The sequence below is a fragment of the Leptonychotes weddellii genome, chromosome 4 (assembly GCF_054177405.1).
Source record: "Leptonychotes weddellii isolate Sample4059 chromosome 4, ASM5417740v2, whole genome shotgun sequence".
Lineage (NCBI taxonomy): Eukaryota > Metazoa > Chordata > Mammalia > Carnivora > Phocidae > Leptonychotes > Leptonychotes weddellii.
The window spans coordinates 154,889,786-154,961,874 of record NC_138372.1 but is presented as its reverse complement, the minus strand read 5'-3'; the positions used below and the strand labels follow the sequence as shown (position 1 = coordinate 154,961,874).

Below are 72,089 nucleotides of genomic sequence, written 5' to 3'. Positions count from 1 at the left end.
CATCAGATCTTCAGAACTTATTTATTTACTTAGTTGCAAGTTTGTACCCTCAAACATCTCCCCTGTGCCCTTTGAGGAACTCTCATTATGGCTTCCCATAGTGGCTATACATTTTACATTCTCATCAACAGTGTAGAAGGGTTCCCTTTTCTCCACATTCTCACCAATATCTGTTATCACTTGTCTTTTTGATACTAGCCATCCTAATAGATGTGAGGTGATATCTCATTGTTGCTTTGATTTGCATTTCCCTTGTGATGAGTGATATTGGGCCTCTTTTCATATACCTACTGGCCACTTGCATGTCTTCTTTGGAAAAATGTCTATTCAGGTCCTTTCCCTGTTTTTTAATTGCATCATTTGCTTTTTTGCTATTAAGTGGTATGAGTTCTTCATGCATATTTTATATTAACCCCTTATCAGATACATGTTCTGTGAATGTTTTTCCCATTCTGTAGGATGCCTTTTCATTTTATTGATCATTTCTTTTGCTGTACAGAAGCTGTTTATTTTTTTAATTTTTTTTTAAGATTTTATTTATTTATTTGACAGAGAGAAACAGCGAGAGAGGGAACACAAGCAGAGGGAATGGGAGAGGGAGAAGTAGGTTTCCCGTGGAGAGGGGAGCCTGATGCAGGGCTCGATCCCAGGACCCTGGGATCATGACCTGAGCCCAAGGCAGATGCCTAATGACTGAGCCACCCAGGTGCCCCCAAAAGCTGTTTAGATTAATGTGGTCCCAGTGCTTATTTTAGTTTCTGTTGCTTGTGCTTTTGGTGACTTATCTAAAGAAATCTTTGCCCAGACTAATGTCAAGGATCTTATCCCCTGTTTTGTCTAGGAATTTTATGGTTTCAGGTCTACCATTTAAGTCTTTGGACCATTTCAAGTTAATTTTTGTGAATGGTGTAGGATAAGGGTTCGATTTCATTCTTTTGCATGTGGATCTCCAGTTTTCCCAACACTATTTATCAAAGAGACTGTCCTATTCCATTGTGTGTTCTTCACATCCTTGTCAAAAATTGGTTGACTATATATGTGTGAGTTTATGTCTGTGCTCTCGATTTTGTTCATTATCAGTACCAGTACTGATACATGTTATGATGCATAACTGATGAATGTCAATATGATACATAATTGATACACTGTATAATATGGATGAAATTTGAAAATGTTACGCTTGAAAATATTTCATCGCACAATGAAAATATTCATATTACCTTGAAAATATTACTATTTGAAAGGAAACAGCCACAAAAGACCACATATTATATGAATCTGTTTGTTTGAAGTGTCCAGAATGGACAATCTATATATTAAAAAAAGTAAATTAGTGATTGCCTAGGAATGAGGGAATGGAGGATTATGGGGGAGGGAGGATAGATTGCTAACAGGTACAGTGTCTTTTAGAGGTGATGAAAATGTTCTAAATTTAGATTGTGGTGAATGCCACACAACCCTGTGAACATACTAAAAACCAATGAATTCTTTAAAAGAATTATTTTTATAATATGTGGATTATATATCAATAAAGATGTCTTCAAATTTTATTTCATTTTATTTTTAGTAAGCTCTATGCCCAATGTGGGCCTCAAACTCAGGACCCTGAGGTCAAGAGTTGCACGCTCTACCCACTGAGCCAGGTGCCCCCCAGGGTGTTTTAAAACTTTAAATGTAACACATCAAATCATTAGATTCTACTAGATTTTTTTTTTAAGATTTTTTTAATTTATTTGACAGAAAGAGACACAGTGAGAGAAGGAACACAAGCAGAGGGAGTGGGAGAGAGAGAAGCAGGCTTCCCGCCGAGCAGGGAGCCCGATGCAGGGCTCGATCCCAGGACCCTGGGATCATGACCTGAGCCAAAGGCAGACGCTTAACGACAGAGCCACCCAGGCACCCCTCTACTAGATATGTTTTAAAGTGATGCAGCAATATCTTAAATGTCAGTGTTATGACGTGTTAGATGTTACACATTTTGCAGCAAACTTAAGATGAAACTGTTTGGAAATTTAGAAATTTGTCAGTTTAGAAATTTGTGAGTGGGTAGTTTTTCCAAGATGCTTTTGGAAAGTGTGCCAGCAAATTGGGTGAATGCTGCTGGATTAGAAGAAGGAAGTTCAGCTGAACGATTACTGTAATTACTCATGGGAGCAATTACTAGCACTTCCACAGAGGCAAGTGCAGTGGGAGAAGGAAGGCAAATATTTATTCCTTCATCCATAAGCTCTTAAAAGTAAGTCTTCAAGAAAAATGTGTTAAATAAATCTTATAAAGGTCAATTGGGTCTTAGGCAGCTTCAAAGTAAGTATATGACTCATTATCCTACACGAAGTAATTACCACAGGAAAAAAAATCTTTCATGTTCACAGCAGAAATAAAATATGTAGATTTTCACAAAAATCTCAAACTTTCCCCTTTGTCAATGTATTTGCCCCCTTTGCCTTAAGCAGTCCCTTTGCTGTGTTCCCACCCAAGGTGTAAAGAGGACTGTTTAAAGATGATTGTTTTCTGTCCGGTGGGATATGGATGAGAAAAGAGAGGGAAGTGACTACATCATGGCCCCACCTGGATCATCTCTAGATTGAATGAGTCAGTCCTCAAAGAATGGAGACCCTGTAAGAAGAGGATTTCTTTTGGAAGAGAATGGGAAAGAGCCTTGTTATAAGTGCCACCTCTTCTGTGAATCACGGTAAATGGAAGGCATTCCTGACTGCCTGGTGCCTACCTCTCTTAACTGGGAGTCAGTGAGAAAGCTATGTTCTTGAAGGGCCTTTGTTAAGGAAGAAAATTATCACAGGGAACAGGGGTGTGACCATTGCTTGCTGGCTTTCTTTCTTTTTTAAGATTTTTTTTTCAAGATTATATTTCTTTATTTGACAGAGAGAGAGAGAGAGAATGAGTTGGGAGAGGGGCAAAGGGAGAGGGAGAAGCAGACTCTCTACTGGGCAGGGAGCCCACCGTTGGGCTCCATCCCAGGACCCCAAGATCATGACCTGAGCTGAAGGCAGATGCCTAACCAACTGAGCCCCCCAGGCCCCCCAACCATTGCTTTCTTAATGTGCCAGTAGGTTTGGCAAATCTATCCTTGAAGTGCTAATATACTGTCTGTTTGCTCATCAGGTGGTCATGGATAGTTTGGGACTTCTCATGGAAGATTTAGCAGTTATTCCAGTTGCTATTTTAGGCAAAATGTACGGTAAACAGTGGGAAGAACTCCTGTCCCATACTCCTAATCACTTGCTATAGGTTTCCAAAATCCCATCACTGGAGAGCCATCCCTTTGTGTCAAAGAACAAGGCAGCACTTCTCCAAGCTTCAACTTTAAGAAGCCCCTGGGAGCTAGTAACTCATTAAGCACCCCATCATCATGAACACTTCCTGATGCTAATCAACTGACCATCAAGCCTAAAGTTCAATCCTGGGCCTTGCCTACAAAGAGTTTACAGTGTAATTGCATGGAGGAAAAGGCGCAGAAAAGGCACTATGATCATATAAATTCCCTTATAAGAGAATCAAATACAAGGGGCAAACCATGAAAGCTACATGACTACTGGGAGGCAAGCTTTATCAATTCTTCCCTCTCTCATGAATTATCAGTTATTGCCTCTCTCGGGAAACATGCAAGATTTCTTCCACCTAAACCAAACAATAACCACAACAAAAAATTGTCCTAGGACACTGCAATCTCCTCCAGTACCATTTCCCTGTGACTTCAGGCACTAAATTCCTTGAAAATGTAGCCTTTAATTCCCTTCATTCTTGTTTTCTCTCAAAATCATTCTAGTCGGACCATACAGCCCCCACCATGTCATCAAAATATCCAGGGATTGCCACTGCACTAAATCTCATGCATTTAGCTTATTTGATCTATCAGCTATCTTTGGCTCAGTGATAACTCTCCTCTCCTTGAAATATTTTCTTAATATTCTAATTCTAATATTTTTGCTTTTGTTTTTAATTCAGTGATGATTCTTGGTTTCTTTTTCTTTTTTGACCATCGTTATCTTACAGATCACTAACCATTTAATGCATTAGGCTGAATCCTGTCATTACTTCTGTTCTCTCTGCATTAATTCCTGGAAGGTCTCATCTAGTTTTATGGCTTGAATTGCCATTATTTGCTGACAACTCCCAAATCTATATGTCCAGCTGAAACTTAGTGTGCTCAGGACCAAACACCAGATCTTCTCCCCAAACCTGCCCTGAATTGTCCTTTCAGTTGCTCAGACTAAATACCTGGAAGTCATGCTTGGCTTCTGCTGTGCTCTCAGATCCATTTCCAATTTCCAATGGGTCTGTATATCTTTCAACCTAATCTAATAAATCTACTTATCTATCTTTCAATTTAACCCATAAATCTTTACAACGAGGACCAAGTAAACAAGGTCTATTTCATTAAGCAGATTAAAGTCTGGATATATGGAGAATCAGAAAATGAGATAAGCAATCACATGCAGTGTGTTAAGTTTTATGTCAGGTATATTAGCTGTAGTTAGGTTTGCTTTCCTTGAAGAGAAAAGCAAATAGAGCTTTTTAAAAGATATAAATTTATTTCTCTTTCAAGTAAAATGAATGAATGAATGAATGAATGAATGAATCCTGGTAGGAGAGTAGTCCAGGTCTGATAGAACATATCTCCAAAATTCTCAGGGAACTTACATGGTTTCCAACCTCAGGGACCACTTCTGGTCCCAGATAGCTCTTTGCTACATAGCCAGCGCATCTACATTCTGGGTGTGCTCAAGGAGTGTGAAGGAGTAGGGAGAACTTCTAGCCACATCTGCATCCCTTAAGCAGCTTAGAAGTCCCACACAGTACTTCCACTCACATTGTATTGGCCAGAAATTACATTGTCACATCTATGACATTAGTCACATTGCCACATTTAGCTGCAAAAGGATGATGGGAAGTGGATTATTCTAATATGTATGTTGTTATCCCAAATAACACTGGCGTTCTGTTATTAAGAAGGGGGGACTGGACATTGGTGATAGTCATTCTTTGCCATAAATACAGCATGTTATAGGTGTTCAGATGAAGGGTCAGAAACCCACATTTGGGAGGTCAGAAGTCAGAAGATGCCGAGAGGAAGCGATTTCGGCACCATTCCCAGTTAGTCCTGATTTCGAATTACATCTGCCCATTTCTGTCTTCCCACTAGACTATGAGCCGTGAGAGAGCAGGCACCACTGTGTCCTCTTCTTATTGGTAACCCCCATAGGGGAGCTTTTAACACAGCAGATCCTCAATATATTTTTGGTAAATTAAGATGAAGGTAAGAAAGTTTTTGAAGAGGAAGAGGGTGAGGTGTGTCAGTTTTGCTCGAACTTTCACTATCTTTAATCTTCACACACACACACACAAACACTTCAGGCTTTATATCACAAAGGCAACTTATATAAACAATTCTTTGGAACATTTATACTCTGTAACCCTTAAAAGGTCTTCTTACTTTTTACTCATCTCATTGAGCAGACCTTTTCCCCCTTCCCCTGCTTCCACCCTCACTCCTGCCCTGGAATTCCAAACTTGGCCAAGAGCTTAAAAAGACAGGCCAACTTCAAAATCAGGCCAGATCATAGGCTTTATGTAGGTAAGGAGCAGCGACTCAAGGTTGCGGAGACTATGACTTACCACACTTTCCCAGAACATAGCTCTCGGAATAGGTATGACTATAAAACCAAGATTTGGACACAGATCATTACCGTAACTGATTCCCACATGAATCACATTAGCTATTTCCGGATTTATGGGGTTATCTAACGTTGAACATGACAACTGCTACTTTAAAGAGTCTAAAACCCAAACTAAGACAGATCCCGACTGCCGGGGGAAATTTAAAAGCAGCTGCTAACACATTTTCTCTTACTCCGTCTCATTCGTCTAAACTGGTTTGAGATTACACACAGAAGGAATGCCTCTGTCAGATGACTGCTGATTTACCCAGAAATGAACCTAAACTCTAACAGCTAGTTACCTTCCTGTTTGGTTTCATATTCTGTTGCTAAGAAATGCATGTCTCCATACATGTTAATAATGGCAAAGTGGATGGAAACTTGGCTGCCATGTCTAGACACTGGCTGAGCTGGCTCTGGCTGGAGACCTGATCCAGCTTGAACCTAGATTATTCCTTGACCCTGAATTGCCTCTTCCCACTTTCCAATTCTGAGAAAGCCTGATATAGGCATGCTGCCAGTTGCCTCAACTCCAACATCCGTGCATTATCAGTTGGGTGTGGAGGAGAGAAAGCAGACTGCCCAGCTTCAGATTCTGCCCAGTAGATATGGAGAGTCATGTTGGAATGCGGATTTCCGAGGATCCCTAAGATGTGCTCTTAAGTGCTCTTCAACAGATGAGCTTCTTAGAACTTTTTCTTATCTCTTAGGAAAAAGAGATAATTTTCTCTGTTACGTTTCCGGTTTTCACATGTGATGACTTGTGAAGAAGCTATAAAGCCATGAGGTCCAACTTACTGTTTAGGACAGTAGTACTGTCGAATAGGGCAAATTGATAAGCTCATGAAGTTTGGGAGCATAAAGATAACCAGGAACATTCATTCTGCTCTTGAGCCTGAGAAGCACTTTAAGCACAGAGTCTCAAGGAAGAAAGGAGAAAAACCACCCTTGCAAACAGGAAAATGCTCCTTTATTTAGTTGAGTCTACAGAAATCTCAAAAATCCAGAACACCTGATGGGTTGAAATATTTGGTCCTGCGGACAATGGAATATGGGAAGCAAAGAGTCAAAATATCACAGAGCTGTGGCATACCTTAGATTTCAAATCCAACACTCCTGTGTTCCAGATGGTGAAGCCAAGACCTGGAGAGGCGGAGTCAGTGATTTCAAACCTAGTTCCAGTATAATGACGTGCTCACAAATCTAACACCTATCTTAGCATCTCAGTAAACTTAGTTGTTTATGGCCATCATTAACAGAAATAAGACTGCATGTTAACTAATTTATTTGCTTTTGACTGGAATTACATCAGCTCAGTGTGGTCCACTGGTTTCCCATGCTAAAATGAAATAATAATGTCTAATGAATTCAAGATGGCCTAATGGAAAGAGTATGAGTTTAGTCCTGGCTCTATTAATCTGTCGTGAATTGAAGAAGTTACTTAAACTCTCCAAGCCACAGCTTTTTCATCTATAAAACAGAGATAATTCTCACCTGCAGGGTTAACGAAAAGATTTCAGATAATGTATGGAAAGGATCCAATATGGTGTTTGGCACTGTTTGTGCTCAACAAATAGCAATTATTATTATTGTCGTCATTAAATAATAAGAAGGCAAATTCCCAACTTGAAGATGAGAGGACAGCTCATTGAATCATATCTCTACAAACAGTCAAACGACTCGTTGCCAACTTTTACAGAGAAACTTCTTTTCTGTGTATAAAAACCTTAGCTTTTTCACCTTAGCAATTCATAGTCAAGCCTCCACTTAATCCCCCAACTCCCTGGAGGAGGTGCCCCTCAAACCTTCTTGTCCTAAATTACCCAGTGTTCTTGGATATACTTCCATCCCACATACATTTGTTGTGTTCCGAATATTTCTGCGGTTGCCATGGTTTCTAAATACTCATTTCTAATCTGCAGCAGAATGTTTGAACTGAGAGGTTACCAGTTAAGGTAGGAACAAGGCAGGCAGGGGCTTGTCACACTTTCTAGGTTATTCAATACAACGTGGTCTCAAATTACCAGTCGATCCTTGTATTTTCCTTTTTGATAAAATGTGATCATTATACCTATTTCACAAGTTTAGCGGACGAATTACATGGACAAATGCATGTTAAAACATGTAGCTGGCAATATATCCGGTGTTTATTCTTTATGCCCAGGCTGTCCCATCCTAAAGACGACAATCCTACCATTCTGGTAGGCAAACCTGTCCTTGGCACGCAGACATCTTTTCCTCTTTCTTCTACTCTCCTTTCAAGCAGCTAGTCCTCCCCTTCTTTTGAACCACAGAATCACATGTAATTGTAGCAAAGAATAAGGGGCCTTTTATAACTGGCTTTTATTATTACTGGCTTTTTTGCTCCATCTAAACGAAGCTACCGAAAAGCTTTGAGGAACAAGAAGAGGTCCCAGAGAGCATGGACTGTGTCGCTTAGTCAAGTCTGTAACTCCAGAGCCGAGCCAACAGTCTAGCATTCAGTGGGCACTTCATATGTGTCAGGAGTCGGCATGTGGCTCTAGAATCTGAATTTGCAATCTTAAACTTTTCTTGCTACCCTTGGACTTGAGGCAAGTCACTTAACCTTTGTCCATTCTGTTTCTTCATCTGTAAAGTAGAGATAATAGTAGCACTTTCCTCTGTATTCTGTTGAGGATAAAATGTAAAATGCCTATATTAAGTGGTCAATATATTTTACCGATTTATTGACAGTTGTAATTAAATAACTATTAAAATAGCACAAGGAGACAAGCAATGCACAAGTAATTTGATATCATTTAACCTGTAGATCGAGAGTTAGATGAGCAAGGGCCTTGGGGACCCTTTGACTCTTTTATCAAAGGACACCCCAGCCAAGTGACATTCTTCTTTGTCCCCACAAAGTCTCCCTTGTGCTGCCATGACATTACCTTTGTTCCTGTATTTCATTCTATTTTGAATGCCTCTTCCTTTCCGGCCTTTAGAAATTATACCCTCCTTTCAAGATACAAACTTGCGTGCAGAGACCCGCATGATGTCTTCTTGGATTCCCCCACCAATCGCCTTCCATGTCCCTCTCTCCCATTCCTTCCAAATACAACAGGTCATGGGTCTCCCCATCCTCTGTTACTCCCAGGCAACCCGCCCACACTTCTCTCACAGCATTGCATGGACTTGCCGGATTGGCTTCGATGGCTTATCTCTATTGGAGTATGAACTTCTTGCCAGCAGGGTTGGCTTCATTTTTTATCTCCCAGAGTAAGGAACCTGGCAGACCTCCGTCCCATTTGGTGGGATCACATTGGATTGATTTAGTTGGAACTAACAGCAGTTTGTGAAGTCATTTGCTTCTGCTGCTTCTTATGTTCTTGTGGATGCTTTACTCTAATTACCTCTTACTGGAACTATATTGTCAGTTTAGTTTCTTGAGATGGGAAATTAAAACAACAAACAGGATCCAGTGGGGTGGGGTGGCCTTAAGGGTGATTAGAAAGGATTTGAAAGCAGTACTGTAGAGACATGCAAATCAGTACCAAGAACCCACCCCACTTCATTCTCAGAGTTTTGTAGTTTGTAGCCTTTTCTGTAGGGAGGAATCAGTCTGGTGCATTGAGCACAAGGGTTGGTCTAACAACAAGTGGACTGGAAACATGTGTGAACTCTCTAACTCTTTGGATGACTTTAATTGTGAAAGTGTCTTCTGGGAGAGCCCAGCCTTATCCATAGGTTTGGTTTTGAAAACAAGTGGGAGGACGAGAAAGCCGGATTGTTCACATGTGTTTGAGTTTATGTGAGCTTAAAAGGTATTTTTTTAAAGCATTTTATAAAGGAGATTTTAAGAAGATAATCATTTTTTGTAAAAGAATACTTAAAAAGGAAATGCTTAATGATTAAGAAAAGCTTAGGAAGGGGTGTCTGGCTGGCGCAGTTGGTGGAACGTGCGACTCTTGATCTTGGGGTTATGAGTTCAAGCTCCATGTTGGGTGTAGAGAATACTTTGAAAAATTAAAAAAAAAAGCGGGGGGGGAGCGCCTTGGTGGCTCAGCTGTTGAACGTCTGCCTTCAGCTCAGGTCGTGATCCCAGTGTCCTGGGATCGAGCCTCACATCAGCCTCCCTGCTCAGCAGTGAGTCTGTTTCTCCCTCTCCCTCTCTGCCTGCTTGTGCTCTCTCAAATAAATAAATAAAATCTTAAAAAAAACCCAAAATCTTAAGAAAAAAAAATTAAGGGGCGCCTGGGTGGCTTAGTCGGTTGGGCATCTGCTTTCAGTTCAGGTTGTGATCTTGGGGTCCTGGGATCAAGCCACACATCAGGCTCTCTGCTCAGTGGGGAGTCTGCTTATCCCTCTCCCTTAGTGCTCTCCCTCACTCTCAAGTAAATAAATAAAATCTTTAAAAAAAATTTTAAAAAAAACACCAAAAAAGCTTAGGAAAAAGACTTTCCTATTTCTTTTTTTTTTCTTAAAGATTTTATTTATTTATTTGAGAGAGAGAGAATGAGAGACAGAGAGCATGAGAGGGAGGAGGGTCAGAGGGAGAAGCAGACTCCCTGCCGAGCAGGGACCCCGATGCGGGACTCGATCCCGGGACTCCAGGATCATGACCTGAGCCGAAGGCAGTCGCTTAACCAACTGAGCCACCCAGGCGCCCAAGACTCTCCTATTTCTAAAAAATATCTGTACATTAAAAATATCTCATTGTACACTGGTACCATATTTTTAATTTTTTTTCCTTGAAAAACATTTTGAACCCTTCCTGATTTTTAAACTATCTTTAAAATAAATAAATACCTTTTTTCATCTGTTACAAAGTGGCATTTTAAATTATATAAAAATTCTCGTAAAATATCTTTTACTTTGGGAAAATTATGAGCCATATTTAAATTATGCAAATAATTGTAATGAATTCATCACACCTTGAAGATGCCACAGGTTTTGAAGGCAGGGGACCACATGACTCTGGACCCCTTCCATCACTGTGGGTCCTTGATGCTATAAAGACAAGAAAAGGGTCCTGTTCTTACTCTCACTCTATTTAGAAGAAACCAAGGAAAGTGAAAGAATTAAAACTACCTTCTAACTACTGACAGCCAGGAAACAGGGAGCATTGGAAGCAAATAAAAATCTTTGTTTCAGGGGCACCTGGGTGGCTCAGTCGGTTAAGCGGCTGCCTTCGGCTCAGGTCATGATCCCAGGGTCCTGGGATTGAGCCCCACATCAGGCTTCTTGCTCAGCAGGGAGCCTGCTTCTCCCTCTTCCTCTGCCTGCCTGCCTGCCTACTTGTGATCTCTTGCTCTCTGTCAAATAAATAAATAAAATCTTAAAAAAAATAAAAAATCTTAGTTTCAGAAACTCCAGCTGACCAAAACATTTTATTGATTTTGCTATTTAAAAGGCCAGAGATTCTAGGGATGCCTCGGTGATTCAGTCGGTTAAGCATCTGCCTTCAGCTCAGATCGTGATCCCAGGGTCCTGGGATCAAGTCCTGCATCGGGCTCCTTGCTCAGCGGGGAGCCTGCTTCTCCCTCTGCCTGCCATTCCCCCTCTTGTGCTCTCTGTCTTTGTCTTTCTCTCTCTCTGACAAAATAAGTAAATACAATTTAAAAAATAAAAAATAAATAAAAGGCCAGAGATTCTAATGGCCAAATGGAGTTTACAGTCTTCCACTAATCACATAACTTCCAGTTGGAGCTCAGGTGGCATGACGTTTATCAACAAGGAGAGGACACAGTTTCTTTCTTTGAACGTGCTGTCCTGGATCAGTGACTTAACACGCAGTTGTCTCAGCCTCAGTTGGCTTTCTTCTTTGTTTTCAGAGTAATTCCTGTTTATCCTTCAAGAACCAGCTCAAAAGTTACCTCCTCTCTGTTTTTTCTATTTGCCCCCACACTCCCAACAGTATTAAACACATTATCCTCAAGGATTCTAGTACACTCCAGCATGTATCTTTATTTTTTATAAGACTTTTATTTATTTATTTTTTAGAGAGACAGAGAGTGAGTGGGGAGGGGGGAGCAGAAGGAGAGGGACAAGCAGATTCTGCACTGAGCGTGGAACCTGACATGGGGCTTGATCTCACCACCCTGAGATCATGACCTGAGCCGAAATCAAGAGTCAGACACCCAACAGCCTGAGCCACCCAGGTGCCCCTAGCATGTATCTTTATTATAATACCTAGTATCAGATAACTAAAGGTTAGGAGTACCTGGCTGGCTCAGTCAGTAGAGCATGGAATTCTTGACCTTGGGATCTTGATCAAAGAAAAGGGGAAAATGCTTACTAGAAATTAAAAATAATTAAAGGGATGCCTGGGTGGCTCAGTTGGTTAAGCATCTGCCTTCGGCTCAGGTCAGGATCCCAGGGTCCTGGGATCGAGTCCTGCGTCAGGCTCCCTGCTCAGTGGGAAGCCTGCTTCACCCTCTGCCTGCCATTCCCCCTGCTTGTGCTCTCTCTCTCTGACAAATAAATAAATCATTAAAAATAAATAAATAGAAATAATTAAAGGTTAATGTGTTACTTATTCTGTAAATATGCAATTTGGGGTATGTATGTCTGACTATATTAATACATGTATCGTTATTACATATCTTGTTTGGCATTCACTAAGGATTGCTTCTTGAGGAACCAGAAGGCCAGGTTTTAGGTCTGTCACTAATTATGTGACCCTGGGTATGTTGCTTAATCTCTAGAATTTAGTTTCTTTAGCTACAAAATGCTAATTTGACTATATAACTACAAAGATCCTTTTGGGCTCCCAAATTCTGAGTTTATAACATCATGTAAATTAAAATATGTGGTTTTGTTCTCTCTTCATTTCATTTCATTTCATTTCATTTCATTTCATTTATTTTTAAAGTAAGCTCTAGGCCCAACATGGGGCTTGAACTCATGACCCTGAGATCAAAAGTCAGGTGTTCTACCACCTGAGCCAGCCAGCCACCCCGACTTCCCTTTATTTCAAAAATTAGAAAAGCAGAGCTCAGAGAGCATTAGTGCTATTCACGGTATTTAGGAAATAAAGCTTTGTGTTTCAAAGAACAGGCTCTAGAGATGGAATGCCTGGGTTTGAATATCGCTTCCACTGCTTGGTTGCTCTGTGATTTTAGGCAAGTTGTTTGAACATTCTGTGCTTCTTTTCTTATCTATAAAGTGGGAGATGGCGATGACATCTATAAGATAAAGGTTGATATAAAAATTTGTTAGTTAGCATATCTAAAGTGCTAAGAACAGTGCCTGATTCATCAGAAGTATTAAAGGTCAGTTCCCACCCTTACCCAACATCTCACAACAGTTAACAAAACAGAGGGTCTAGGAACCAAGTCTCCTGGCCACACAAACAGTGCATTTTACACTGTATCACATGCCCTCTAAAAGAGTGCTTTAATTAACTACCAACATACACACACACGGAGACTGAGTTCGCTATGTATTCTGTGTTGTGCTAAGCACTTTACTACCTTTTCTCTTTATTTCTCACAGTGATCCTATAAGGTGAGTGTTTTCAGTCCGCAATACCTTACCTGCAATTCCAAAATGAGAGAAACTCTGAACACCGAAAGTGTTTCATTATTCATTGGATGACTTGACTTGAACTCCTTTAGAGGCAAAAATATGACTTGAGTTGACACAAAGCTATGAATAGGCTTTATTCCATTTAGTGTGAACATGAGTATGATTCACTATATTTAATATTTTTTTTAATGGAGTGCTGTCTCAAATCCCCTGAGAATGTTAACATACATTATTAGGTTGTTAGATAATATATAGTGTTTGCACTGCATTGCCTTTTATTATTCTAAACTTCTTCTTTTTTTAATTTATTTGACAGAGATAGAGAGAGAGAGCACAAGTAGAGGGAGTGGCAGGCAGAGGGAGAGGGAGAAGCAGGTTCCCTGCTTAGCAGGGAGCCCAACACGGGGCTCGATCCCAGGACCCTGGGATCATGACCCAAGCCAAAGGTAGTCTCTTAATGGACTGAGCCCCCCAGGCGTACCCCAAAACTTCTAAATTGTATCTTTTTAGGATGATGGAAATGTTTTATAACTGGATTGTGAGGACAGTTGTACAATTCCATCAATTTCCTTAAAAAATCATTGAATTGGGTATGCCTGGCTGGCTCAGCCAGTGGAGCATGCGACTACTGATCTTGGGGTTTTAAGTTCGAGCACCACATTGGGTGTAGAGATTACTTAAAAATAAAATCTGAAAAAAAAATCATTGCATTGGGCACATAAAACAGACCAATGTATATAATATATAAATCGTATTAATAAAAAAATAAAAATAAAATACTTTAATAAAGCTATGTTTGGAAGGCCATTACAAAAAGAAAAACATGTTTCATTACTAGGAAGTTAATTAAGGAACACCTGTAACAACTGACCATGGTGTTTGGGGTTTTAGACTGAAGCTGGACCTAGCTGATAAAAGTACTTGAGTGCTATTTACACAGGATTTGAATCTGTAGTGATGTGAGTGAGTAGTGTAGCAGTTTTCACAAAAGAGAAGGAAACCACACACACATACACAAAATGAACTAGAGTAGTAAAAATAATTAATGAAAAGTTAATGAAATTGAAGAATAAGTCCAAATACAACCTCTTTTTATAATTTTTCTTGAGTCACCCCATTCCATCAGAATTCATTTTCTCCCTCTGAGCTTCCATAGACTCTATAAGGAAACTTAATAATGCATTCTAGTCATCTGCATTTGTTATACAGAACTGTAAGCCGCTAGACAGAGAGGATAGTTTTATCCATTTTTGTATTACTCATGGTGTATGAAAAATGCTTAACTAGGAGTCTAATGAATATCCAGATTATATTGAACCACCTTCTCAATGAAAGTTTCTACATAAAGGGGCACCTGGGTGGCTCAGGCAGTTAAGTGTCTGCCTTCAGCTCAGGTCATGATCTCGGGGTCCTGGGATCAAACCCCCTGTAGGGGTTCTCTGCTCAGCAGGGAGACTGCTTCTCCCTCTCCCTCTGCCCCTCCCCCTGCTTGTGCTCTCTCTCTCTGTCAAATAAATAAATAAATAATTTTTTTTAAGTTTATACATAAAAACTATGTATTTTACTTCTAAATTCCAAAACACAGCTGATCCCGAGTTTTGATTAAGAGATTATGGGCCATTATCACCACAACAGTTTTACAAAAACAAAAGGTTGGTAATGTCAAGTTCCTTGCTCAAGATGACACAGCTATTAAATGGTGGAGCTGGTATTCCAATCTGTGTCTGGTAAACTTAGAACCCAAACCTTCATCTTCTTCTCTTGAAGAAATTTGTAACTGTGGGTACAAAACTAACAAATAAGTAATCTCTTGATATAAAAAAATAAATCCCCTGTAATATATCAATGTTATAAAAATTTAGAATTTCTAATTTTCTTAATTTTTTTGGTTAGAACAGTAATCAACCTACTTTCTACTCTTCAGAACCTATGGACTCTATCAGAATACTCAAAACTATTGAGTTTTTATTCTTTTCTTTGTCTACTCTCTTCAAACTGTAAGCATTATCTGAGCTAACCTCAACAGCCAGAATTAGATAAGATAGTACAGGGGAAAAAAAAAAAAAAGGAACATTTATCACCAGTTGGGTTTTCCTTTTTATCCAACTCTTTAACAAATTATCTCCCCAAACCCATCTTCTCCTCATACATTTGGGCCCCTTACCATGATGTGAGGCCACAGGATGAACTGTCAGATTTGAAAAGCAATAAATACAGTCCAGTCCAGTTTCCTGGGAAAGATCAAATGTTTTGAGTTTGACTTCCTCTCTATCCCTAAAAAACATTTCAGAAGGAAAAGACTGATGGATTCCTCATTGGTCTTTTTCCTTTGTATGTTTTGTTAGATTTTTTTTTTTTTTTAGCCAAGCTGTGAAAAGTTGTTGTTCATTAATGAAATGCAGAAAGTAGTCAAGGTCCTTTGAAGTTTAAAACAGCATCTGTTCCACTGTCCAAAGAGAGTAGAGAAATTAATATCTCCATCACATGGGTTTCAATGTAATTCAAGTTATTACCACCCAGAAGTTGCAGGTGCAAGGATATAGCCAGCTTTGTTTTATGATACATATTCGTGTGTGTGCGTGCATGCGTACATGCACCCCTGTGCAACATGAGGATCAGATCTCATAAAAGGAATATTTTAAAAGGTAAGTTACAAATACATTCATATTAAGTTAAAATTGCTCTTTGGGTGGATTTTTCTCAGTTACCTGTCAAAGCCATTTACAGTTCAGTCAATAATGATCTAGGTCTTGTAAGAAAAGCAATAAATACAGTGCAGTCCAGTAGGAAGGAAAAATCTAAATTTTGTAGGAAAAATCTAAAATTTTCTAAGGGACAACTTAACTTTTTCAGTCCAGCTAGTTGAAAGGGATACATTTAAAGGTGGGAAATCAAATTTGAGCACATATAAAGAATTCTTATCTCACTTGTCCTTCCCAATCAAGATTTAAAAAGTTAGAGTATTAAAAAATTAATTAAATATTATATTTTAGTTTAACTTTGCATGTAAATGCACTTTGATTTGTCAATCTTTTGATGTATAGTTATGGCATTTTGGAGAAGAGAAGAAGCATAAGTCAACTCATCTATGCCATCTACCTTTTATGAGCCATATCAGTAATTCAACTTCTATAATTTCAGTTTTGGTTTCCATAGGGCGGAGTGAGAACTCTAGAAACACTTAGAACATCATCTCAATGCAGAAACCGTCAATATATTTAATAGTTTCTCATCCATACCTAATTTGATAGCAATTATTTCAAACAACGTTAGTTTTTATAGATCCATTTATTCCCCCCGACACACACAATGTTCTATTAATTTATGTATCATTTATTAAAGTAATCACAATAATAACGGCCAAAAATAGGGTAAGTTTCTACTTCTAAGAAGACAGAGTAGATAAACTTTTCTTTATTTCTCCTATGAAGTACAACTAAAAACCTTGGAAATTATATATAAGATAAACAAAAGAAGACCTTGAAAAGTCTGTTTCTGGAAAACAGAAAGAATATAGACAGAAAAAATAAAAAGAACAGAGCCATAGTAACCTGTGGGACTGTCACAAAAGATCCAATATTTGTGAAGAGGAAGTTTTTATGACAATTATAAAAGGTGGAAGTTAAAGGGACACAAAGGGGAGGTAAGATTTTTACATTTCACTCAAGCGTATAAAATTTCAACACCAGTATTCTGTGATAAATTATATATATATATATATAATGTAGTATCTACAGCAACCATTAAAAAAGTTATATAAAGATATGGACCTGGGTGCCTGGGTGGCTCAGTTGGTTAAGTGTCTGCCTTTGGCTCAGGTCAGGATCCCAGGGTCTTGGGATTGAGTCCCACATGGGCCCCTTGCTCAGCGGGGAGCCTGCTTCTCCCTCTCCCTCTGCTGCTGCTCTGCGTCAAATAAATAAATAAAATATTTAAAAAAAGATATAAACTGAAGGAATTATAAATGAATCAAAATGGAATTTAAAAAAAATGTTTAAGCAATCCATAGGAAGGAAAGGAAAAAAGACAGAAGTGAAAAACAGAGAAGAAAAGAAAATTTCAAATGGTGGACTTTAAGCCCCAACATATCAATAACATTAAATGTAAATGTAAGGTACACCAATTATAAGATACAAATAAGCAGAGTAGGTTAAAAAAAAAACACATGGTGCAAGTATATGCACTCTATAAGAAACTTACTTCCAATATAATGATACAAGTAGGTTAAAAGTAAATGAATGGAAAAAGATAAATCTTATAAACAGTAAAAGAAAGTAGGGGCACCTGGCTGGCTCAGTTGATGGAGCATGCAATTCTGGATCTTGGTGTTGTGTATGAGCCCCGCATTGGGTAGAGATTACTTAAAAATAATCTTAAAAAAAATTGAAAGAAAGCAGAAATAGCTGTATTAATATCAACTAAAGTAGATTTCAAAGCAATAAAAATTACCATGTAGTAAGAGGTATATTATATAATGATAGGATCATAGGGGAAGAGAGGAAAAAATAAAACAAGATGAAATCAGAGGGAGACAAACCATAAGAGACTCTTAAGCATAGGAAACAAACTGAGGGTTGCTGGAGGGGAGAAGGGTGGGGGGATGGGTTAACTGGGTGATGGACATTAAGGAGGGCACATGATGTAATGAGTACTTGGTATTAAATAAGACTGATGAATCACTGACCTCTACCTCTGAAACCAATAATACATTATATGTTAATTGAATTTAAATAAAAATAAATAGATTTTTTAAAAAAGAGGTATATTACATAATGATAAAAAGATCAATCTACAAGAAAAATTAATCCTAAATGTGTTTGCATCAAACAACAAAGCTTCTAAATCTGTGAAGGAAAAAATAATAGAATTGAAAGGAGAAACAGACAAATTCACACAGTTAGAAACTTCCAATATTGCTCTCCCAACAATTGGGAGAACCAGACAGAAAATCAGAAAAACAATACAACTCAACAACACCATCAACCAACACTATTCACACTCCATTCATCAAGAGTGGAATATATTCAAGTGTCCACAAAAAATACTGCTAGATGGATCGTATCATGGGCCATAAAACAAGTTTCAAAACATTTAAAAGAAATGAAATCATACAAAGTGTGTTTTCTGCCACAGTGGAATCAAACTAGAAATTGATAACAGAAAGGAAAGAAAACCACCAAACATGTGGAAACTAAACCACATACTTTTAAATAATCCATGGGTCAAAGAGGAACTTTCAAGGTAAATAAGAAAATATACCGAATGGAATGAAAATAAAAATACAGCACATCAAAGCATGTGGGGAGTAGTTAAAACAGTGTTGAGAGGGAAATTTATAGTTCTACATGCCTGCTTTAGAAAAGAAGAAATATCTAAATAAGTATGAGAGAAATTTTTTAAAAATTCTTACATACTAACTTAGATTCACTTGTATGTTCTTAAAATCCCACATTTATTTTACTACCACTACAGATTTACAAATTTATATGACTAAGAGACAAAAAAGGATATTTTTAATTGCCACAATAAATAAAAAATATAGGAAACAGAAGTACCTACAATTTTACTACTAAATAGAATAAAGTAGCAACTGATATTAAATTGCTATTGTGGCTTTCATTTGGTGTGTATTATCCACCGTTTCCAAATTTCTATTAGTTCTTTCTTTCTTTCTTTCTTTCTTTCTTTCTTTCTTTCTTTCTTTCTTTCCCTCTTTTTAGCTTGGCTTTTTTTGGTGTTGTTGAAAATGTGTCTGTTTTGGGAAAAAAGTGGTAGAGTTTTGTGTGCGTTTGTGTGTGTGTGTGTGTGTGTGTGATAGGCAAAATGGAAATCTGGCTTTTTATCCAAGTAAACTTAATACATTTAGGTCTACTATATTGCTATTATAATTGGACTTCTAAAAATACAGTTGGACTTATTTTTACCTCTGGTATCATATGTTCTATTTACCATACAATTGTATTTGTGAAAATAAACGACCTATTTTTATAACATTGATTTTTTTTAAAAGCTTTTACTAATTCCAGTTGATTTTTTAAAGTAAGCTCTATGTCCAATATGAGGCTTGAACTCATGACTCCACGATCAAGAGCCACAAACTCTACCAACTGAGCCAGCCACGTGCCCCAGAAAAATGACAGTTTATTTTATTTTATTTATTTATTTATTTATTTTTAAAGATTTTATTTATTTATTTGCCAGAGAGAGAGAGGGGGAGAGTACAAGCAGGGGGAGTGGCAGGCAGAGGGAGAAGCAGGCTCCTTGCTAAGCAAGGAGCCGGATGTGGGACTGGATCCCAGGACCCTGAGATCATGACCTGAGCCGAAGGCAGATGCTTAACCATCTGAGCCACCCAGGCGCCCCCCCCTTTTTTAAAGATTTTATTTATTTATTTGCCAGAGAGAGAGGCGGGGAGAGAAAAATGACATTTTAGATCTGTGCACTCTGCATACTTCACAGTGGTGGCTATATATGGAATTAATCTACGATCGGAAGACCTGTATAAATACTGAGGACCTGAACAGTGGAATGGTAGGCGAGTTACAGAGGGGAGATTAGATTTGAGAAGTGTATGAAATTAAAACAACTTGAGTGTTCATTGAAAGAGGCAAGTGGCAGACAAAAAGATGACTTCCTAAGCTCTAGCTGGGAGGACGTACCAGAGGGTATCACTGCACAACATAATAAATCCAGTATAGTTGCCATTCCTCTCCCTAGAGGTCCTATCCCTTGGGAGGGCACCTCCCTGTGGAAGAATTAGACTTTCCACCCGTTTGATGTCAGTTTTGACCATGTGACTTGTTTAGACCAATGAACTATGAGCAGAAGCACTTCTGAGCACAAGCTTCCCGGATTCCAGCCTCCTCTACCACCTTCTCTTTTTCCTTTGAATGTCCCAGGCAGGAGCTGTTCTCTCAGCCTAGACACCAAAATAAAAGCCATGAAGCAGAGCCTCAGTCAATCACACAGATACAGTGAGAAAGAAACCTTTGCTTTCATAAGTCACTGTGATTCGGGGTCATTTTTTGTACTGTAGTATAACTTAGTCTCAGCTGACTGATATATGCAAATAAGTTTCCTTATTATCCTGTAGGATCCCGTTATTTCTATTAGCTGTAGGCATTGACGCCACTTTTCTCCTAGACTCAAGACTTATATGAATGGTATGATATATATTAAGTGAATAAAGCTTTAGAATATTTGAAATCGGGACTGCCTAGTAAATTCTCCCTCTATGGCCAATTTATTTAAAGAATGTGGATACATGTGCGGGTGGGGAGAAAGAATTTATATATATCTGTATGTATTTCTTTGTATGTTTATATTGTTATATAAATTTGTCTTATACATTATATATAATTATATTTATTTCAACTTGATATTATTTTTATAGCAAAAGAAAACATTTTTATGTTAGTCTCTACAAAGAATAGGAGTACTTGTGAAAGAAGAAGCACGATTTACGCCAATTTGTTTAAACAATTATTTTTAAACCACAATCATTTTCCCCTACTGATCCTAATGACACCATTTCCCCCCAAAATAAAAACTCTTAGCCTTTTAGATTAGAGCCCATATTTCAAAATATAAAAGGAGTATTTGGAGAGAGATAAAAGAACATAGAACCTTTGAAGACTGATTTAATCTTACTTGGGTCAGTTATTGTGGGTGTTTGGGATGATTAAAATTTCATCTATCAAAATAAAAATAAGCCAATGACAGTTATTGTTAAAGAATAATATTTTGTAGAAGATAGCACTAGACTCCTTTTCTTCTTAGCTCCTTCCCTCCTTGTATATAAATATGTATACGTTTACGATCTAACACATACCGGGCAGTATGCTAGATAACTAGGGATTAGTCAAAGAATAGGGCAGAATCTGGCCCTGCCTAAAATGAATTAACACGTTTTTACTTAAAAACTATTGCCTACTTAGGCAGCACACATTGCTTCCTCATCGAAACAAGTGACAAGATTTTCAACAAACTTGCAATCTTCACCAAATGAAAAAATGAATCACCCTCAGGTGTCGCTGGTTTGTTAGAGGCCATTGAAGAAACAGAAGGTTGTTCTTCTCCCATTTGTGTTTTCCCACTGGCAAAAGGAGAGACCGCCTGCACGAACAGTGATTCTAAGAAGCCAATACCTGTGGCAGAATTCTTCATTAGGATGTAGTGGTGGAAAGCCATTATTTAGTTAAAAAGCAAAGTGGTGTATTTGAGAAAACACTAGACTGGAGGGAAAGCAAAGTGTGGGGCTCCTTCTGTAAGTCAGGTAACCCTGGGCAAATCGTTTCTTCTATCCAAGTTCTTCATCTGCAAAATAGAGGCAATGAGATCAGCTTTATCTTTTCATAGCTTTGGTAAGAATATCAAATCAACACAGGTAATGGGGGCACCTGGGTGGCTCAGTCAGTTGAGCGTCTGACTCTTGGTTTCAGCTCAGGTCATGATCTCAGGTTTGTGAGATAGAGCCCCCCCTCGGCTCCCCGCTCAGCGAGGAGTCTGCTTCTCTCTCCTTCTGCCCCTCCCCACATTCTCCCCCCCAGCCTATGTGCTCTCTCTCCCTCTCTCTCAAATAAATAAAATAAATCTAAAAAAACCCCCCAAAACTGCAGGTAATGAAGTGTGTCACTGCAAAGGTACCTCAGTCTTTTGATTTTAAGCCTTATTATTTCCTTTTTTCTTTTCTTTCATGGGGTTTTTATTCAGGTAAACAAGTAGCATAAATCCAGATGGGCTCTTCCCAGAACTTCCGATTACAGTACTGCATTAGGTCAGTTATATAAATAGATATTAAGTAATCAATTGCTAATTTACTGATGAATTTATTTGTGTAGCCAACATTTATTTAATATCTATTATTTTTAAGGTTTCACATCGGGCGCTCCAAGAGATACAAAAGTGAATGGCACAATTGCTTTGATAGGATAGAAACTCAGGGCGCCTGGGTGGCTCAGTCATGAAGCGTCTGCCTTCGGCTAAGTTCGTGATCCCAGGGTCCTGGGATCGAGCCCCACATTGGACTCCCTGCTCCGCGGGGAGCCTGCTTCTCCCTCTCCCACTCCCCCTGCTTGTGTTCCCTTTCTCATTGTCTCTCTCTCTGTCAAATAAATAAATAAAATCTTTAAAAAAAAAAAAAAAGGATAGAAACTCAGTTTAAAGAATTTATCCCAAGGGGATAATTGTACATGACTGGAACTGTTTAAAGTGAAGAACATGTCTTACAATATTTTTTTATAATAGATAACAGAGAATAAAATAAACAGTGAAGAAAGAGAGATTGGTTAAATGAATTCTAAAGTAATGCTAGTGTAGAATAATAATCATTTAAAAAGACTATGTAGATCTCTATATCAATAGAAAAAAAGGTACAAAAGATCAATGTTCCTCTTTGTGTAACTTCTATACATCAACCCGTGAGTCTACATGAAAAAATTGGCAACATTTCTGAGTTTTTATTCTCTTTATGCCCTCTATTGTGGTGTGATTCATTTACAACAAATAAGCATACTTTGTACAAAAATAAAAAAAGCTCTTTTCAAAGAACTGAAAGAAAGTGAATGGTACAGGACTAGTCTTCAAGACATCACAACCAAACTAGTTTAAGCACATAACTAGAGACTTAGTAAGGGATAAGTCTGATAGAATAGCGTGGAGTTCCCTAAAGAATATCAAGCCAGGCAGAGACAGAAAAAATATTTTAGGCAGAAAGGACAAATAGAGTATAAGTTACTGAGATGGAAACAGGCTCTACCTTGTTTACCACGAGTACACTGGTGTTAAAGAACAAAAAGTCAAAGAGTAAATTTAAAGATCTAATTGGTTTTACTAAGTGATTCATGAATGGGGCAACATCCCATCTAGCAAGCAGAGGGGGGGTTCTGAGGAGGTGTACAAAATAGGTTTTTATAGGAAAGAGGTTGGGTGAGAAGTTATTAGCAAAAGAAAGTATTGTTCCAGGCAAGGTCACATTCCCTTAGGGAGAAGGGCAGGGGTTCTTATTAGGTGGGTTACCTCATCTTTGGGGGGGGATGGAGAGGCCCCATGTGATAGGTTACCTCATTGGTGTTGATCAGAAAATTCCTGACTGACTCGTCAAGATTTACATTTCTGGGGGAAGTTGAAACTGCATTGAGGTTAGTTAGGTATTAAGCCCAGGTTTGGTGACTTGGCCTAAGTGACACCATTTTGGACCTGTGGTTTTCTTTTTAACTCTATAAATGGAAAAGTGTGCTATCAGGTTGGAAAGTTTAAGGCCAGATCAGACTAAGAATTTGGGCCTTTGCTGAGTTGACAATGAAAAGTGGTGATATTTTAGAAAAACGATATACTCAGATTGCACAGTGGAAAATTTTAGTCTTGTATGGCTGCCCTGGTCTGGCTCCTGGCCATACCACCCTTAGACTCAAGCAGGAAAGGCCTTATTTCTGAGCCTACTTCCAGGGCTAGCAGAAGCTTCTACCCTAGTTTGGAGGGCAGAGGTCCAAAGAATGGTGCAGTGGTGCCTGATGTCCGGAACTGTGGATGCACTTGGATGTGTAAGCTGGTATTCAGTGCATGTGTTCAAGGCCCATCGTCACCAGCTAGACCCCAAGACCTGACATTTACTGCCCACCTGCTTACACTTACTAATGTTTGTCCCACATTTTTCCTTAAGCTCTTCCTGCCAGCTTACCTCTTAACTCAGCCAAATGAAACCCCAAGCCACCCCTCAGGTGATGGTGACTACCCTGACAAGACCTCGAGCCCCACCAGACCCCCCAGACTAGCGCCATGGAGTGACCTCTGGAATGACCCACCGTTACCTTTACTTCATTATAATACTAAAATCTTCACCCAAGGAGGAGCCTCAGCCTCATTTACATAATATACAACGTAAGTGTAGGCACATTTTCTTAAGGTGCATGAGCCCTCTTATGCCGGCCTCTACCTGCTATGGCAGGGCTTCCCTATCTAAATATTCACCGGAACCCTCAAAAAAGGAACCCATTCATCCTCTCTTGGGGAGCCATGGCTTTGGAAACCATTCTGTGATCTCCTTATTTACTGCGAACAAAAGTTTTCTTTGTACAACTCAACCCGGTGCAGTTTTTGACTCACCAAGTAGTGAACTCACGTTGGTTTGGTTACACGTCACATTATAGAATGCAGCCAGGAGTGGGAAAAAAGAAGTCAGTTTGATTTATAAATATTAGGCATTTAGACGTATGGTGTGTAAGCCTTCCTTAGTACCCTTGTGTTGGGTCCTGCAAATGCTAGCGGCAAGACTGTAGAATAGCCCATAGTAGATAATCAATAAACTTTTGGGGAATGAATACTTGGCAACAATGGACACAATAACTCAAACTGAAGAGTGATGACAGAGAGTAGACCAAATTGGCCAGAATTTCCAAGAGAGAAACTCTTCTGCTATACTTCCAACTCAGTATAGTCAAACAGCATAAATTTAGTTATTTAGAAGGCAGCTGGGAAGCCATGTTTGAGTTATTATATTTAGAAATATGTTTTTTAATTTTATTTAGAAATTTAAATTTAATAAAGATGCAAAAAAATAGCAAATGTATCCCTTTTCTTTGCTCTAAAAACAGAAGTGTAAATATTTATCTCAGTTAACCATTTATTTATGGACACTCCTACCAAAGAAACTTGCCAGAAGCCCGGGCATAAAAATCCTTGATTCAGTCAGGCCTGAATCACTGACTCATTGTGTGTGACCCGGGGCAAGAGGTCACCTGACCTCTCAGCACTGCAGAACATTCAGCGGGAAACATAGGTGTAAAGCAAGGGTGTGCTCAAAACCCGATGCTCCATCTAAATTGGCTTCTTTTGGTAAATATATCATGGGAGAAAAAGAACATTCAATTCTTTCAAAGAAGTATTTTAAATTTGGCTTTTAATTCTTAAATGTGGGGCTTCTTATAATGTAGGTGGACTTGGTGAATACTTCCATAGCAAATTCCTTACGAACTGCGTACTTGCTGCTGGTACTCAATTCGTCCCTTAAAAAGATTTTCTTCAGGAATTAAAAACCAAATCTGCAGCTTTTAAATCTTCAAGATTTGACCAGTTTTTAAACGTTTTGAATTCTGAGCAGATCTAGAAATATACAGGACAGGAAGCCTACCAGAACAAGGGAGGCTGGACATCTCCACAGCAATGAAGGAACAAGTTCTTGGCTACTTGTCTTCCAACTTAACATTGTTTTCAATGACACCAATAATATGATTAACACTGCACACTTATCAGAGCTTAAGATGGATAATTTTATTTACTTCCCACATGAACTTCTAAGGTCAAGTTTTACTACTATGCCCGTTTTACATAAGAGAGAAACTGAGGCATAGAGAATTAAGCAGTTTGCCCGAGACTGTATGGTTTTGCCCCAAATGGGTAATGCGAGGTTAGAGTTCTCACTTTCATACTTGCTATTGCCTCAGTGGTGGTAGAAATCACTGGATTCAGATGCAAGCAGACAACATACTGATGATACAAACCTCATCAAAACAAAAATGCTGTCATTAAAAGAAATTCTTTGGAATTCACAATTCAATAGCAGTTGTATTCTGCAAAAGAAGCATTTTTATTTTTATTTTTTAAGATTTTATTTATTTATTTGACAGAGAGAGAGACAGTGAGAGAGGGAACACAAGCAGGGGGAGTGGGAGAGGGAGAAGCAAGCTTCCCGCTGAGCAGGGAGCCCGATGTGGGGCTCGATCCCAGGACCCTGGGATCATGACCTGAGCTGAAGGCAGACGCTTGACTGAACCACCCAGGCGCCACTTTACTCTTGTTATCCAAGGAGAGTTAGGAACAAAAATCGAATCTTAAACAACTATGTGTAAAAAGCCCAGGAAATGATCTCTCCATCTACAAACATCTCTAAAGCAGAAGTTTCCAAGCATCAGACTGCATAAAAATTACCTATGCAATTTTTCAAAATAGGCACGTTCCCAGGACTTGCTGCTATAGATTCGGATGAAGGAGGTCTGGGGTTTGGACACGGAATCTGTATTTTTAAAAGCAGCCAGGTAACTGCCATGGAGGCCACCCTCCATCCACATGTGTAGAGAGTTTTTAAATTTTTTGTCACCTCATTTTTTGTCACCGGGTGCAGACACCCGGCTTTTCAAAACAAACAATAAGGCTACTTCCCAAATTGCTTAATTAGAAGCTTGACAAATTTGGTGCGAACAAACACCAGGTGCTATCTGCAAGAGGTGAGTCAGGACCCAAGTCAAAATGTGTCCTGGTTCTTGGTTTCAGCATAATACATAGATGGAACCATGGCCTACTAAGTTCTCAAAACCACAGAGATCTGGGTTGAACTTCGTAACTTTAAAACACTCGAAAGAAAATGCTGTGGGTGAGAACATTTGCATAATTCAGGAAAAAAATGTAATTCTTTGGAGTAGCAGCTCAGTTGCCAGGTTTATCCCCAAATTATCCTGATACCTACGGTAGGCAGGAAGTGACTAATGCAATGCGTGGAGTCACACCTCTTAATGGTATTTTTAGGCCTGATAGCGGCAGGACCAGCCCTCAGGTGCCATTGGAATGGTAATTCAGCTAATTGGGTCTTGGAGCTAACACCTCTCTTGGATAAAAGTAGGAAGTCTCACTTTACTGAATGGGTTCAGGGGTTTTTTTTCCTCCCAAAGATTTCAGCCACCTGTATTTGAAGGCAGGCTTCTTAACCCACAAAGTTTGCAATCACTTTGAGATGTTGTTGTTTTCTTAAAAATACAAAATCAGGTCTCAATGCCCAAGGAAGCCTAAATGTAATGGATTCTTGAAAAACTTTGTATTTCCAGGTTCATATTCCCTTTGAAGGGCTTTCTCCCAAATGCCTAAGATTCCTTTAATTTGAGATTTCCCCTCCCCCAAATTTATGATTTAAAAAGAAAATTAGTGTGAATCATTAGAGAAAAGAAAAGGTTCATTTAGTTTCCCCCCGCCCCCTTGTCTTCTTTTTCAACCTTGAAGTATATGGTGTGGTTTACAATGAATTAGGAAGATGCAGTCTTTCCAAAGACTGAGTAATACTTCTTTGGAACAAGTGGATTTTCAGTTCCTCCATGAACAGGTTTTGGGGAAAGTAATCTATGAAACTCCTGAACTAGTATGAAAAATTTTGAGCAAGTAATTCACTTTTCTGGGAATAGAATCACTTTTTTTTTCATTACATAAAAAGGATCTCTCCACCTAGAAAACTGTAACAACTAGTAAGAAATAAATTAGTTTGTAATAAATAAGAATAAGAAATAAATTAGTTCCTAGAAATTAAGCATATCCTTTTTAAGATTTTTTTAAAAGGCTGGAAAGCTTGTTAATCTTCTCAGGAATAAGTTGAAATCTCCAAGGCAGATAATTTAAATACTGTGACTACCTACTCTAATTCCACAATTAAGACTATTAGCAACTGTTTGTGGACACCAGACATTATAACCTCTTCTCCTTAGTCATTATGATTAAGACTACTAAAATATCAAAGGACAGTTAGACTACAGGCTTCCCCCTTGAGTAGCACTTTCTGCTTCTATTGATTTGTCATGTAAATTACAAACCCTTGTTGACAGAAATTGTTGGCATTTAAATCAAGGAGGTTAAATAGTTCTGTCCTTTTCTGTAATGAGTCAGAAAAATGCAAGTGATAAACGTGTCCTTTAGGCTGTGTAAAAGAACTTGTCTCCGCTCCAGTCTGAAATACATAGGAGTCTGGATGTAATTTTAAAAATTTAAATAATCCAATAATATGAAAGTAAAGCTCCCCTATATTCAGTGATTTAAGGTAAAGTTCCAAAATATAAAGCTTTTTTTAATTAAAAAAATTACATATAAACATATATTAAGTAAACTCTACACCCAATGTGGGGCTGGAAGTCGCATGCTCTACTGACTGAGCCAGCCAGGCACCCCTCTTTTTTTCTTTTTCTTTTCTTTTTTTTTCAAGATTTTATTTATTTATTTGACAGAGAGAGACACAGCGAGAGAGGGAACGCAAGCAGGGGGAGTGGGAGAGGGAGAAGCAGGCTTCCCGCAGAGCAGGGAGCCCGATGTGGGGCTCGATCCCAGGACTCTGGGATCATGACCTGAGCCGAAGGCAGACGCTTAACGACTGAGCCACTCATGCGCCCCATATTTTAAAGCTAGTTTCCTCACCCGTGGAAAGACATGCTAGAGAGCTGTGAATTGTGCAAGACAGTTGAATCACAGATCTGTACCTCTGAAACAAATAATGCAATATATGTTAAGAAAAAAAGAAGAAGATAGCAGGAGGGGAAGAATGAAGGGGGGGAAATCGGAGGGGGAGAAGAACCATGAGAGATGATGGACTCTGAAAAACAAACTGAGGGTTCTAGAGGGGAGGCGGGTGGGAGGATGGGTTGGCCTGGTGATGGGTATTAAGGGGGGCATGTTCTGCATGGAGCACTGGGTGTTATGCACAAACAATATATCATGGAACACTGCATTAAAAACTAATGATGTAATGTATGGTGATTAACATAACAATAAAAAATTTAAAAAAAATCAAAGAAAATAACCATAAAAGTTCAACCTTAAAAAAAAAGAAGACAATTATAAATAGTGTCTGATGAGAAAGGAATTTTTGTCCCTTTTCTTTCATTTGCATAATCCCTAAAGCAAACCTCTAATAATACTCAGTATCTAATTTGAAATCATCAACAATTGATAATTTACTACTCTGATATGGTGAGATGTTCAAAAACTATAATTATAATAAGAAATAAAGTACCCTCTTCTACCTATATCAATGAATCAATAAGCATTTTGATCTCTTCCAATGTGTTCATTCTAAAACCCTGGGTGTCTGATAGATGCTTCCATATCTCCCCCTATCCACATCTTCAAATTTAGTCATAAAACATAGTTAGCCATGCCCTCTTCAAAATTTGGTCTGAATTAATACTAGAGCCTCGAGTTTAGCCTTGGAATTAACACTAAAAGTAAGAAGTCCAATTTCCATGTGATTACTGGAAACTCCTTCACATCATCCAAACTGGGATCTAGAAAACTAAACTCCAGGTCAATCTCTTTCCATCTTTGCACAACTCAGACTCACAGAGTTCTATATCTTGTAAAGCTGAAAAATGCTGTTTTAATCCCCAGTGGGGTACAGTCTTAGGGTTTAGAGAATGTTACATCTCACACGTACACGGAATAATGAAATATATCAACATTTGGAAAATCTGCGTAACTCAATGAAATGGTATTTTCCAAAGAATCAATTCAGGATATAAATTCATGAGTGGTTTTAAAAGATGCATTTAAAGTGTAAGCTAAACCAACAGATTTTAATGTAACAGAGTACACACAGTTCATTCCTGTTGTTTTCGATACAACATTGCAACTTGCCTTTATAAAATTACTGTGTTGGGGTGTCTGGCAGGCTCAGTCCCTAGAGCATGAGCATGAGCATGCCACTCTCAGAATCATGAGTTTGAGCCCCACGTTGAGGGTAGTGTTTACTTGAAAAATTAAAAAAAATACTGTTTGTCAAGTTTTGACAATCAAAGACTATCTAAAAAGACTACTAAGATACTTCTCCATTTTCCAATTGAAGCCAGATTTTTTTTATATACTTCAGTCAAAACAATTGGATGATAAAGCAAATACGAGAATCCAGCTGTCTTCTATTAAGCCAGCTAATAGAGATTTGCAAAAATGGAAAACAATGTTACATTTCACACAAGTGTTATTAAGTTGACAGGCCATTGTGTTTGTTATTGTTTTAAATGAACTAATAAATATTTTTAAACTTTTCAGTCAGCTTTTATTTCTAATATGGTAAATATTGATGGATATGACCCATATAAACAAAGTTCTATGAAGTCCTCAATAATTTTTAAGTGTATAGAGGCGCGTGACACCAACAAGTTTGAGAACCACTTATATATAGAATTGTGAGGGTACTAAATCCTTTTTCTGGAACCTGCCTCTCAGACATAAGGAGCACTTCTTTTGTGATGCAGGAAGGAGGAGATCAGCAACAATATACTGCTAACTCACATTAACTGAAGTAAAACTCTTACCTCCAAAGTTCTTTGCCACATTGTCTTGTAGAGCTGAAAACGTTGGATAAGGTATGAGTTAACCTGAATCATCCGTCAAAACCTGAAACATCTGTCATCTTCTGATCCAAATGGCTCATGTTTAAAATAGAAGTTAAAATTTAAATTAATTTTCAAATTTTATTCAATTGGTTGGTGTCATAGCTTTTTTGTGAAACTGGATCTCATGTCCCCTAATCTGTTGCTTGTGAATCAGTACTGGATGGCTGGTAGCCCTAATTGAGGCTTGGGACTCAGAAAGGAATTTTGGTTAAATGCGAAGGTTTGGGTATATCCACGGGCACAGAATAATTCAGTCTGAGAGAGTCAGCGAGGGGACAGCAGAAAGCGGAAGTAGGTCAAATAAATGAACTTGGGATAAAACCTGAGTTAATGCTTACCAAGAAAAATGTAAAGAATAGAAAGCCAGGAGAAGGGTGCTAATGTTTTTTGAATGCGCACAATGTTTATATTAGAAACCACTGGGTTACATGAGGAACCACTGGCTTACATTACCTCAGAGGAGACGTTAGGCCCTATATGAATCTCTTACTATAATTTAACTATACCATCATAACAACTCTGTAAATCAGCTATTTTCGTCATTTATCAACTAGGAAGTAAAGGTCTAGTGAGGTGAATACACTTCCAGGATCACGCAAACGGATTCCACATCACACAATGCCACATCAAAGAAAGGGTTTGAATTTCAGGTCTCTCTTATCCTGGATCCTCCCTAAGAAAATCCGATATATATATAATATTCTACCCTCAAGAACTTTCATGTCTGGCTTTAAATTGTACTGGCCTCTTCTCTATTCTCTTGAGGTCGGGGGAGCTGATGCGTGGATGTGTAATGAGCTTTTATATTCATCCATAGTCAGGCAACGTTTTACTTTTTCTTTATGGGCCATGAATTATAAGTACAAGGGGACAAACAACAAATGTGTTTTTGTTTAATAAAGAAACCCCGTTTTACTAAATGTTCTCATTGCTGGAACTATTAGCATGGGGACAGCTAAATGCTACTAAGCAGGAATCCGCAATCCTGCATTACATATAATATTCATGGAAATTTAGAGCTAAGGTTAAGTGTTCCTGTGGGGTCCCACAGCTAGACACTTGATACCCACGATTTTCACCCTACCCCTAAATAAGTTTAATCCGTATTATATTTAAGAGTACATAAATTAGATAATATATTTTATTTTATTTTTTTTAAAGATTTTATTTATTTATTTATTTGAGAGAGCGAGAATGAGAGAGAGAGCACTTGAGAGGGGGCAGGGTCAGAGGGAGAAGCAGACTCCCCGCTGAGCAGGGAGCCCCATGCGGGACTCCCGGGACTCCAGGATCATGACCTGAGGGGAAGGCAGTCGCTTAACCAACTGAGCCACCCAGGCGCCCCTAGATAATATATTTTAAATTACAACTTAGCATTTAAAAACTACCATACAACTAAAATTCAAGAAACAGGAGTCTAAGTGGGATGAAATTGTGCTCTGAAATTTAAGCCAGTTCCTCAAGAGCTGAATCACCTAAGGCAGTGTTCAAACAAAGGCTGAAGCCTTGAAGGTTTGTAGAGGAAAATTAGTAAGTGGGTTTCCCCAGAGCAGTGTGAAGTCATCAGGCCCGGGTAATGCTTCCCAGAGGTGTAACCGCGGGAGGAGGGGGCGGTGCGGGCGGAAATGCGTGGTACTTTGCAGGTCGGCCCCTGGGGACTGGGTTGGCTGACTACCTGGTATTGCCATTAAATGCTTGACCTCTAAGCACATCCCCTAACACCACACCCTGCACGACTTGTTGAAAAGCATCGTTTCTAGTTTTACTCGACTTTTCTGTTTTGACTTGTTCACTATTGTCCAAAATACGTGATAAGGAGCAAAACCCCACTTTTCAAGGCCTAGCCGAGTTCCAAAATAAGTCCACACTTCAGAGAAACCTTGGAAGGGAAGGAAAAAAAGAAAGAAAGAAAAATCTCTTTTTACCCTATAATAATTACAGCGGAACCGTCAATGGCCAAATCGGTGAATTTATAAATTCACTCTCATTTTTTCCTAAACAGTGCCACCTACTGTCCATTTTAAGTCATCAGGAGACGTGTTGGCGAGGACCATAGAGAAATAAGGGGAAAAGAGTCACCGGGAAAAGTAACTCTTCCCAGCTTTAGGGCATTGGGGGGGGGGGGGGGAGATTGAGAAAAGAGCGTGTCAGAGCAAATAGCAGCATTCTGACTCGGTAGCTTCTTAGGCTCGCAAGAAGCAAAAGCCATTCAAGCCATTCTCTTGGAAATGGCTTTTACTCATCGCGCTACGTCCGAGTTCTCCAGAGCACGATTTTTATTTTATGTTTTATTTATAATGCGTGCTGTTTGAGCATTTTTACGTTAGGGGTTTAAGTTAAGAAAAAAAAATATGATCATGTTTCCACTTTTTCCGTCACCCAAGACGGTAACGTCTGTGTAAGGGAGACTCTGACACTTGACATCTGCTCAGAAACTTTTGAGCTCCTGGGAAGAAAGGGTTAACATGCGGTAGACCTGTAGCTGATTTTATTTAGAGTCGCAGCCGGCTTTCGAATTTCCAGGTGTGTACACACACACACACACACACACACACACATACACCCCAGCTATCTCTCCCCTGGGCTGTTACTTAGCCTAAGGGCACCATTTGGCCTTAAAGCAAATTAGTGAAACAGTGTGGGGAGTTTTTCGCGAAGAGGGAATCCTTGTAACTCAGACTGGAGTTCAGGGATGTCTGCAAAGCGCGGCCTCCCCGCTCCACCGCTGGAGGGAAGGAGGGAATCAGGTGGTGGCCAGCATATGTGCAGTGCATTTCTCTGCACACGTTAGCAATCAAGTTAATTGAATTCATTGGAGTTTAGAACCGGCCTCTAGCTCAGAGAGGGCTTTGAATGGCCAATTTCTCTTTCTTCCTCTACCCCTCCCCGCCTCCCGCCCGCCCGCCCGCCCGCGCTCCCAGTTCCCTCCCCTCCGGGTTCCCCAGTCCGCACCTCCCTTCTCCACTCCCCTCACCCCCCACTCCCTCCTCCGCCCTATTAAAACACCCACCAGCTCACTTGTTAAGACCCCCTTAAGTTGGAGGAGGCAGAAAGGCAACAACAGCGAGGAAGGAGAAGTCAAAACGTCTGGAAAGAATTACCCAGTCCTGGCTTCCAGCAGCCCATTGAACCAGGGACTTGAACCAGCCCCAGCCAAAGACTTTCTCCCGATTCTGCGCTTCCTGGGTTCTGCTGAGTCTTCACCGGGCTTTTCTTGATACGAAAAAGAAAAGAGACTTTCCGATATCAGGGGAGGGGGAACTGGAGCAAAAAATAAAATAAAATAAAATAAAGTTAATTTATTTTTAAAGCACAATTTTTTCTTTTAAGAATTAGACTGAAGTGCAACGGAAGTATTAAAAAGAACAGTAGTGAGATTTCCTTTTAAAGTGGGGGAGAACCAAACATTTAAGACTCCCCCATCCTTTTTAAATGTTGTTTTTAAATTTTTTATTTTTTTTGGCCGGTCGTCTCAAATTCATCTGATCTCTTATTACCTCAATTTTGGAAACTGCCCGCCACCGACCCTCCGGGACCACACAGACAGGCTGAGGACAACTTTATGACCAAGAGCTGAACAAGGTACGTTACACTGGCGCGATATGGTGAACCAGGAGGGCCCCCCGAATAGGCCAGGGAGAGGGAAGAAATTATCCACGTAAGTGTTAAATAATTGTAAAGCTGGTTTTCGACAGGAAAGTTTGAGGTCTGCCAATTTCCAACAGGCTGAAAATCAGGGGATATTTCAGATCACTCTCAGGCTTGGCACCCTGTCTTTTCCCATCCCTGCGGCGCTCGCCCGAAATCCGCTGCCTTTCTGGGAACACAGGTAACCTCTCTGCCTGGGAAAGACCGCACGTCCCGGGATGTACTTTTCCACTCCTCATCTTCCGGAGCCGCAGAGGGGCTCCCAAGTCGGGAAACAAGAATTTCCAGTGCAAGGAAAATGTATTCCGCACAGCCGCTCCCCCATCCCCTTGCCCCTTCCATCCCTTCCCTTCTTCCCCTCCCCCCAACCCTACGTGGGGAGGAAAACCCTGAAACAGCCCAGCTTTTACTTTTAAGTGGGAAACCCGCTTCTTACTTGGAAAGCAAAGGGTTAAAGCGATCCGGGCTCCCAGCTCCGGAGAGCCAGGACCCCCGAGAAGAAGGGTCCTTTGCCACCTCCTCGCAGCTACCGGCCTCGCTCGGCCACTCCCACTTTCCCTCGCTTCCCCTCCTTTGCACTCCCCGGACCCCAGGAAAGTGTCAGGCTGGGTCGGCCCGGGCTCTGCCCGGCTCCGGAAGCCTTACTCGGGCCAGGGGTCCCTGACGCAGGCGGTGGCACTCGGGGACCCCAGAGGGAGGAGGGCGCGCGTCCCTCTCCTCGCCGCCGCCCTGGGGCAGGGCGTGCGTGGGGACCGCGCGCTGCAGCGCAGGCAGCTGCAACGTCCCGGGAGCCAACTCCGACGTGGCACCGAGCACGCTGGCGCTCCTTTCCGCAGCTGCAGCGCGGGGCCCGGCGGGTGGGGGGCTTGGGGGTGCCGTCCCCAGCGCCCGGCCCGGAGGTGGGAGCCGGGGGCCCTCGGGAGCCGGGGCGAAGTGGGAGGCGAGCCAGAGGCTGGGTTGGGATGGATAATCAACACCTTGGGCGGAATTCGTCACGCTGGTTCCCGCCCAGAGAGAGCCAGGGCTCCGAAATGGGTCCCAGGGAACGGGAGGGCGGGTCTGAAAGGAGGGTCTGTGTGCGGGCGGGATGGGATGGCGAGAGAGCCTTTTCTCTCTGGCCGTGCAGACTCAGCTGAGGGGAAACGGCGCTGAAAGGATAATTAAGGCTGGGAAGAGGGGCTGGGAGCGGAGAGGCTGTGCCTGGGGAGGAGGGCTTACGAGACCCGGGTCCTATTACACCGGCTTAGGTGCCAGCGCCTCTCCCTCCATCCCCCCCCACCCCCACCCCAAACGCCCGCGCGGGGGACTTGGACTCAGCTACCCTGCGCGCCTCCGGGGCGAGCGAGCTGCTGCAGCCGTGCGCCCCTTAGGTGCGTGTAGGAGCCTTGGCCGCCCCTCCCTGGCCACTTCCCCACGCTTGGGGACTGTTGCAGCGGGCGTCTCCCGAGCAGCTGCCCAGAACCGCTGGGCTCCAACCCACGTGGCTGGCCTGGGATTGCCTTTGACGTCACACCCTGGGGGGAGGTGTGACGCAATAGATCGGGAAGCTCTGATTGGCTACGAAGGGCTTCCCCGAACTGCAGGCCTGAGTATATATAGACTTTCAGCTCTGAGTTAAAAGTGAAGGGTATTGGTAGCTGGGCTTTGCTGAGGAAGTGAGGGTGACTGAAAAGGGGGGGAAAAGCCTTCACTGCCTATTGTAGATTTCAAGCTTTTCTCCACGCAGATTTTTTATTGCAGTGAAGGAGTTGGGTAATGTACCTTTGGAAGCGTTAAACAGGATTATGATTTTTTAGAAAGGTAATTTTAACTTTTTAAAAGGTCAACACATATTCATTTTCAATGATGAAAGGTTTAAAATTAAAATGTGTATTTATATAGATTGGGCTAGGACAAATATTTATGCCCGTCAAACTGTTTGTAGATACGGTTTTAAATTTACAGAATAAGATTGAAAAGAATACTTAAATTCTAAACATTTTCTTTTCCTTCCAATGTGTGCAAATTGACTCATTCATTATATTTTCGCTGCGTTTTTCTAGATGCTAAATAAGATTACTCAAACTACTGAGGTGCTGCATTTTTATTTTTACTTTTATTTTTATTTACTATTTATTTATTTATTGGTACTGCATTTTTAATACCCATCATGCTCATTGTAGGTCTTTTCACTACTTGGCTATTTTACATTTTCAATAGAAGGTTAACTCTTTAAAGTGCCTATTATAGTATTTATATTATGTCGTGTGTGAGTTTGCAGTTTTGGAACAAGTATTCAGAATTCTAGGTCAACATTTCTCAGTGATAGCTTTGGAATTAGAATATCAACACTCCTGTTCACTTTTTCTTACTTATGTATTTCCTGAGTTGGGGGAATAGAAAAATGTCTTGTAGACATAATTGGCAAACGTATTACCTGGTATTGTACCTAGAACTAAATCTTTACTTTACCAGAGAAAGTTAAGCAGCTTCGATAAATTGAGGTCTTAAATCGGTGATTAGTCTCAAATTTGAATGTTACTCTCTACAAATCAAAGATGAAGTAGCTGCCATCCTGGAACACAGGAATTGAGCAACAAATAAGAAATAAGAAACTTCCTAGAAAGTAAGTCAGATTGAAACTAATTGTTTTTGTTGGGTTTATAGAAGAGCCTCATAGTTTTGAATTTCGTAAACACTTTTATACATGGTTTCCATACCAGCTTTCTTTTAAAACAATTTTTTTAAAGATCTTATTTATTTGAGAGAGAGAGATAGTGAGAGAGAGCTTGAGCTGGGGTGGGGGAGGGGTAGAGGGAGACGGAGAAGCAGACTCCCCACTGAGCCGGGAGTTTCATGTGGGACTCAGTCCCAGGATCCCAAGATCATGACCTGAGCCGAAGGCAGACACTTAACCAACTGAGCCACACAGGTGCCCCTAAAACAGTTTTTTTTTTCCTTGAAATTTTAAGCACAGACCATTCACAGATTCATTTATCTATTTTTGGAACTGTGGGGGAAAACCCTTATGGATAATGTGTAGGTCCCCTTTGGCAAAGTTATATTACAGTGTTACATTTTTTAATTGAAGTATAGTTCACACACAAAGTTACATTAGTTTTAGGTGTATAACATAGTCATTGAACAAGTTTGTACTTCATGCTATGCTCACCACCAGTGTAGCTACCCAACCCACCTCATCATCCAACAATATTACAATACCATTGACTGTATTCCCTATGCTGTACCTTTTACCCCGAGACTTATTTACACAGTTACATTTTTTTTCAATCTAAGAACAAGTGGCTCGTTACGTTATTAGCTTCCTGACTTTTGCATAATATGGGAGTGATGAGTTAACAAAGTAACTGGAGAACAGAGCATAAACTCCACTGTCCCTTTCTGGGTTCTGTTTTTTGTTTTGTTTTGTTTTTAATCCAAATTCACTCAGGTTGTGTCCCACTAAGAGGCTGCAAGGACCAAGCCAGTTGCAGCTGGTATGACAGCTGAATGGGGGAGACAGCTCCCTGTACAAAGATCATTTCTACCCCAACTTGGTTTTAATCCTTTCCTCTCTAGGGGCAATCTGCGTAGAATAAGTATCACCCCACCGCATATACCTTAAATTATTCAAGTGTATTTTGAATGTCATCAACGTATACAGATGTATAGAGTTTGTATATATATTGCCTTGTCCATAATCTATCTTTCCAAGTTACGCCCAAGGTAGGGCTTGAACTCATGACCCTGAGATCAAGAATAGCATGCTCTACTGACTGAGCCAGCCAGGTGCCCCTCACAGTCTAGGAAAATGTTGCTGATATAGGAGTCAAAATAAATATAATGAGGTTACACTCTTAAATATTTTTTTAAGATTTTATTTATTTATTTATTTATTTATTTATTTATTTATTTATTCATGAGAGAGAGAGCAGGCGTGAGCAGGAGCACGAGCTGGGGAGAGGAGCAGAGGGAGAGGGAGAAGCAGGCTCCCCACTGTGTAGGGAGCCAGATGTGAGCTGGATCCCAGGACCCTGGGATCATGACCTGAGCAGAAGGCAGACCCAGCCAACTGAGCCACCCAAGCGCCCATCTTAAATATTTTTTTCAACTTAAATAATAAAATATTTATAAAAGAATGCCTCTAAAATGCATAATTTTTACTGCAAATTTTTAAAAAGCAAATAGGATGCAGTTCACATTTTAATGGAATTTGTCATACAAAAAAATATACTCAAAGAAGTCTTTATAAATAACCATAGTGTAAGGCAAAATATAATAGGGCCCATAAAAAAGTAAAATAATAGCTACTGTTTATCACATGTCTAATATGTATCAGGCACTGAATTAGATACTTTATATACATTATATCTAATTCCAGCCCCCATAAAGAAAATTTTGTAATTAAAGGAACCTTGCCTCAGAATGATTAAGCAACTCAATCAAAGTCACAGTGTTAGAGAGGACTGTGGATGCAATTTAATCCAATACTTCTTGAATGTAATGCCCCTGAGCTGAATTATGCTGCAGCTGGACTAGTCAAGTTTTATGGGGGCTTACACTGAGGAGAAACCACATCTGAGAGATCAGAAAAGATTTCATGAGGAGACTTGGCATTTGTGGTTCGTATGGCTACGTGGGATTCTGACCTATGAAAATAGTGTCCAAGAGCCAATGGAGGATGAACATAGAGAACTAAGATTGCATGCCAAGCCTTTCTGCAAACTTTACCCTTTGCCATGCTGAATTTTAGGATGAAGTTTATGATGGTGAAATTCAGGAACCAATAGGGCAGTTGGGAGAAGTGGCATCCTAGGAGTGATCGATCAATACTGATGGTACAAATGATATCTGAAACCTACAGCTCTGGATCCAGACACAGCTGGGGTGACAAGGCCTTTGAAAGGCCTATTGCCTAACCTTGCAAGCTTACTCGCTCCAGGGTCTCTGCTAGGATCAATGCAGCGGGACTGGAGAGACAAAGGCCAACTTCAAAGCCAGAGAGGAAGAGGAGGTCAGAAGGGGACAGGATGAGGGTCATGTGCTCTAATATGTCCCAGAGGGTAATGTGCTGTAATGTGAAGACTATTGAGAGGCTTCATTTGGGTACTTTTACCTCGGATTTCTGGTTGAGGACAGTAGCAGAGGTAATACAAAGGAGGGATGCGTATTGATACAAATAAATCATTGAAGTTTTCTTAGACTTTAACCCAGTGATTGCCAAACTTTGTTGTAATTAGAATTGCTTAAGATTTGAAAATTACTCATGCCCTGTTAACACCCCATAGCAATGAACTCAGAATGTTGTGGAAGCCACACATGAGTAGTTTTTACAGACCCCGCTAAGCAATGTGGATGTACGTGAAAATTGGGGAACCCCTGCTTTTTACGTTTGCTCACCATGCCTTCCTAATCCACCCTTAGCAGGCAAATGGCTACAAGCAGCAGAGTATGTCTCATCTTACAAAGAAGCAGGTTTCCATGTTCCTTGGCTAGTGTCACCTGCCTAAGTTAATATTCTTAATTCTAATCATTCTACATATGACTGGAGGCCTAGCCACCCCAATCCCAGCCCCCAGAATACAACAAGTTAGGGGTAAAGAAAACCTGTGTTCTAGAACAGTTCTGCTATTTATGAGATGTGACTTTGAGCAATGCGTTCACTAGGGAAATATTCTTTACATATCTCCTTTTGGCCTCTGTATGTGTAAATATTGGCTACAAATTAAAAAGACAGCAATCTAGTCTTCAGTGGGTTTTAAAATATAATGAGGGAGAGGGACAAGTGCACTTTATCATTTAAGTTACTCTTTCTTTACATTAAGACATTAAAGCTATTAGTATCCCATTGAAGCTGGGATAAATATATATATATTCCTTGCCTACATACAGTAAGCCTGCAAAAAGGTTGCATTCCTGTTTTGCAGATGAGGAAATAAGGCTCAGGGAGTAGATAGATGCCAAAAGGAATTTACTTTTTGTACTCCTCCTTCAGGTGAAGAGCATGCCCACATTGCAACATACATTCATCCTTATAGACACTCAGCTATGGGTGGTAGTGATATGAAAATAAAGTTTCAACCCTATCCCTAAAATTTGAAGTTCAGAGATATTGATTGCATAAGGACACATGGCTCATTCACAGGAACTGTCAGGTAGTCCGATAGCTAAAATGAGGCAGAGCTTGGGCTTCAATCCATTTCTTCCCAGTCCAGCTATGCTCACTATGTCATGCTCATCCCTTATTAACTAACAGTGGATTAGAGGGAAGGGGAGTCAGACTGATTGGGTAGTTAGCAGGAAAGAAACTGTTGGTCGTTTTTTTTTTTAGGTACTTAAATGAGTTCTCTCTTTTAATTTAAAAATCTGTTTTGTGAAGTCCATATGATTATTTCTGTTTTATCTTAGATGAAGAAACTGAAGATGTCTAGTATTATGTAACTTGCTCAGTGTTACCACGCCATTAAAAGGAAGAGCCCCGAATCTGTCGCAATTCAGTCTGGTTCCAGAGACGTGGAGGCATGCATGCCACACACAAGTATATATATACACACACACACACACACACAAGTCATTAGAAACAAACACAGAACAGTATATGGATCGATGGACAGTGAATAGTGTAAGAGTACCAGATTTGAAGTTGGTAAAAGATTATCTCATTATCCCCCATGCCCCAACCTTGACCCCTGAATTCATAAGGTTCGTCAAATTGTAACTCGCAGTTTCTGGAAATGTTTTTGGAAGGCCATTTGCCTTTTTTGACTTTATCATCCTGAGGTCTTCACTAGCTGGTCTGGTACTCCCGACAACCATTACATTTAGATAGCTGGGCAAGAAATTATTATAACTTTTTTTAAAGATTTTATTTATTTATTTGTCAGAGAGAAAGAGAGAGAGCGCGAGCACACAAGCAGGGGGAGAGACAGGCAGAGGGAGAAGCAGGCTCCCCGCCAAGTAAGGAGCCTGATGCAGGACTCAGATCCCAGGACCCTGGGATCATGACTTGAGCCGAAGGCAGACGCTTAACCAACTGAGCCACCCAGGCATCCCTGGGCAAGAAATTATTAAAAAATAAAAGAAAAAAAACCCTGCTGGAGGAGAGGTACCCTTAAGGGTTCAACATATATTCATCGGCCCTGCAGCAAAGATAGGAGAGGGACCTGTTCTTAGTCTGCATTGACTGCCCGAGTCCAAAAGGACTTACTCATTTATTCAGCATGCCTACTATGTGCCAGACCCTGTTTTTGGTACAAGAACACACAGTTGATAGAGATCATCAAGTCCCTGTAGCCATAGAGTGTACATAGGGCTAGTTAGAAAATCAAGCAGAATCTGGGGAGCAGGACAGGGAGTGAAGAGAGGGAGGAATCATTTTAGAAGGGAGTGGTAAGCTAAGACCTCTCTGAAGAGACAGCACTTGGCCCTACTCTCTGTAGCCTTTCCCAGATGCTGGCGACTAATTTGAATTCACTTCCTCTTCTCCCAGATCCCAGACAGAAGGACCACTTCGTGAAGCTATGGGAACTCAGTTCTTGCCACTGCGCTAGTGCTCTGGGAGCAGCTGTTGTTCTGGCTCATCCCACATTGCCTTCTGGTTAATAAGAGGTCAAGGGGGAAAGAGGGCTCTGATACCCAGTGACCTACAGAGTCCAACTTGGGGTATGTGAGCTAACAGCAAGGTTTCTATCTGCTCTACAGGTGGAACAATGAATGCAGGAGCGCCTTTCTCATGGTAATAAAGCAGGATTTTGGCTGCAGGCATGAATAGCACTGCTGTTGCTTAGAAGCAACCACCGGCTTTCTTTGGGATAGGGTCATTCTATGTCCTTTTCGGCTGCATCCACGTAGAAAAGTATATGAGCCCAGAAATCCTCCCAGAGTGTTGGCTGATCTTGTATCCGTTCCTGACTGTCAATTCCCCATTTTCCATAATAGCAGGAAAAGAGTTTTGTTTTTTTTTTTTAAGATTATTTATTTATTTACTTGAGAGATTGAGAGAGAGCACAAGCAGGGGGAGGAGCAGAGGGAGAGGGAGAAGCAGGCTTCCCACTGAGCAGGGAGCCCGATGTGGGGCTCGATCCCAGGACCCCGGGATCATGACCTGAGCCGAAGGCAGACGCTTAATGACTGAGCCACCCAGGCGCCCCAGCAGGAAAAGAGTTTTTGAGGTTCATTTCTAACATTTCCTTACACAAGGAAATGTGGTATTAGCCAGAGACAAAAGGATGCTGCCTGTTGTGTCGTGATGATTCAAATCCATTCAGCAAATACTTACTGAGAATCCTCTAATCTGGCATTATGCTACCATGTGGACCCTACTCCTGGTTTTGGGACCATGTGGACAAGTTACTTATATACTTAAGAGTCTTGGTTTCCTCGTCCTTTGAGATGAAGAATACATTTACCATTTAGAGCTATTAAGATTAAATAGGATCATGTGACTCAACAAAGCAGACAAGACTTGCCCCGGTGCCTGAAGCCTAATGAATGGTGAATGTTAGCTGATATAACAATGATGCCAATGACGATGTTGATGCAGGAAGTTACATCCATTCATTCAGCAAATATTTACTAAATATCACCCATAAACCAGGCAGTGTTTTATGTCCTTGGGGCACATTATTGAAAATAGATTTAAAAAAAAGCTGTTGACTTTGTGGAACTTACAATATGATACATCAAGGTACTCTTTTAACACTTGGCTTAGCTTAGAATTTACTGTGAAGACTAGTACTTATTGAATCACTGGTATCAGGTCTAGTATCAGCTTAAAAATCATGGGGCGCCTGGGTGGCTCAGTTGGTTAAGCGACTGCCTTCGGCTCAGGTCATGATCCTGGAGTCCCGGGATCGAGTCCCGCATTGGGCTTCCTGCTCAGCGGGGAGTCTGCTTCTCCCTCTGACCCTCCTCCCTCTCATATGCTCTCTCTCTCTCATTCTCACTCTCAAATAAATAAATAAAAATCTTTAAAAAAAAATCAATTAAGTTTTGATTTGGGCAAAAAATCCAAGTTTTATGTTTTAAATACTTATGGAAGGTGGATCTCTAAATCCTCTTTCCATGTAGCAGTAAACTCTTATGATCCAGGATGGAACTAACCATATTTTCCAATTTAACAATAAAGTCATATGTCTGACAAGGAGAGTTTGCTTATGAAGCAGAGTATCTGAATTGAGGATTGTCTCAGAAAGTCTCACACATATGGTGCCCATATCTATGAAATTGCCCCCAGGGCGGGGAGTTATAAAACAACACACACTGTGTGTCACTCCTGGAGATCAATGTATTCCCTCGGTAGAGTTTGCTCTGAAATGTGCCTTTTGCCCTTTGGCCTGGCCTGAGATGCTGCATGTGTGGTAACGGGCAAGAATAGGATACATGGCAGAAATATAAAGGTTCAATTTTCACCGTGTTGCAGCAGTTTACTAGCAACTTTTCCCAGGCTTCAAAGGGACATTCTGGAGACTCCTCTGATGTAAGAGGGTGTTCCCACTTCAGCTGGGGCCAGCAGATGCTATGCGAACACTCTCTTTATCTACGTGTGCTGATAAAAGCAAGGAAAATGTGAATAATGGAAAAGAATGGCAGGCAGTTCTTTTGCTGGCTCTGATGATGTTAAACACAAGCAAAACACACACTTCAGCTTCTCCCTGGCAGAGTGTTGTAGCCCCCTTGAAATTTTTCACTCTTGTGAGAATGACTCATGTCTTGGAAACGACAAGTTCCAAGTCTGGTGCTCCCCGTACCTTTAGGCATTGGTTAAGGTTCCCGTTGGCAGTTTTCGGCATCCTGTCAGCTGTTTTAATTAACTAGGGATGCTGTGCTCTCTTGCCTTTCACTGGGAACTCCCCATTTCACCGATCCCCAGCACCAAGAATTTTCCATTGTGTTGGGATTACCTGTATCAGCCTCTGATGTCCTACGTAAGTGCTGGAAAGGAGAGACACATCTGGGTATGTTGTTTTCGCTTCCTCTTTAGCCGATACTTTGGTACTTTAAACTGCATCATGATTTTGGTTTTTTAAAACCCTTTCATAAACACTTTGATTTGGCTCCTCATATCCTCTCCACTTAACAAAAGAAAATAATGCCCACAAGCTAGAATCCTGGTCTCCAGGGTGCTTTGCATTACCTAGGTTGTATTAGTTAGGGTGAAATGGACTCAAAATTCATAGTGGGTAAGCAAACAAACACAAACTCAGCAATTAATTCTGGCTGCCTAAGCATCCAAGGCAGGTCTTCCTGATTGGTGGCTGGCTCCCTTCCACGTGGCAGTTCGAAAACCAGGATCCCTCTATCTCTGGGCTCTGCAATCCCCAGGGACCTTGCTGGTCTGTGCATCAAACCTGCAGAAGGAAAAGAGAGATTGCAGGAGACCCGCCCTCAAGTCCCTTTTGAAAGTGGCCCATCTCAGGTTTCCAAAAGCTGGAACACCAGGGCCAGCCACCCCAAGCCATTTTGTGCTTAGGAGAGGAAACACAATTATCCACTCAGGACCACCTCAGTGTGTAACTCCAGGCACTGGAATAAGAAAGGTGCCTCTTGGATCTGAGTGATGTGTTGGCCACACAGTTGGTAACAACCAACATCATACCAGGTGCTGGGTGGACATTCAATTTTAAGTCAGTTTGGAGTCGGAAAATAGAAATAGCGCATCCAGCAAGGGACTTTGCAGAGATAATTGCTTACCTTAAGTTTCCACTTAAAATAGATTTACGGGCGCCTGGGTGGCTCAGTCGTTAAGCGTCTGCCTTCGGCTCAGGTCATGATCCCAGGGTCCTGGGATCGAGCCCCGCATCGGGCTCCCTGCACCGCGGGAAGCCTGCTTCTCCCTCTCCCACTCCCCCTGCTTGTGCTCCTGTTCTCGCTGTCTCCTTCAAATAAATAAATAAAATCTTTAAAAAAAAAATAGATTTACTTACGTTTCAAAAGCTGGTTGAATTCAAAAAAAGGTCAAGTATTAATTATATATAGATATGACAAAAACCCCGAATTCAGTGTAAATGATTGAAGATGGGGACGCTGCATTTCTACCAATGATGACCTTCCTTATAGTTCGTTATTGGAAGAGGAAGAAAATTAATTTGGGGGGAAAATTATTATTATGGCTTATAATAAGATCTTCATCTTGTGCCTGGCACAGAGCTTCTAAAACCCTTGGTATTTTTGAAGTGAGACGATAGATAGAGGTGTCTTTTGTTATGCTAATGGTGACTTTAAAACGGTCTAAGTAAGGGTGGGGACTGGTGGCTAGTGGAACCAACCATTTGATAGGAGGATTGGAGCATCCAGTCCCACCCCCAGACCTCTGGGGGGTAGAGAGGGGCTGGAGATTGAGTTCAATTGCCAATGGTCGATGATTTAATCAAATATGCCTGTGTAATGAAGCCTCCATAAAAATGCAGAAGGAGAGAGTTGAGAGGGCTTCTGGGTTGGTGAACACAGAGATTTGGGGATTGTGGTGCTCTTGGAGAGGCATAGAAGCTCCGTGCCCATTCCCCAGACCTTCCATCTGGCTGCTCCCGAGTTATGTCCTTTTATAATAAACCAGTAATCTAGTGAGTAAACAGGTTTCCTGAGTTCTGTGAGCCACTCTAGCAAACTAATCAAACACCAGGTGGGTGGGTCTTGGGAACCTCTGATTTATAACTGGTAGATCAGAAGTACAGGTCACAACCTGGGCTTGGGACTGGTATCTGAAGTTGGGGAGATGGGGGGCAGTCTTGTAGGACTGAACCCTTAACCCGTGGAGTCTGATGCTATTGGGTAGATGGTGTCAGAATTGAGTTAAATTGTGGGACACCCACTGTTGCCTGGAGAATTGTTTGTTGGATATATGGGAAACATCCTTCCCACCCCACACTGGAATGGGGTCCAGGAGCCCCCAAAGACAAACAGAATAACAAAAGTCTACCAGGTAACTCTTCTATGTTCAGCTTTGGAGATACTTAAGGAAATACAAAAAAATTGTCCTCCTATACTCTCGTTGTTCAAAACCTTATTCAGGAGTTATACAAACCCCAGGGAGGAGTACATAACTGGCTGCTATTAAAAGCTGAAATGTGTTTCAGGTCTAATGTATTACAGCTTTCAGAGGTTGGGGAAATTCACCTGTTGAAATTAAGCATGATGCTATTTCTTCCTTAATTTATGAATTATTTCTAAAAACACTTATTGTGTGCTTACTGTGTTACAGTAAGGTTTCTGATCCCCAGGATCTAACCATCTGGTGTTAGTGCTGGTGAATGGAGGAAATAGACTTCTGAACAAAGGAATGCAAATCAGAATTACAGGGGCTTGAGAGATGTATGTACAGGATCCCCAGGCATAAAGAACTTTTAATGTCAACAGAGATTTGGAGTCTAAACTCCTTCATTTAACGGATTAAAAAACCTGAGGCTCAGAGAGATAAAGTGACTCTCTCAAGGTCACACAGCTAGTTGTTGGAAGAGTTAGTACTAGAATCCAGGTATCCTGATCTCCAACCTCAGCTGGCTGCATGGAAATTGTGAGCTGAGGGATTTGCATTGAAGAGGAGATGAAATTTAGCAAAATCTCCTATGCATTTTTCACTGGTCAGTATTAGGAGGTCGGGGGCAACATGGTGTCGAAGAAAGAATGCCTTGCTCACTAGGATGATTAGGTTCTACACCTAGTTATGACCACCTACACAGAGTGCATCCTTAGTAAATGATCTAACATACTAAAAATAATACTTCCATGTATTTGTTGAACATGTCATGGTTTTCAATAGCACTTTGCCACCATCATCTCATTTGATTCTTGAAACAGCCCTCTGGGGTGTACCAGAAGGGCATCCTTATCCCTATTTTGCAGATGAGAAAAACATGCAGCTGGTTAAGTGAGAAAGTGTGGTTGGAGCTCTCCGGTACTTCTAGTCCAATACTCCCCATGATGCCATGTTTATAACAAGTATGGGACAAGAGTGGTTAACCAAGAGTATCATTTGATTATATTACAGATGCATTGTGAGAGGTTTCTATGTATCCTGAGAATAATTGGAACCACGCTTTTTGGAGTGTCTCTCCTCCTCGGAATCACTGCTGCTTATATTGTTGGCTACCAGTTTATCCAAACAGATAATTACTATTTCTCTTTTGGACTGTATGGTGCCTTTTTAGCATCACACCTCATCATCCAAAGCCTGTTTGCCTTTCTGGAGCACCGAAAAATGAAAAAATCCCTAGAAACACCCATTAAATTGAACAAAACTGTTGCTCTCTGCATCGCTGCGTATCAAGAAGATCCAGACTACTTACGGAAATGTTTGCAATCTGTGAAGAGGCTAACCTATCCTGGGATTAAGGTTGTCATGGTCATAGATGGGAACTCAGAAGATGACGTTTATATGATGGACATCTTTAGTGAAGTCATGGGCAGGGACAAATCAGCCACTTATATCTGGAAGAACAACTTCCACGAGAAAGGGCCTGGTGAGACGGATGAGTCACATAAAGAAAGCTCGCAACATGTCACCCAATTGGTCTTGTCCAACAAAAGTATTTGCATCATGCAAAAATGGGGTGGAAAAAGAGAAGTCATGTACACGGCCTTCAGAGCACTGGGACGAAGTGTGGATTATGTGCAGGTAGGTTTCCGAATTCCTGCCAGGGCAAACATACATTTAAATAAAGCAGCTTTTGTATCTCTTCAGGCATATGCTATAGCCCATCCTTGTCCCTCTGAACACAGTACTTCTTTCAGTTCATTTGAAAACAGCGTGACTGCTGAAAGCACAGTTTGAAAGAGAGGAAAAAAATCTTGTGTAACTGTTAAGACTATCTACGAAAATGCTTAACTTATGCAGTGTTATTGGTTGGAAATCAAGATTATTTTGAACAGGAGACCCTTCCTTCCTTCTCATTCCCTCCCTTACCTTCTCTGCCCCCTTGGTTCTGCCAAGTCAAATCCAACGTCATTTTCCACAGTCTTAAAATCTCCAGCCTTGTAAGAAAATAGTGTCTGCTGAGCAGAAAGGTCCTGAGAAAATCTGCAGGCTCAAGAGATGGCTATAAAACGTTTTTCACAGAGACTAGGCAAAATGGGGGTGGTGAGAACAATTTTGATTTAAAAGGGTAAGGAATTCAAAACTGAGAGACAGAAAGAAAAGGAAAACAAAAAAGGGAGAAAAACAAACACACACAAAAACCCTTCCCAGAGCAAAACCGAAGTAATGTTTATTTCACTCCCCAAACAGCATTACCTCACTCACTGCACTTGACCTTTGAAAGCATTTGTGATGGTGTTTGCTCTCATGAAAATGAGACAGGCTGTGTCTGTCATTAATTCCCTGACTGCTCGCCCTTGGGTTTCTCCCCTCTTAGTTCTCATTGAAGCTTTCTTCAGAATGTTAGTAGGGTCCCTGTGAATTTGCTAGTTGCAATTTTCTTGCAGATAATTTAGTTAGATTTTGGCCATGATGATGTGGAAAAGGGAGACCTATCTCTGATTTAAGAAAATCCATTGGGACACCCCTCCAGTCCTCTAATAGGTGAAATTCTGCTTTTCAGGAGACCTATCATATACTTTAGGGGCCTTGATTGCCACAAAGTCATGGCTAGTGGGATGACAGGCTCTGTGTTATGGGATGGGAATGGGCACTGGTTTCAGAGTCTGTTGACGGAGGTGGTAATCCAGGCATTGTTAACTGGATGACCTCGAGCAGGACCACCTCCCCGAACCTCAGTTTCCTGCATAGAATAAACCAATCTCATAAGGGGTTTAAGATTACCATGAGATTAATTTTGGTTAATAGCTGAAGAGTTTTGAGGCATTTTTTTTTTTCAGTTGATACCAATCTGCATATTAATATCTTCTAGGGAGTTGATAGAGTTTAACTCCCAAGTTTCTCCTATTCTCCTAATTTCTAGAACTGTCACAGTACTTTCTAGTTAACTCAGGACATTTTTATGTATTTTCATAATGCAACTTCAGGCCCCGATAGAGGATGAAATGATCCTTTTATTTATTTTAATAAATATTTTCTCTCTCTTTTTAAAAAGATAGATTTATTTATTTATTTATTTATTTGACAGAGAGAGAGAGAGCACAAGCAGGGGGAACAGCAGAGGGAGAGGGAGAAGCAGACTCCCCACTGAGCAGAAAGCCTGATGTGGGGCTCGATCCCAGGACTCTGGGATCATGACCTGATCCAAAGGCAGATGCTTAACTGACTGAGCCACCCAGGGGCCCCTATAATGATCCTTTCAAAGGAAGTGATGGGATGGCTGGGGAACTTACAGAGGGTTTGAAGAATGAAGCTCTGAGCCTAAAATGAGGAAGCATGTTTTGATATTTTGCCTTTAATTCTAGTTGAAACTATTGCTATGTTTGTCATTTCTAATCAAGATGTCATTGTGAGGGTTTCTTTTTTCTTTTCTTCTTTTTTTTTTTAAGCCTGTTCCAAATCCCCTGCTCCCATCATTCTTGTTTTGAATTTTGTTTGTATCCTTGACAACTTGACATTGTGCCTGACCAGGACAAAATAACACAAACTATGAAATGTTAGAGTAGGCTCCTTGCTAGAGCCCTAATCAGGCTCTCAGAGAGACCGACCCAAGCAGCAGCTTTCCCTGGGCCCTGAATCCTGCTGGAACTCTCAGCCCACTCACACAAATGTGGAAAACCTTTTGGCATTCTGAAACCAGGTGATTCCATGCTGCCATCCCTCATCACATCCCCCAATATTTAACCATGTGTTCCCTATAAAAATGGAAATGTCATAAAGGTCAAACCAGTACATTCCCACCATCCATTCTGAGTGACCCAGGGTCCGAGCATTGCAAAGCAGAAGCCACAGAAAGACAAAGGAGAGGGGGTTAAGCATTACAAGTGACTGAATGTGGAGAGCAGGTTGGCCACAGAAAGAAGAAAGTCAAGTGTAGGTGCTCATACACAAGAGAAAGTAGGGCTGGGGCAGACACAGGACCATCTGCTCACATGCTTGCTAACCTGGCTGAAGACACTGCTTAGCTGTGTGGACACGGCCAAGACGATTGGTCTCCTCCAGTTGCAGTTGGGTCTTGGACACTGGTTAGCTCTCTTCCCACTTGATCTTGAGTAGATGTCCTGCCTGTTGTTTCTCATGACCAATTATTTCATGCCTTCACCATTCTCCCAGCGCCTACCCAAACTCCTCCTTAACTAACACATGGCCCTGCCTCCTACAAGAGAAAATCAAACGTACTGCTTCTGAATGCTATCAAGGTCTTCTTTTCTCTTCCTTTTTTACAGTTGCAAAGGTACCCAGCTTCACTTCCTATCTCAAGGTTAACCTTTCTTTTTTTTTTTTTTTTTAAAGATTTATTTATTTGACAGAGAGAGAGACAGCGAGAGCAGGAACACAAGCAGGGGGAGTGGGAGAGGGAGAAGCAGGCTTCCCACGGAGCGGGGAGCCCGATGCGGGGCTCGATCCCAGGACCCTGGGATCATGACCTGAGCCGAAGGCAGACGCTTAACGACTGAGCCACCCAGGCGCCCCACAAGGTTAACCTTTCTGCATACACGCCTGGGCTCTCTGGGTCATCTGGGCTCTCTGGGGCGGCTCCCTCTGGTCTCTGCCAGAGCAAGGCCCTACTACCTGTCCCTCCACCTCTCTCAGCTCTCCTGTTTAGTCTTCTCGACCTAAAGCCAGTCAAATAACTAACACTGACCTAGAATACGGAGAGAAGCTTTAGTCTAGGAGAAAGCCAGCGTGGTAGCAAATTCACCCAGGATGTTAGTGGCTGCTTTCAGAGATAAAGAATACAGGAAAACATAAGTAATGAAGTGAGTAAAGAAGGAAATGAGAAATAAAGAGGAGAATGGGGAAGATTTTCTGAATTTTGAATCAGTGTTTTCTGGAGAGAGCTTTTTGTTTTTCTCAAAAATAGATTCTGATCTGTCTCGTATGGCTTAAGTAAGGTAGGGCAAAACCTTTCTTACTTTTGCAAAATAGTACTTCTATTAGCTTTTTTATTTACTATAGAAACACATGGTGGTGTGTTTAAAAATACGGAAAAGCACAAAGAGCAAAATTAAAATCCTCCACAGCACATAAATGATGCACAGATTCTCAAATTTGATACTTGATAGCATATGCCTTTCTAATTTTCCCTTATTTTGAAAATAGTTTTCAGATTACATTGTATTTACTTTTTTTCATTTGTTTGTTACTTCTTCACAATGTCAGAAGACTTTTTAGGTGTACTTTGATACCTAGATTACATGATTTCTTTATTCTTATGTCCTATTACTGAACCTGGATAATACAACATTAGTGGCCACTGATAACCATGTGACCAAGGTAACTATCATTATCCCCTAATGTGTGGTATTCGGGATATTCCAGGTAGAAAATACATAAGAAGCATAAGCATGTTCTACCAGGGAAGATTATAGGAGACAATTTTATGATTAATTTACTTTGACAGTATCCTAGGTATCCATGTTCCCTTTAGCAGGAGAAAAGTAAGACTAAATTATTCTTTTTTTTTTTTTTTTAAAGATTTTATTTATTTATTAGAGAGCGAGCGAGAGAGAAACAGCATGAGAGAGGAGAGGGTCAGAGGGAGAAGCAGGCTCCCCGCTGAGCCGGGAGCCCGATGCGGGACTCGATCCCAGGACCCTGGGATCACGACCTGAGCCGAAGGCAGTCGCTTAACCAACTGAGCCACCCAGGCGCCCAAGACTAAATTATTCTTAACTGTAGAGTTGACCTTCATTATTCATGGAGTCTGTATTTGTAAATTACCCCACTCAGTAAAATGTATTTGTAACCCCCAAATCAGTCCTTGCAGTGCTTTTGTGATCATTTGCAGACGTGCAGAACAGCATAAAATTTGAGTCACCTGATGTGCGTGTTCCCAACTGAGGTCAAAGAAGACTGCTATAAACTGTCCTGTACATGGTACAGCACAGCATAAACAAGTAACTTCATAATCTACTTTGTATCATGTTTTTCACATTGTTGTGCTTTCTGTGGGTGATGTTGCTGTTTAAAATGCACCCCCGCCCAAGGGTAGTACTGGGCTAGTGTTCCTGAGCACAAGGCTGTGACTGCCTTATGAAGAAAATAGATTTGCTGGGGGGCTTGGATCAGCTGTGTTAATGACTCAATTTCATATAATAAGGTGTATTTAAACAGGAACGCCAGTAAAACAGGGTTCGGTATTGATCAGTAGACAAAAATTTGTGACCAGAGTCTCAGAGGAACCCAACCCCATATTTGTGCTAGAAGCGATTGTTTTGCTGTTCTCTAAGTCAGTGTTCACGGAAACTTTGTGGAACGTAACTGTCATGAATCGTGAGAATCAACTATATGTCAAATTTGCTTGGTTCCTGTTCTCTATGGGAAGCCTAAGCAATTGAAATATTCCAAGGGCCGATGTTGAGAATGCTTTATGTCTTCTTGTATCATTCATACTAGAGGGTAAGTAAGATTAGAGTTCATTGAAGTAGGAATGGGGAAATCTGAATTCTAGACTTAACTCTGTTGTTTTCTTGCTATGGTAGAACAGATGATCTTCGAGATCATTCCCAGCTCAGAACTCTAACTCAGTACGATTGGTTTTCTTTTTTTTAAAATTTTTTCCAGTACAGTTTTAATTTCTCTGACATTTTAATTTCTTTCTAGCAATACACCTAGGCTTTGGATGAGTATAATAAAAAAACAAAGCAAAAAAAAAGCGGGGGGAGGGTATCAGAATCTGCTTTTCACTTAGCAGTTATTATCATGTTTTCACTTTCATTTTTATCTTTTCATTTTTATTTTATTCTATCTTTTTAAGATTTTATTTTTGAGTAACCTCTACACCCAACATAGGGCTCGAACTCACAACCCTGAGATCAAGATTCACAGACTACCGACTGAGCCAGCCAGGCTCCCCTCACTTTCATTTTTAATCTGCCCTTTGCCCCAAATTTGGATTCTTGAATGTAAGCCCTAAGTTAAGTGCCACCATAATGGGATTTCCTGACTCCTTTCTTTAAAATGAGAATTCCAACCATTTGGAATAAGGGTGTTTCATGGCTTAAGCCTTAGAGGTGATAACATTTGGTTTCCCACGTTCCCAGCTGGCTTGTCACCTTTGTTTTGCACCTTCTGTGACTTTCACTCATGTGTAAGCCTTCCTAAAAAGAAAAGAGAATGACCAAATGACTCCTTTTTTAACCTTCAGGTTTGAAGAGATTCTAGGTTGATGAAAGTCAGTATTTGGATAATTCATTCTACCAAGGCAGGCATATTTCTTCCTAATTCTTTTTTAAAAAAGTCAACAGAGAAGGGCCAAATTGCTTAGATGTCTATGATTGTCTTAGATGTTCATTGGCTAGATTTGAGATCCCTTGCCATAAACTCAGTTGGTGTAAGAAAAGGTGGTCTTCCTCATCCTGCCTCCCTCTCACGAAAGATTATCTTTTTCTTTCTTTGAGGATATTTTTTTTCTGGAATGGTTTTACTAATTAATTTCAAAGTGACTTTTTAGCTCTAAAGTTCTTATATTTTATGATTTTGTATTTGCCACTTTAATCTGAGGCTGGTAAATTTAGCTGTATGCTTACTTGTAAATTCCATTTATCCAGAATCCAAATAAATAGAAAATCAAGATTTTTAAAAATCGAAAGTACCATGCGATATTGATAAAGTCCTACAAGTTTGTTATAATAAAGTTAATTACCATATACCATGAACTTTTGAGTGACCTTGTTGGTTATATTGGAGAAATTTTAAATTGTGTGCAATAGTCTATTTTTGTGAAGGTTATTTTCCATTCTAAATTTTTAGTTTCCCCCATCTCCTGCATGTCTATGGTCCCATCCAAATTATGTACCCTTTTTCACAGATAATTGAGTTCTCAAGTCCAGATTTAAAAAATAAAATTCTGTCCTATACATTTAGGTACTTACAAAACCAATTTTAAATAGTATCACGTTCAGCAGGTTCAATGTCAATGAGGTATGAAGTCAAGATGCAATACTTTTATAAGTCTTAATGGGTCCAGGGTCTACCTTTGCTCGAGGATGAACTTTCACACATTACACCCCAAGGGTACATTCAAGGCTGTACATGAATACTAAGCAGCTGCAAACTACTCTCTCTTTTTTTTTCTTTAATTTCTTGTCTCTAGTAAACAACCCAATCTAAGGATTTTTACATTGCCTGCCCAGAATTCAGTTTGCTTAACTTGAGCTTATTGGGTATCGGAGTAGGCATCGGTTTCCTGCTCTCCCCGTGTGCCTTCACTTATTTACAGTGAGAATAAGAAGGACCCCTTCTCATTGGATTAGTGTCCTTAGTTGGGGCAGAACTCTGTTTTTGGTTTATCACTTCTGGTTTAGGTTGATCACTTTATGCCTTCTTTTTATTGAGCATTTACTATGAGCTAGCCATTATTAAGTGCTTTACATGCGTTATCGAATTAATTTACCAACACAACAAACTTTAGGTGGATATGATTGTCCATATTTTTCATCTGAGCAGTGGAGGCTTAGGAAGGTGAGGTAAGGGTACCAAGGTCAAAATCTAGTCCAAGTTTATGTAAACTTGGTGAATGGTGGATTAAGGCAGATCTGTTTCATCTTGATATTGGCATAGTGCTTTCTCTTCCACAGTGGTGTGTTTCCTCTGGTATTCTACTGTTAAGGGTTCAAGGAGACTGGCACCATCTTGTGTTTGCTAGTAAATAACTATTTGTGACTTTTTTGTTGTTGTTCTGGCCTATCCCTTTTCACTAGAGAAATGTCCTCAGGGAAAGGAAGGGTGAAGGGAACTCCATTTACTTCGTGGTAAAGCTGTTCAGGAAGGCTGGTAGCGGGGTCATGACCAAGAGTAAATTCCACACACTATAGAAAAAAAGTTTCACTGGGTCAAGGTTGAGATGAAGGGTCAAGCCCTGCAAGCAGGCAAAGGATAAAGGCAGTAGCAACAGAAGGGGTCCTGATTTATTTTCAACCTGTTAACTCATTGAAGGCAGCCAGAGTAATTAAGATTTTCTCTTAATCTGTGTGGCTCTCAATGCCCTTTGAAGTGGTATGGGGCTGGAGCGGGGGCAGTGGGGAGATCCACCAGGCAGTCTGAAAGGAAACACGTTAAAAAAAAGTGAAACATTAAAAAAGGTGAAACACAGAGACTTAAGATTTTATTTTAGTCTTGGGTCTTAGAATTTGAACAGCATTTGGCAGAATAGGTAACAATATTTCTAAAGGAGAGTTTTGTTTAAATTATAGTGAGGTAGATCAGTGAGATAAGTTGGAATGAACTTAAAGTCTAATAACGTATGTAATAGACTCTAAACTAATAGTTTGTAACTGAATTACAGACAGTTGCAGACACATTTTAATTTGTTCATCGTGATAAGAGATCCTCGATAAGTGATCAATTCCGATGGTCATTTTAGAGAGTCTCTGCTGAGCCATACATTTGTGGTAAGGACTGTCATGATCCCTTAGGTTATGGGTTTACTTAGTGGGTACAAAAATGTAAAGATTATTACCTTATACTAGTGGTGTACTTCTCTGTGGTCCTTTTCAATTTACAAGGGACTTTGATATGTACTGTCTCACTCCAGTACCATTCAGATGGCAAATGGCTTGTTAAAGTTCTCAGAAATAGTGAGATACAGGCCTCAAGACCTCTTAATTCTGAAGGCATTTGTCCTTTTAATAGGCGAGTCTTGGCCAAAGAAAAAAATCTACTCTACCTAATGTTTTATAACTTTTATGCCATTATTGTTCCTTATACCACATAAAGATGGAGGCAATGTTTTAAAAAAAAAAAATCCACTAGAATTAAAATTGGGTTTAGAACATATTTAATCTCAGGGTTTTTTTGTTTTTTAATTTTATGAAAGAAAACCTTCCCCCTGCAACCAATTGTTTTAGTCCCAGGGTTGGGAAACTTTGCTTGTAAAAGGCCTGATAGTAACTATTAGGGTTTGCAGGCCATATGGTCTCTATTACAACTATTCAACTTTGCTGTTTTAGTGTGAAAGCTGTCATAGATGATATGACAATGAATGAGTATGCTTGAGTTCCAATACAACTGTACTCATGGATACTGAAATTTGAATTTCATGTAATTTCCCTGGGCCACAAAATAGTATTTTTTTGAATTTTTTCAATTATTTTAAAAGGTAGAAACCATTTTTAGGCCACGGACCATATCAAAACAGGGGGCAGGCTGGACTTGGCCTGAAGACCTTAGTTTGTGACCCCCTGTTTTAGATAGGGAGGAAAGAGGGCCGTTATCTCCTAGCTGCAATAGGGCAGGAGGAAGAAGGAGGAGCAGTGGTCTGAGGCACTTCAGCTGATGATTCTGTGGTTAAGACTGAGGTGGCTGGTTCCTCCCCAAAGTGCCTTTTTGTCTTGACATTTTCTACTCATTTTAGTGACAACTCGATGATTTTGCTTCATTTCCATATCTCCTAGTGAAAAATCTTAATGACTAGTGATCATGTGGTTTAAACAAATTACAGGGAGACATTCAGTGTGGACAGAGAGATGGTTTGATTTGTTCTCTAATTGTTTTCCTGTGTGTAAATCACGGCCTGTAGTTTGTCCCCAGGTGAGGTCAAGCTCTATGTCAACTGGTGTATGTCCCTTACAGTTTCTAGCCTAGAGCTAAATGGCCAACATTTATGAAATTACATCCTTGTTATTAATTGGTGGGGAGATGACTAGAAATCCTGTTCCCACTATACTGGTTTTCAGAGGGGCTAAAGTCACTCTTTAGATAGTAATAAATACATACTAGTAGGTCCATGAACATACATGCTGACTGTCTCAGATGATAGCTTTCTAGCTGGCATTCTGTCACCAAATAGCATCCAGAAATCCAGATTTTGAACTTATTTCTCTGTTTCTTCTTTTTTTAAAAAAATATGGAATGCTTCACAGCTTTGCATGTCACTGTACTCAGGGGCCATGTTAGTCTTCTCTGTATGGTTCCAAGTTTGAAGCCAGTCACAGAAATTGAACTTCTTTAAAGCTCTTTCATCCTGCTATAGCAAATCCCTGCCCAGGAGACTGCCGGGAGCTTTCCCTTCCGACACAGTTCAGCCCACCATGAGAACAGTCTCTCTCAGAGAACTGCTGGTGCTTTGCTGTTGGAAACTGGGAGGTACAGGACCAATTTAAATATTCAGAGCCTCAGACGTTTGGTTCTTCCTTAGTCATTTCAAAGGGGCAGTTCCCTTGGCTTGCCTGTACTCACAAGGCGGAGTTACTTGAACATTAACTCTAGATTGCCCCCTTCCTGTTGTTTTTAGTCTTATTTTAGCTTTCCGGTTTTACCTTTCCCAGCCTGAGTCAATAGAGGTGGGTGTGGCCATAAACTCAGGATACTGGATTCTAAAGGTGGGTTGAGCTCTTGCCTTCACCCTCCTACCCTCATGACGGGCTGGACAAGCTTGCAGCCATCCATATACAAACCAGTGATAGGCAAGGCACAGGAGAAGCAAAACGTCACTTTTGGAGAAATTTGTTTAGGCTTCTGAGGTTTGCTTACAAACCCAAGCGTTAGTAAAATCCTGTTTTCTACAGTGAAAAACTAATGTTTCTAAGTGAAAAACTCCATGTTGCCTAAGTAAGTGAGATCGTGCCGGACCAAAATAGAATGCTAAAAAATGAAACAAAACAAAATAAACGGTTTTTGTTTAGCAAAGGAACACTTTTAAGTCAGTAAAATAAAATAAAAAATTCAGATGTTAACTCTAAAATTATAGGATTAGTTAAATCCAGAGAGGTTATAACTGAATACCCTATATACTTCTTAATTTACAAGTTTCAATAATGCATTTAAATTGCTATTTTCACCAACATTATTCCTTAATATATATTAATTTTTTTTTCAGAAAATATAGCTATTAGTAAAACGGAGACAGACACTTTTTTTTTTTTTTTTAAGATTTTATTTATTTGACAGAGAGAGAGACAGCCAGAGAGAGAACACAAGCAGGGGGAGTGGGAGAGGGAGAAGCAGGCTTCCCGCCGAGCAGGGAGCCCGATGCGGGGCTCGATCCTAGGAACCCGGGATCATGACCTGAGCCGAAGGCAGACGCTTCATGACTGAGCCACCCAGGCGCCCCGACAGACACATTTTTTAAAATGTTGAAATTCCTTAGTTATTTATATGAGGGACTCATGCTATATATATAGAGAGAGAGAGAGACAGAGACAGAGAGACAGAGAGACAGAGAGAGTCCCCTTCAACTCAGTTTATGCTTCTTGTTTTTTTTTTTTTTTCCATTCAAAACTGGTATATCAAATCCCTATTATTTTAATGAACTAGTAAGGAGAACTATAAAAATAATTACTTTTTATATAAATAAATAGGCTAAATCTTGATTAAATCCATCCAGGGTAGTCAGCGTTGATGGCAAAATAATGGGAATTGCTGATAACTCTCCAGTCTCTATTAATTATGTTAATTACTGTTTGGATGGGGATGTGAAACTGGTTCATTACAGGTCAACTCTGATCAATTTTTTTATCTACTAGGCTTTGCTGCAGTCCCCAGAAAAGAATACTGTGTCTTACTGGTGTTAATCAGGGATAGAGAAGTGGGAGCACTTTTCCTACTTGCGATTTTCTTTGATCATGTTGAAGTAGCTCTGTCCACAGGTATAACTCACCTGGGGGTAGTAGCTTTTCTCAGCTGCCTCACTCCTTCCCTCCCTAAGAGAAGTGATTTAATCTGACTGGTGAGTATAGGAGAAGAGAGAGCTGGCTCCTCCTTCCCCCTTTCTTCTGGGAGTGGGCTTCCACCAAGAAGCTGGCATCTTCCATACTTTTAGAAGGGAATGCACTTTATCTGCAGGAGGAGGCTGACCCCACTTAGATGCTATTTGGACTTGATAGGTCTGTCTAATACTGGAAAACATAATTATGAAGCTTGCTATTCCACAGGTATAAACTCTGTTCTCTGTATTAGCTTTAGGATTATACAGGCGCTATTTTGGTTAGTCATCTCCCTTATTCTTTTGTTTCATTTTCCAACTGGCTTAGAAATCAGGCTGGAAAGAAAAGTATTTATAACCCTGCCCCCTTGGGCCTCCAACTGTCTGTCAGAAGTTCACTAGTATAGACTCATCCCAATAATTTTCTTGAAATTGTAGTTTGGTTTTGTTTCAGAATTGCTTTTTTAGACCCATATAAAGACTGTTTTTAAGAACAACTACTAGCAGGCGCCTGGGTGGCTCAGTTGGTTAAGCGACTGCCTTCGACTCAGGTCATGATCGTGGAGTCCCGGGATCGAGTCCCGCATCGAGTCCCACATCGGGCTCCCTGCTCGGCCGGGGGTCTGCTTCTCCCTCTGACCCTTTTCCCTGTCACGCTCTCTGTCTCTCATTCTCTCTCTCGCAAATAAATAAAATCTTAAAAAAAAAAAAAAAAGAACAACTATTAGCTTTTCTAGAATGGCTTATGATAATTTACATTTCTTTTTATGTACAAAGGGCTAGATGAATACTTAATGCTTTAGAATAAGAAGGTGGTCTGCATATTATGCTGGTTCCCTTCCTAATGGTCTATCAGCGGCTAAGCTCAGCTCATATGGACATCTTGCTTCAAAAGTATATAACCAGACATAGGAGAATTGCTTTCCTGTCTTTTAGTCACCATATTAAAATAGGGGAGGGAAATTATTGTTAAACATGCCTCCCTTTCAAGACTCTCATAGGATTTTCTGACCACCATTCAGACCTGAGGGATAAGTTGCCTAAAGGACTTATTTAAGGCAACAGCAACAACAATAAAAAGAGTCCTCTGTGATGACCAACCTAAGATGTTTACTAAGTCCTGGAAAACTGGGGTGTTACCTGGGGCATAAGACTTCATTGCCAAGATGAGGAACATCCATGGTAAACCAGGACAAGCTGGTTAGCTTGCAAGACCTACCTAGCACTTGGGCTGTTCTATCCAGCTGTGCCGTTTACTTCAATTGTGAGCTTGCTCTTTGCATTGGCCATGACATAACGGTCACCCCTGAAGTACCTGCTTACTGAGGCCCGGTGCCAATAAAGCTGACGGCATAATATGTATGCCCAGTTTTGACGGTAGGGACCACACTCCTACTTCTTCCTTTTCTTTAACTCATTTCTACTTTCTGCTTTGCAGGTCTGTGATTCAGACACCATGCTTGACCCTGCCTCATCTGTGGAGATGGTGAAAGTTTTAGAAGAAGACCCTATGGTCGGAGGAGTCGGGGGAGACGTCCAGGTGCATACGGCTTCACTTTCCGCACGAGCCACCTTTAGTTATACTTTTACTCGTTGATTCATTGAACATATGTTCACTACACACCAAACTCTCTGCCAGATGTTCCTTTGGTGCTAGAGACACGTTAGTATGTGCCTTGGACCCACTTTATTGACTCTTTTCTTTCCTACATTGAAAAAAAAAACAACACAGGATTTTTTTGCTTAACCCTGTGATGTAACCCTTGTCTGTTGGGCCTGAGAAGTTATATATAATTAATTTAAATATGTAATGATTTCTACCATATCTTCTTGAACTTGATGTTCTGGTAAAATCTAATGTTGGAGTTCATTTAGTTGCAAAGGTAAAAAAATGGAAGAAGGGCTGGGGATGGATTCTATATTTATACCTTTGTATTTAAAAGCTGATTAATACATGGTTGACTAAAAATCCAAATCGGAATACAAAGGAAGAAAAGAGAAATAGGAACTCAAATTTATACTGGTAAGAAAGGCAAAGGAACAATTAATTAATAAGTGGGTTTTCTGATTATGATCTATTTCCCACCAATAATTACTTATTTCCCATTATTTGCTCTAAATGAAGAAACAGTTAATGAAGTAAATATTAATAAAGGCAACTTGGAATCTGTGGGATGGGAAATGAATATATATGTGAATATGTGAAGATTAAAATGAGTGCTTTGCAAACACGTGATCAAATTTTAGCAAAAGGTGAGAAGCCCATGGAAACTTGACTTTAAAAATTAGGTACTGCATTGCTATATAACCCGTTTTATACATGCATGGTGATAATGAAGGCAAAGACAATGCCTGGAATAGACAAACAGCCTGGTGATAAAAGAGGAAGCATGCAAAATCCAGATGAGAACCGTGCAAAATTGAGATGGAGGAAAGAATTTAGAAATATTGCCAAGAAAAAGCTGATAACTTTCAGTAGCCTTTACATAGAGCATTATTTTTCAGGACTTAAGTTTTGGGAAGAGGCCAGAACAAACAATTTAATCACTGGCATTGCATAAAAGAGGGAAAGAAGGAGAAAGAAAATTAATGGAATTGAATGAGTTGGTAATTAGCCAGAACAGGAGAGGATAGGGCTTAAAAACCTTCAAATTTTAGATGGGAGGAAAGAGTGGGAGGATTTAGGATCTGCGAACTAGAGCCTAAAAACACGTTCAATATTATAGCATAACAACAAGGAGAACAACAACAAAAAAAAAGCCCTGGACAAGAAAGAGGACAGAGCCATGAAGTAGAAAAACTGTTGCTCCTCAAGGAGTCCCAAGGCAGGTCCACAATTTATCAGATTAATCTAGTAACACAGAATCAGAGAAAATAAAATATAACCGTGTCAAAAAGAAGAAGGACGCTAACATAGGAGGATCAAACAACAAACCTCACTCTAGGTAGTAACCTCACGATGGTGCAGATTTTGTTGGTATTTTAGCTGCGGCTTATGTTTTATTTATTCGTTTTTTTTTTGTTTTTTTTTCCCCTTCTTGCAGATTTTGAACAAGTATGATTCTTGGATCTCCTTCCTCAGCAGTGTGAGATACTGGATGGCTTTTAACATAGAAAGGGCCTGCCAGTCTTACTTTGGGTGTGTCCAGTGCATTAGTGGACCTCTGGGGATGTACAGAAACTCCTTGCTGCATGAGTTTGTGGAAGACTGGTACAATCAGGAATTTATGGGCAGCCAATGTAGTTTTGGTGATGACCGGCATCTAACGAACCGAGTGCTGAGTCTGGGCTATGCAACAAAATACACAGCTCGATCCAAGTGCCTTACGGAGACACCGATAGAGTATCTCAGATGGTTAAACCAGCAGACCCGTTGGAGCAAGTCATACTTCCGAGAGTGGCTGTATAATGCGATGTGGTTTCATAAACATCACTTGTGGATGACCTACGAGGCCATTATCACTGGATTCTTCCCTTTCTTTCTCATTGCCACGGTAATCCAGCTCTTCTACCGGGGTAAAATCTGGAATATCCTCCTCTTCCTGTTAACTGTCCAGTTAGTAGGTCTCATAAAATCGTCCTTTGCCAGCTGCCTTAGAGGAAACATCGTCATGGTCTTCATGTCCCTCTACTCAGTGTTATACATGTCAAGTTTACTTCCCGCCAAGATGTTTGCAATCGCAACGATAAACAAAGCTGGGTGGGGCACGTCTGGAAGGAAGACCATTGTGGTCAATTTCATAGGACTCATTCCAGTATCGGTTTGGTTTACAATCCTCCTGGGGGGTGTGATTTTCACCATTTATAAGGAATCTAAAAAGCCATTCTCGGAATCCAAGCAGACAGTTCTCATTGTTGGAACGTTGCTCTACGCATTCTATTGGGTCATGCTTTTGACGCTGTATGTGGTTCTCATCAATAAATGTGGCAGGAGGAAGAAGGGACAACAGTATGACATGGTGCTCGATGTATGATCTCACGTTGTTTGACGTTTGCAGTCACACACGCAGACACACACAAAACCTTAGTTCCTCTCGGGACTGTACAGTCTTGTGGCATCCCATAATGCCACCAAAGGAGACCTATCACTGCTGCTGGGACTTGAACAAAGACGTTTCTATGGGTTTATTTTGATTCTGCCAAAGTAAAACAAGACATCAATGAGAAGAAACTCAGATTTAACCTGTTATTTCTATGAAAATGGGAAGCATTCTGTTTATGCACTTTTTCCTTAATGTACATCTGCCTAACAGTGTTTGCCCTATATACCTCACTAGCCATGCTTTATGTGGGTTATCATGGAAGAAAAGGATTTTGGAAACTCAAGGAAAAGTTCTTTCAACGTATTCAACCTAACTTATGGACTGTGTTGATAGCTAATTTTTTTTTTTTTTTTTTTTTAGAAAGGAGTTTCTGTTTAACTCTACCAAATGAAATGCCAAAGGAAATTTCAAAGGCCGTTGGCTGTGCTGTATTTTTATATAATTGTACTGTGTTTTAAAATTTTGTATGCCAATTTTTAAAACAAATTTTGCATATTCTATATTTTACTTCTCTGCCAAAATACACCTGTTCTTTTTTATTATTATTAAAATAGGTTCTGAAAAAAATTCATACTTAAAAAAAAAATCTACCCAAAATGTGAAGCTTGGTTAACTGATGTTGTTCATGATAGAAGGAATAAAATGTTTCTCTCTCTCTCTACCTTTTAACATGGAATAGTTTATTTCTGTGAAAAGTATTTAAACTTTCAATATTTTAACTTTTTTTTTTTTTTCATTTCTTTTAGAAAAGGCCAATATACCTGTCACACTTTGGGAGTAGAAATACATACTTATGTGCACACACACACAAAAAGGAAGTCATTGGAAATCAAGGCCAAAGGGGTAGAAAAGTGCAATTTTCCATAAGATTAAAAAAAAAGGGGGGGGTGGGGGAGTGCTAGTCCTTGAAAGAAAACACTGGGCAAATGTGGAGATTCTGGCAGTGTTTTCTCACGCTGAGTAAAATGGAAAGTGGAAAAAAAATCATCTGTGTTATTTGGACAAATACAATGCAGTTCATCGTTTTGTTCTGTGGCCTGAATTCACCAGATCCTGTTGAACATAACTGACCTGTCTTTTTTTTCAGCTTGCCAGTTCACTTTCCATGTTACTAGGAGGCTTACACGGGTGAGTTGGATACAATTGAGTAAGTGTAAAAGCCTATAGATACAAAACTGGCACATTCGAGCTTGTCTTCTACTTCCCAGGGAGGATATTTTTTCTGGATTCATACAGATAATCGCTCCATCTGTCCTGTTATTGGCCTACATAGATATGTTTACGTAGTCAGAATAATACCAAGGTTTAATAAGTGTATCAAGAATTGGCACATGAGAAAAATTGATGAACCAGGTACCCTTAACCCGGCAAATTTCACTACTCGAAGGGCCTCAGTTATCCAGTTTGACTTTTGACATGACCCATCTTGCCTTGTAGCTGGTGCTGTGTAGACTTGTGTTAAAAACAATCAAACACATGAGTCGTTGCATAAAGCATGTTGTGATGAAGTGGAGTATGAATGTGGAGAAGTGTTCAGCCATGTGCTTCTACCATTCTGCTTCCTCGCCCATGTTCCATCTATCCTGCCTAAGAAAAAGCTGCACATTCTACCTTCGGAGTACAAAAAGGTACACACCATTCTGCAACTCAGACTCACTGTTGGGAGAGTTTGCGGGAAACAGAGCACAGCATGCCAGTAAATGAAACTAAAACTTGAGTTTGCCTTTTTAACTATTTATGTTCTAAGTTAAGCTTTGATAACTTTCAAATGTCAAATTCTCTCATTCTTTTAAAAGATTGAATTAATTGCCTGTATTTATTTTAGCAATTATTCAATGTATTTCCAGTATAGGATGTATAGTATAATTGATTTTTTTGTAAATAAAATATTTTTGATAAGAGCATTGCCTTTTTTTCTACGGGAAGGGGGCATTTCAAACAAAACAAAAAAGTTGTTTTTCTGATTATAATGGAATAGATTTAAGAATGGGGTATGCGGAAAATAAACAAACATGCTTGGTCAAAGATAATAGAAGTCACTTAATGTTACTAATCATGAAGCAGAAATCCCCCAGATTGGTGTGGTTTGGAAATCTGGAAAACAGGAGAGAGAGAGAGACCCAATTCATATAACGCTTGTCTTTAATCTTACCTTCTACTTCCCTTGGAAGCAGCCCAAATTTAGACAAATTGTTTTATTATAGTAATTCATCATAGTAGGAAATAAACATTTCCAGAAAAGTCATAAGCAAGTTTGTTTAATTAATTATAATATTTACAAATAATAGCAACATCTTAAAGTAACTTCAAATCCAATAGAGAGCAATAATTAAATGAATTATGGCATTTCCAAACAATGGAACATTATTACCCATTAAAATATTCTCAGAAGATATGTGAAATTGGACAAATGTTACATTAAGAATATATAACCATTTTGTACAGTAACCTCCCAATTTTGTAAAAAATACAAATGTTTAAATGTGGTTATCTCTACTCCTGGGAATATCACCGATTTCTATGCTGTATACATTTTTGTATTTTCCAAATACCATGATCCTGTATTGTTTTTATAATCAGAAAAAGGACAATAAATATTGCTTTTTTTTTAAAAAAGTGGGTTGGGGCATCTAATAGCATTTCCTGTTTTCAGGAGCTTTGATGGTAATCCAATTTGCCACTGATCCCTCAAATTCATCTTATTTCCCGATTTTCTTTTTATTATCCTAAGAATCACTCTTTACTTTGGTACAGTTAAATTATATATATATATATATAATATAACTATATATATATATAGTTAAATTATATATATATATATATAAACAGTATAGCCACTGAACATTATTGCCACTCTAGTGATGGTTCTAATCCCAATAATTGATAAAGTCACTTGATGCTATTTAAAAGGTTGGTCAACTTCATGTAAAGGGCCAGTGAGTGTATGCTGTAGGCTTTCCTGGCCACGTGGTCAGTCCTGGGACTACTCCCTCTGCTCTTACAGCACAAAAGCATCCACAGGCATTATACCAACAATCGTGTGTGCCCATGTTCTGATAACCCTTTACGGACATCGAAATTTGAATTTGTAATTTTCATGCATTATGAAATCATTTCATATTTTTTTAATCATTCAAATATCTTAAAACCATTCCCAGTTTATCAGCATTACTCAAACAGGCAATGAGCCAGGTTTGGCCGGCAGGACATGGTTTAATGGCCCTTGCTCTTTAGGAATCTACTGACTCATTTGTACCATTAAATACTTAACCCAACACCTAATTTTTTTTTTTAAGATTTTATTTATTTATTTGAGAGAGAGAGAATGAGAAAGAGCACGTGAGAGTGGGGAGGGTCAGAGGGAGAAGCAGACTCCCCGCCGAGCAGGGAGCCCGATGTGGGACTCGATCCTGGGACTCCAGGATCATGACCTGAGCCGAAGGCAGTCGCTTAACCAACTGAGCCACCCAGGCGCCCCCCAACACCTAATTTTTGAGCACATACCAGGTGTCAGGGACTGCCAGGAGCACACTGTATAGACTGGCTATTTTAATTCTCCTATCAGTCCGAAGAAGGGGTTCCACTATTATTGCTATTTTACGGGTGAGGAACCAGAGGCTTAAAGAGAGTTGGTACCTTGAGATCATAAAGCTGGTAAATTGTGATGGTGGAACTTAGGGGCAGGCATTCTGATGTCAGACTTACCCTTTAAACAGGTAAATAGTCTGTGCCATCCATGGTCCAACAGCGCCAGCATGAGCTGGCCATTTGTTAGAAATGCAAATGCATGGCCCTGCTCCAGACCCGCTGAATCAAAATCTCAGGCTGGCCCCCAGAACCTGTTTAATAAGATCCCCAGGGGACTTCCTCACATTGAATCTGAGAAGCATTGCTCTAATCTAGTATCTTCTGTTTTCCTCAGACGAAGTATCGTCTCTGTGATAACTGTCCACTCAAATATTTGCATTTTCTTTTTGAGCTATTCAAATATGGATGTTGACAGACACCTGGTTTTAACGAAGCTTACTGAACACCTGTCATGAGTAAGAAATCAAAAGGCAGACTCAAAGAGCTTATAATTGAGTAAGAGGGATATGATAATTACACAAACATTTGGTGCAAAATGGAATAATAAAGGTGTGAAGAATGGCATGGGAATATAAAAAGAAGGAATGAAGTGGACGATTAGCCCTGTTAAGATAGGTTTCAAGATAGTGTGGCATTGAGGTGATTCTTTAAGGAGGTGCAGATTTGTGGGGACTCAGGACTTTCCAGATGAAAAAAATATGGGTAAAGTAATAAAGGTGTGATTTTGGTATATGTTCCTTTCCACAGAATTAACAAGTTTAATTAAGGTGGGGGCTGTATTTAACCAAGAGGGCAGACTAAGCTATAGAAAGTATCTTTGAGGGGCGCCTGGCTGGCTCAATTGGTAGAGCATGTGACTCTTGATCTTGGGGTTGTAAGTTCGGGCCCTACATTGGGTATAGTGATTGCTTAAAAATAAAATCTTAAAAAAAAGAAAGTACACTTGAAGGTAGATCACAGAAGACCATAATCCAACTGGGAGAAATACTAGAATGAGATGTTTCAATTTGATAGGGCACAGGATGTGCAGATAATTTTGAATGGGGTGCTAACAATATCGCAAACCAAACTACATGATGGAGGTTTGGATTTGAGTGTCCCACATAAACAAGTATGATTTGGTTCAAGTGTGCTTATAATAAGCTGGTATTGTTCTTCCAGGCACTTGACTACTTTCATCCCATTCCCTCCAGATCTCCCTCCAGTTACCCAAACACCATCTTTAGCTTCTTTTATATGCCTTGCAACCAGCTGGTCACAACTGTTTGATTCCCTGCTTGCTGTGTCACTCAAATTCCTCTCTTACCCTAGTTAAGACATTCTGTATCTCTTACTTGAACTGTTAAAGACACCTCCTAACTACCCCTTTTCCTCATTTCTGTTCCATCCAATGGATTCTCTACATTTCTGTCACAATTCTCCTTCTAAGACCTAACTCTGAATACAAAGGTTTAATTTCATCTCATTGTCAACAAGATAAAAGCATTAAATCTCTACAAGTGCCTTCAAGGCTAATAATTTTCTGTTTCTAACCTCTCTTGAAGGCCTTAATCTTACTATTTTTTTGCAGTCCTACTAAAATAGATTGCTTTGCTCCCTCTTGCACACACTTTGCCCTTTACTTTAGTCAGCTTTCTTTTAGGCAGAAATTCTCAGAAACCTCAACATGCTGATGATGTTTTATGAATCTGCAAGGAAGGGCCATCACATGCAGAAATTTCCACACTTAGATGACTAGGGTGTCTGTTCCACAGGGATGTTAGGTCACATCTGGACTAACATTGTTATCTTGCAGAATATAGTTTAGGTAACACTAGTATATAATCCCTGACACCACAAGTTGGATTTGTTTTCACTTAAATCTAGAAAAAGCATGCAACGCTTAAGCTCCTTATTTCTTGAGTAATCAGCTCCAGGTGCGGAGACCACAGGAATAAAGGGGAGGAGTCTTCAGGTTCATTTGACTCAGCCTTTGAGCCAAGAGACCGGCTCCTCTCCAGGGGTGGCCCATTTGCTGTCAGAAAGCTCTCCCCACTCTGGCTTCAGCAAACCCGGGTGACTTGTTTTAGCTCTGCTATTCAGGGCAACCAGGAGTTCAATTCTGATATGTCAGGGAAATGTTTGAAGAGTAGGTGAGACTAATGTTTGAAACAACTTGGCGTCGTATAGGGCACTGACTGAGAAGAAGCACGATGGCTTCATAAACTTCAGTTTATGGGAAGTTCAGTTTAAGGGAAGGTTGCCTTTTATCTTGGACTGAGTTGGGTTGTCGAGTTGAAAAAGTCAAATACAATCATTTTTTTAACCAGGTCAGGAGAGGATTGTACACATTCCCTAAGAAAGAACGGAGGCAGGACACATCCCACTTTTTAAGACAACACGTGATGTGTCTCTTCCAGTAAAACACAAAGAACATTGATGAAAGTCTTAAGGAAATAAAAATGTTGGAAAAAGGATCTCTGGGATCAAAGTTGAAGGGCTGTTAAATGAAGCTATCAGTACCATCCCTGTACAAAGGAACTTTGAAGTTCATTGAGTCCAACTCAGCTGCCTCAAATCTTTGTTGAAATTGAGTCAGGACCTAAAGAAAGAGAGGGAGAGAGAAGGCTCCTTATCCCAAAGGAATCAACTGCAATCCAGTTGATTTTAGCACCGAGCTCAAGATTGTACAGCTGGCTACAAACCCTGAGGCTAGCATCTGGGTCTCTTCTATCCAGATGTTTTGGCCTGCTTTATAATGCAGAAAACCTCAAATTAGCAATTTCTGGGCAGCTACTCTCCTCTTAAATCTGACAGATTGAGGCTATGCTTCAATCCATTCCCCTCAAAGAGAGTTGTAAATTATAAGCTTTTCAGGTTTATGGGTCTTTGACATTTAGACTTTAAATAAAAAGCCACCCTGTGCTGTCTACAACAATACCTGAAATTTTCAGTACCATGAAGAAATATCTTAACCTATCAAAAATAGATCTAAAGTTCTTGCCCTCAAACAAATCGTTGCCATACTACCCACTTTGGAAGTGCACAAGGCCAGAACAAGTTTGGATGTCTCACTTATTTTATATCTGGGCTTTGGTTGCAGATTGACTTAAACTGGAGAAAATTACCCCACTTCTTTGAGCCTTATTTTCCTCATCTGAATAATAATGGAGATGATACATTTCAAAGTTACTGTGCAATCAAGACAGCCTATGAACCGTCCCTAGGAAAGATATTTGCCACATAACAGAAATTTAATAAAATTTTCTTTTCTTTTCCCCTCCTTCCTAAGCAACTAACTTCATTTATGTTCCTTTCTTCTTCTTCTTTTTTTTTCATTTGTTCCTTCCTTCTTAAAATTTCTTTCCATAGCAAACCACTGGACCAAAGGCTGGGACATTTAACTCAAATACCGAGGAATTTTACTTCTCAGAAATGCATTTTATCTTAACTTTTTTTTCCAGGTTCATAATGTATTGTGGGGACTATCACATGATGAGTGGACATTAGCTTCTCCAGGGATGGGAACTTAACAGCTTAAAACACATTTATGTTGCTTTCACAGCTAGTGTGTTTTTAGGCTGTAACTTGAAGTATAAGACCATCACAGCAAGACCTCCATATGTGGTCAGGACACAGTTCATTCTACCTGTGAGAGTATAAGAGTTAAATTTTTTTGGATACCAGTGAAATGGAACGGGGCAGCAGTTTCTGGACCTGCCATGATTTCAATCTTACAAAAGGCGCCAATTCCACTGGTTGTGTCCTTCAGTGCACTTCAAAAATGCATCTTAAATCACCCATTTGGTGGCTTCTATCCAGCCTGAAGATTTTTTTTCCCAGGAATAAGGGGACTTCTTTTCCTTGAGACACAAAGCAGGTAAACTGTTATAATTGCCTAGTATGTTCTGACTTCGAGAAGAGCACTTAACTCAATACAATTTTGTGTCTGACAAAGTAAATATTCTGTAATGCCTAAAACATGGTAGGGGGACCAGTAGGAGGAGCATGGCATTGACATCCGATGGATTTGGGTCCTGGCCCTCCTGTGTTTTGGTTGACTCTTAGTGAAAACCCCAATTTCTTCATTTGTCAAAGTCTAAGAACTCCTCTGCTACAAACCTCATAGGACTGCTGTCAGGCTCAATAAAAATAATAGAAGGGAAAGGCCACCGGAAATTCAGAAAAATTCTTCAGATTTGAATTCCTGCTATGAGTTCTGAGCATTAGGAGACGTTCATATTGGTTCCATGCAGAAGTCAGACTGGGGCCCTGAGTTCTAATGGACACTTTTTTTCATCCTTATTGTTACCACCCCAGCCACATTGCTCCATCCACTCTTGCTCCTCTTTATTTTTCCATGGAATAGTCGGTGTGAGATCATGTCATTCGTCTGCTTAGCAGCCTTCAAGTGTCTTCTTCTCTTGGGCTACCATGCTCCACAAGGTTCTCCATATTTGCCTTTGTTTCCATGACCTTCATGGAACTCCTATCTTTCTTCCTTATTACACTACACACTTGCACTCTTTCTGCTCCTCAGCCAAGACAAGCTTGTTTCCACTTCAGGATCACTACCTGTTGCTATTTATTTGCCATGTAGGTCACCTCCTTATCTGACCATGCTCCCTAAAATGACATCCCCATTCCCAGTCACTTTCCAACACAGTATCCTGTGATTTTTCTCAACACATTTATCATTAATGGAAACGAAAATATTTATTTATTTGTTTACTTGATTGTTGTCTCTCTCGGCACCTAGAGTATCAATAAAACCCCTAGAGCAGGGGGATAGTCTAGATTTCAGAGCCTAGAACTATGCTTGATAGATTGAAAGTGCCCAGTGAATATTATTTGAATGCACACAGGTCTAAAATAATGGTGCTAACGGCTCAACTTCTGTAAATCTTGTACCTGCCTCCCAAAATCAAATTTTAAAAAGGGATTTTCCTCTTCTCTGTTATTCATTTCCACAAATCAAGAACTTACCCAAGTGAGACCCAAGGAAATACTTAAAACTGGGTGACTTGATTGCATATAGACTGTGGATCCAAAACTGTTTTTATCCATGTTTTAATAATATTGCTTGAATGTGTATTAAGCACACAAACCAGGGTTTTACATTTTTTTACTGTCTTTGATAGCTGGCAACATTTTTTTGTGCATCTGGGTATCTGGAGAAGATAATTTTAAAAGAGGAAATACACAAATTCTGTGTGCATTGATGACCACAGCTATTACTTGCCTACTTTTCAGCTCCACCCAGGAAAAGTCCCACCCAGCATTGCCAAGAATCTAGGCACTGGATGGCAATTTGGAACCAGTAATAGTTTTCCACAAGTACATTTTTGGCAGAAGAAACAGCTAGAGATTAGAGAGTGTAAAGAGGGCTTAAAGCTTCCATTGACCTGGGACCTCGACTGAGGCTGCTTATGTTGCTGTGACCCCCATTAGATGGCCACTTTCCAAACTGTTCAGAACATTACTTCTGGGCATGTAGAGCTGATATCTCACTGCATGGACAAAAGCCCAGGCTGGACAAGGTCCAGTTAAGAAAACATCTCCATTGGAATGATACTATCTGGCAAGGGACGAATCCAGTGATGCCATAGGTATTATCTGTCTTTCCTTTCTATGCCTGAGTCATTTCCTTCATAGACCAGATAACAGGCAGTCTACAGAAATATAACTGGGTGAGAATCTGTATATAAACACTGAAATATTTCTTCAGAGTTGATCTAGTCCAGCTGAACTTCTGGAGTCAGACGGATATGGGCCCCAGCTATAACCTCATTCTCTTTCTACCATCATGAATGAGAACATATGGACCAGTTGTTTTGTTTTGTTTTTTTATTCTAAACCCACTGGTAAAAT

General features: G+C 40.1%; 1 protein-coding gene, 1 long non-coding RNA gene, 1 other non-coding gene and 1 pseudogene across 4 annotated transcripts; 1 reads left to right on the top strand and 3 right to left on the bottom strand.

The window, feature by feature from the left end:
• Positions 1–18,304: 18,304 nt before the first annotated feature.
• On the bottom strand, positions 18,305–34,757 carry LOC115942964 (uncharacterized). Of its 2 annotated transcripts, XR_014144363.1 has the most exons (4): positions 34,389–34,757; positions 33,323–33,565; positions 30,224–30,256; positions 18,305–21,485 (listed from the first exon to the last, which is right to left on the bottom strand). It is a non-coding gene; the product is annotated as an uncharacterized LOC115942964 (long non-coding RNA). The 2 variants fall into 2 exon arrangements; XR_014144362.1 differs by lacking the exon at positions 30,224–30,256 and having other exon boundaries at positions 33,315–33,565; positions 34,389–34,753.
• Positions 33,564–63,320, top strand: HAS2 (hyaluronan synthase 2). Its single transcript, XM_006739332.3, has 4 exons — positions 33,564–33,886; positions 46,917–47,543; positions 60,047–60,148; positions 61,653–63,320. The coding sequence occupies exons 2-4, from the start codon at positions 46,917–46,919 to the stop codon at positions 62,580–62,582; spliced, it is 1,659 nt and encodes a 552-aa protein (XP_006739395.1). The 5' UTR covers positions 33,564–33,886; the 3' UTR covers positions 62,583–63,320.
• LOC115942968 (U6 spliceosomal RNA) lies at positions 56,806–56,907 on the bottom strand. The gene has a single exon (XR_004077554.1). It is a non-coding gene; the product is annotated as a U6 spliceosomal RNA (small nuclear RNA).
• Positions 63,321–69,766: 6,446 nt separating the features above from the next.
• Positions 69,767–69,942, bottom strand: LOC102745657 (ATP synthase F(0) complex subunit k, mitochondrial pseudogene; annotated as a pseudogene).
• Between the last annotated feature and the right edge of the window lie 2,147 nt (positions 69,943–72,089).

Bases quoted from the DNA above. Each gene is read 5' to 3' on its own strand.
- HAS2 (XM_006739332.3), top strand. From the start codon at position 46,917: ATGCATTGTGAGAGGTTTCTATGTATCCTGAGAATAATTGGAACCACG. The intron at 47,544-60,046 runs GTAGGTTTCCGA...TCTGCTTTGCAG, and splicing joins GAAGTGTGGATTATGTGCAG to GTCTGTGATTCAGACACCAT. The intron at 60,149-61,652 runs GTGCATACGGCT...CCCTTCTTGCAG, and splicing joins GAGTCGGGGGAGACGTCCAG to ATTTTGAACAAGTATGATTC.